This window comes from Thermobia domestica, chromosome 2 (genome assembly GCF_964235325.1).
Source record: "Thermobia domestica chromosome 2, izTheDome1.hap1.1, whole genome shotgun sequence".
Taxonomy (NCBI): Eukaryota; Metazoa; Arthropoda; class Insecta; order Zygentoma; family Lepismatidae; genus Thermobia; species Thermobia domestica.
Genome location: NC_137455.1, coordinates 296,022,220 through 296,094,308, shown reverse-complemented (window position 1 = coordinate 296,094,308; position 72,089 = coordinate 296,022,220). Strand labels below are relative to the sequence as shown.

The window sequence follows — 72,089 nt, the reverse complement described above, 5'->3', positions numbered from 1 at the left end:
CTGGAATGACCTACTATTAAAGTACATTACTATATACTAAGCCTTTTACTGGCGGTGGTACTAGCACTGAAGAGGTGATTGCTGTAGTAATTCTTTTTTATAAATGTTTCCTATTTACAAAATGAACATTTCAATTTAAATCGATTTGAAGATGGGAACAAGAGTACATAACATGAACAATAAAGGTAATATGATCAATATTTTTCAAGATATGCTAATTTCTTCCATTTCTTGATGGCCCCGCGTAATGTAATCGTTAACGCTTTCGCCATTGGTGCAAGCAGTCCCGGGTTCGATTCCCAATGTAGACACTCGATCGAAAAGATACAACAACTTTTACAGACCAACCATAATGATTAAGGTTTTACCTGGGGTTTTCCTCATTCACAACAGACAAATACCGGGATGGTATCTAACCTACAGATCCCAGGCCGGATCTTTCCTCCCTCATTCGTTTATTTCCTCCCCACTCGCCAAGGGACACCATTCCTCATGGTGACAGGCTTAAGGCCGTTGATGCAGGTAATGTCCAGAAGTGTTTGCCTTCGCAGAAAAATCAGAACACGTAATATAACGTTATTATTATTATTATTATTATTATTATTATTATTATTATTATTATTATTATTATTATTATTATTATTATTAACTAGCTGTTTCCCCAAAGTTTTCGGCTCGCTGTACACTACAGGCTAAATCGTGGTTAATTAAAAGTAATTTTTTTAAATTTATTTTTTATTTTTTTATTTTTTATTTTTCGCTTTAAACCAACTAACTTAACACTAGAAGGACCGGATGGGTCCAAATGACCCATCACCATATTTTAATATTCCACTGTAAACGTACTTGAAATATTATTCACTTAGTATTTCAAGTACGTTTACAGTGGAATATTAAAATATGGTGATAGGTCATTTTGACCCATCCGGTCCTTCTATTGTTAAGGTTATATAGATATTAATGGTCAAATCTAAATATGCTTTCAGCCTCTTAATGGTAGTACGCTTCATGTGAGTTGGCGGTAAAGGTTGTTAAATATTGCACTGTATATATTCATAAAGTGCTGAGTGTGAGCATTCGCTTAAGTTGGAGGTACGAAATGTAGAATTTCTTGATTAAATATAAGTAAATACGTTTTATCAGCGTTTCCGAAAGTTTCACTCCTGAAGGACACAAGGTGCATTTCTTTAAAATGTTCAAATTTCCTATTATGTATACAGGAAATCTCCAATGTGAGAATTCTCTTAAGTCGAAAGTGCAAAATTCAGCATAACTCCTCTCAATTAAAAACAAGGAAATACATTTTTCAGCGTTTGTGAAAATTTCTTTTCTATTGAGGGAAAGTGGAGTAATCACTATAATATTCAATTGCCTGGTTTTATTTAATAAACCTTATTTTTGCCGTGCTAACAATGGCCACTTTTGCAACCATTCACATAAAATAATTATTGGAACCATTAATATTAGTCTATTGGAAATGATAGACTTCTTTAAAAAAAGAAAAGAAAACGAGTTATATTAGGAGAGAACTGATCCTCCTTTATCCGCTTCTTCCAAGGTTCGCTTCTTCCATGCTAGATACGATGGTCTTCCGCCCTTTTGGAAACCCTTCTAACGTCCATGTCGGGAATACAGCAATGGTAGGTGGAGTTTTCCTTTTGGAGCCAAGCTGTCTGGAGCAACACTATTGTCGGCCGACGAGTGATGATTTCTTGAACCCCCCTTCTCCTCCCTCTAAGTTCGTAATTTTTTTCCCCTGCAGGTGCTTACCAGCTGAACTTCCATGCTTTCGAAGTTGTTAACTTTTGGGCAAATTTGAACCTTCTCAAAAGCTGAAGAGACATTACATTGCAGGAAGTATCCACGAAAAACAAAAATAGCTCGTTGACAAGCAGGTCAGATGAGAATGTCGTGATGATTAATGAGGTGGGTGGTTCATCTGTAATTAGGTCCTGTTTAGCAAAAGAGAAATCCTTTTCACTCCCCACTTTTTTCCAGAATGAGCTAAAAAGAAAGAAAGAAATGGAAAACTATAGAATACATTTTCTATTTCGTGCTACTGTCATTTTCTTGATATATATATAATTTCATAGAAATTGTTCATATTTCTTAAATAAATGTTTCATCAATAGCTTAGTAATATTTTATAACTCGTCTGTCCTGGAAAAGTCAACAAGAATAATGTATTCGTAGAGATCAGTTTTCTTAAAAGATTTTTTCAGAAACATTAAGGTGATTTTGTTAGTATTTCATAAATAAATCTGGCATTGTGGCATAATAATAATAATAATAATAATAATAATAATAATAATAATAATAATAATAATAATAATAATAATAATAATAATAATAATAATAATAATAATAGGTTACTCTTGGGGATGAGTACTTGCTTTGGATGATTTTCTCTAAAATGACTCAGGAGATTTTGTTCATATTCCGTTGATATCTTTTAATTTTGCGTAGACCACTCTCATGAAAACAACCACAAGTATTTTTTTTTTTTGCATGTTTTTAAAATACGATTTATGCGGTTTTGTTGATTTACATAAACAAACAAGTTAACCATGTCTATGGCCTATGGAACCCGGAAGTTGAATGCTGCGTTCACAAAAGCTCTTCATTGACTTCTGCCCAGGGCGCCACGATCAGAAGAGACGCCGGGACGACAAATCAACAAAATTCAAGGAATTCAAATTATGTTGGTAAATGTTTTTTTTTTCTTTTTTTTTAATTTAGTGTTAATTCAGATATTTTAATAACGATCAGGACATGACTAACACTAAGCAAAATTTATTTATTTATTTCATAAGAATAACACAACAGGCTTAATGCTCAGTTATAGTGTCGTGAACATAATTACCTAACATAGACTATTTTATATACATTATTATACATATACAAATATACGTCGTTTAATTATGCAGAAGTTATTGCCTGACAATTGTTTTGAACTTGTTTTCGGACATACTAAATACATCTACTACGTGAAATATATTCGTTTTGTTATATGAAGCACACATTCTCCACAGAGGAAACTTATGTAATATGTTACTACTTGTTTTTCTACAATAGAATCTCTCAGTGTTTGCTGTTCTAGTCTTGCCTGTTGGGACAAGTAATAATACTTCTGAAACTAATTCTGGATAGCCAATTTTACCCTTTAATAACTTATGTAAGAACACTAGATCAAACACCCATCTTTTTTTCTAATGTTTGAAAACTAAAATTCGTTGTCTTCATAGGGCACATCTTTCGTTAGAAACCGGTTTTCTTGTATGCAAGTAGTTATAAAATTTAAACTGTATATTTTCTATTGCATCAGAGTACGTATTTAGTGACATTTGGTGTCCAAACAGTACAACAACAGTATTCTAAATTTGATCTCACATACGAAAAATATAACATTATTGTTGATTCTTTGTAGAAATCATGTCCTATCCTATAAATTAAACCAAGGTTTCTATATGCACTACTCGTTATTGCGTCAACGTGTTGAGCAAAGATTAATTTGCTATCGAATATAGTTCCTAGATCTTTGAGAAATTGGGGTATACAAGAAAGTGTCACTTACTGTAAAATTAATTGGATTTTCCTTCCTTGTGAAAGATACAGATTTACATTTGGACACATTCAGGGTTAATTTATTCTTATCTCACCATATTTTAACTCTTTGTAGATCCTATTGAAGTTTCACGCAGTCATCAATTGAACTTTGGAGTATAATTTGAGATTATCGGCAAAATGAAGAACTTGAGAAGTTTTAATACATAGAAATTATCATTAATAACAAGAAATAACAGGGGACCTAGATTAGATCCTTGAGGAACTCCCGATAGACTATTGAACTTGAAAATCACTGGTAATGTAAAACATCGTCTAGCTAGAATTATTCAGCTGGAACTCTCTCCAGCAATCTGTGAGAAGAGTTTTATATATATATATATATATATATATATATATATATATATATATATATATATATATATATATTGGAATGTAATATTTGTATTGTTATTTGTATATTCTACGTTATTATGTTGATGTGTATTACGTTCAAATTAAACAAGAATAGCACTTGATTTCAATAATTCAAAACCTGATTTCACTAACTTTTACGTTTTAACCAGAAAAGACCATCACTTTTTTAAAACAAATCGACATAATATTAACTTCTTTTATATTACATTATTATCTTATATTCCATATTTAACCCTTATCCGGGCAACCGGGGCCTCCCAGGCTCAGTAGCTTCATGTTTTTCTTCGAATTTCTTAATAACCATAAATATTTCGATGCCATAAAATTCTGAATTCTTCTATTTTTAGTCGAAGTTAAAGTTATGAACATATCGAGTTGGTAAGGCTAATAGAGTTGGTAAGGCCCCAGTTGCATTCTACGTTACAAAAATAGCTTCCCCGGATAAGGGTTAAATCTAGGAATACGGAATAAACTCTGGTTGTTTCTCATAACATACTGGGGTGAATTCTCGCCCCGGGCGCTTACAACCCACGCAATGGACCTGATCTGCCCTTAGCTAACTGGGCCCACTTTCTACTTTGTATTCCTATTTCTGCGAGATCTATCTTAATGTTGTCCTCCCGTCTGTGTCTAGGTCTTCCTAATGGTTGTTTTTCAGTAGGATTTCCTGTTAAAACTTTGAAACCGTTTTTACCTTCTTCCATGCTGACTACATGACCTGCCCACCTGAGCCTCCTAGACTCGATGACCGTTTGGTAATAGGTATAAACTATGGACTTCCTTGTTATGAAGTTTGACATTCCCCGTTCCTCTTGGTTCCGAATATTCGTCTCAGGATTTTATTCTCAAATACTTTCAGTCTATGTTCTTCCCTCAGAGAAAACGACCATGTTTCGCAAACATACAGCACAACAGGCATGATTGTTGTTGTCTACATTTTAAGCTTCAATTTCCTCGGCAGAATTCGCGACAAGAAAAGATTTTTAACGATACAATAACACGAATTTCCTGCTTTTAGTCGACATTTAATTTCTTAGTGAATATTGTTTTGATCTTTAAAATTGATCCCAGATATTTGAAAGTATAAACTTTGTCGAAAGTATTATTTGATATTTTGACGCATCCAGAATTTACAGTAGGCGTTTACGATCTCGGTAAACATCCGTGTATTTAGTTTTCTCTGCATTTACTTCAAACCCATCTTTGCAAGCGTTTAATAAAGACTTTGCATTGCTTTCTATTGTTCTTCTATCATTCCCTATTATATTTACATCATAAGTATACGCCATAACCTGCCCTTTTCATCTTTAGGCCCTGGTTGGTTTGATTTTTCTTACAGCGTACTTACAACATTGTTGAATACCGGTAATAATGGAAACAACGAGTCTCCTTGCTTCAGACCATTCTCAGCATGGGCAGGAATCTTTCTACAAAGATTTTACTTTGGGATTGATTTTAAAATACATCTTAACTAATCTAACTTTTTCGGTATATTTCAAGTTCTGTAAGAATGCTGTACAATATTTCTTTTCTAACTGATCTGCTTTTCTAACATCAATAAATAATGTGAGTAGGCTTTTCTAACACCAATAAATAATTTATTACTTAGGCATTATATTTCCATTTCTTTCCGAGTATTTGTCGAATGGTAAACATTTGGTCGATAGTTGATCGATTTTGCCTAAATTCGCACTGATAACCTCCAATTTTTGCATCTGTGTATAGGGTCAATCTTGCTAACAGGATGCTTGAGATGATTTTATGGGATGTTGACAGAAGAGAAATGCCTCGGTAATTATTACAATCGGTTTTATCCCATTTCTTGTGAATTGGAACAGTGGTTGACTCTTTCCATTGTTGTGGTAATTCCTCTTTGTTCCAGACGAGGAAAACGAGTTTGTGTATCTTGTTCACAATTTTTCCCTTGCAGCTAAAATTAACTCTGTCGGAATTTCGACTACATCCAGAGATTTGTTTTTCTTGAATTTCTTTATAGTGATTTCTACTTCTGTTCGGTTAGACTCTGTAATATACAATTCTGCTGTGTGTATTTCATTTTCTCTTCGAACACTAGTTTTTGGCTGCGTGTTAAGTATCGTCAAAGACATAGAAACAAATCTATCATTAGTAACTCTAATATATGGCAATAGTAAATTCTTATGTAAAGTCCACAAAGAGCTGTTGACCTTTCGGGAAGAGTTTTCTTCGGAAGAAGCTTCTCGAAAACAATTTCCTTCGTCTTCACAGTAATAGCCACAGCAGAACATGATTCAGGTTAAAAAATTGGAGCGAGCGTGAAACTTATGTGAGGAAGTCTGTATCTTTTACTTGTAGTTTGGTTTGTATAGTGGTGTCAGTTTTCATGGAGGGTTATACTGATCATGGAACTAAGCACTCTACTTAGATATTAAGGAAGAAATTATTTTTCTTTTCCTCAATTTTTTTTTAAATGAAAGATAATATATTTTTGATTGTCCTCCTTTACTAACTTTTAAGTATCTCGTTACATTTGCCGTTTTTTTTATTTTTATTTTGATTGGTTTTATTTTCCTCACTTTCCCATTGAAAACAATTTCTATGATGAAATTGTAGAGACGAAGAAAAAAGGCTCAATCGAGAAACAATCGAAGGTGAGAGAATTTCTTATCTAAATTCCCAAAGTGTTTGTATTTAAGACGGTCAGATATGAGAAGGAGCTACAATAATCTCAATAATCGGTGTAATTCCAGTATTTCTTTATAAACGAATTGTGTGGTGAAGAATACTTATGCATGTCGATCCCGTGATTTGAACTATCGAGGACCCGAATAAATCCACTATGCCACACCACATATTGCCTATCTTTACAAAGATAATATGTAAATTCAAAATGAAATGAAGTCTTTAAGTTTTACGTCCCACGGTTATGCCGGCTAGAATAAAGGAGACGGTGATGATGAGAAATGAATGAAAAATTGTGGAATGAAGAAAGTGGGAGGAAACAAGAGAACCCCAGAAAACCCATGCACACGATGTTTGTCTACCACAAAACTTACTTGGCGCGAACTGGAATCGGATCAGGAGCCCCAAGCACCAGAGGTGAACGTTCTATGCGTGAGCCACCGCGGCCCCCAATATGTCAATTCAGTCCAATAAGTAGACACACAACAACAACAACAACAACAACAACAACAACAACAACAATAATAATAATAATAATAATAATAATAATAATAAGAAGAAGAAGAAGAAGAAGAAGAAGAAGAAGAAGAAGAAGAAACGGTATTTGAATAATCATCAACAATTACGTCAGGTGAATACTGTAAAATCACTTGCGAGCTCTGAACTCTTAGTTGTTACAGTAATCGAAAAGATTATATGAACCGAAAAGTAAGTAACTATGAGCTTATTATTAGGATCATCCAGTGGGCTTTATAACATTGTACTGTTAGTACGTTCGTCCGTCCGTCTGTTACTCCACACGTTAACTCTTGAAGGAAAGATAATATTTTAATTCTACTTTCTGCAATAAAAAACTAGAGCGATTTCCTTGGCAGAGTTTATTAATGAAGTCAATCTGTTAATGTCATCATTGGGCAACGGTGACGTTAACGACGACTATCCGTATCCCGTTTAAAGTCTATAAGATTTCCTAGCTTCTATGCAACCTGCACAATAGCAAAAAAAATTATTTGTTTATAATAAAAGGATGTGAAATCGGGTGATCCTCCTTATTACCTTTAGCAATAGCTATACAGAAAGTCGGTTTTGGTTTGTGTCAACGAATTGGGTACACTTAAAAGCTTAAATCATACCATGACGCCACTAGCGATTGTGGTCTATGTACGAGCCCTGTCTCTTAGCTATTCCCTTTCATATCAGTTTCCACTGAACGAGGCTTCGCTTGTTGAAGCACAGTTTGATCAAAAAGTCTGTTTCATGGTTTTTGACAAATTCCCCAACGATCATGGAGTGTGCGCGCTGCCAACGGCTCAAGGTTCGTTTCAACAAAGGGACCTCTCAAAATTTATTGGGAAGTGTTATGAGATTTAACAGATATGTCTATTAAACGATTGCATGAATTCTCGTTTCATATGCCATCCACTTCATGCACGTTACGGTAGACCTCGTTGTGTGAGCGGATGCTTTGTTCTGGTGATTGACAGCATGGAATATGTCTCTGCCATTATTATTATTATTATTATTATTATTATTATTATTATTATTATTATTATTATTATTATTATTATTATTATTATTATTAAATATTCTGCCTATTGACAGATCTTGGGATAATAAGAGATCGACTCGCTTACAATTTTCTATATATCGTTCGTAAACTTACACCACAGGCAGCTACGGTTCTATTCTGAAATTTGACAATGCAGCGACCTCTATGCTGAAAAACGGCAGCTTTCTGCTCCGTTTCGTTCTCAAAATAATTACACATTCTATAGACAGTATTGAGGTTGTTTTTGTGTACCATTTGACGCGTACAGCTATTGCCTTTCATTATCTTAAAAATAATAATTCCAATATCTCAAGTATTTGTTTTAGTTGCAGGAACAAATTAAAGTAGTACGTACGTTTGAACTCCTGATGAAGAATGAATGTTACAGGTTCCAGTGAGAAACGATGAGAGGACGATACTTGCAACTGCATATTCAAATTTCACTCGCCAAGCAAGCTGCTCCAAGTTTAGATAAAATTAAGAAAAAAAAATCGAATGAATGTTGAACATTAATTTACAATGAGACGAGACAAACCTCGAGATTCGCGGCGAAGAACGAGACTTCTTATTTCTCGTCTCATCTCGTCTCCTGGACAAAATTAATCATCTGACTCGTTTTGCCTGAAAACTATTACGAGTGCATAGAAAAGTAAAGAGTTTAGTTACTGAAATAATATTGTAGGCCATCCGTTTTTAACTTGATGATGTGTGGTCATCACGTTGCCTTCAGTTCTTTTATTTCTAACTTCCTACTCCTGAGTTCTATACCTCTTAATTCAAGGATCTTCCCTCATTACCTCGCAATGTTGATTGATTTTGAGTTTAACGTCCCGTTCAGCACCTAGGCTATATTAGACGTGGACCTACTGATTAACGTAGAACCTGAACCACATGAGCTTAAGCTGGGAATCGAACCTGGGTCTCCCACGTCAAAGGCACGTACGCTAACCACTTAGCCTCGAAGAAGCTCACCTCGCAATGTTGTAGTAACACCGAAAACCTATATGTTTGACGGGAATTGAAACTGGGACTACGCAGACCAAAGACACGTGCGCTAACCATGTATTTGGCTACACAAAACCATCACTGACTAATGTTTCTTCACAATACATTTTATATTCCTTTCTTCATTGCCATTTGCTTCGTGCTGTATTCATTGCGTACGTGTGGTGTGTATCTTGAAACATTTACAGTGCGTCAACGTATCGTATTAGTCAACTTATGAACATTGGGCATCATGTTTTGTTTTTATTTCGTTTGGCGAAATAATTTATGAGTAGCAGATTGTGTCACATCGTGTGGAGGTATTAAGCTTTGGCTTAGCTGCGTGAGGCACAAACACAAATTCAACGCATCCCTCTGAAGAAGATACCAAAGAGAGAGAGAGAGAAAAAAAATAAAAACAATCCAAGTACCAAGTTCAAATTCTCGCTACATTATCTTCTAACAGGCCGCTGCTTTCAAGCATAAAACAAATTATAGTTTTTTTTTTTTTTTCTTTTGAATGGTACTTTATACATTTTTCTCTTTAATGATTACTCAATTTCATGCCTGACTTTTCTGATTTTTATCTAAATTCTGTTACAAAAATATTAGTCCCTGTTGTGGTCGTATTTCGGCTTCTATGTTTGATGTTATGGACAATCTAATGTCTTTTATGCTTATGTCTGTGTGTGGTGAGGGCACGTCTTATAGTGTGAGCAACGTCATATTAATTCCCTGTTTTTATCTTTTACAAAGATCTCCTGCTAAATTACCCTTGTGTTATTTCACTGTTTTCGCCTGTGGTTTAATCCTTTCATCACTTATATTTAAGAGTTTTCGTCTAGGATTTCCAGATGTTCCGTTTTCTTTTGTTACGTAGCTATTTTGAATTTGGTAGACTTTTAATTGATTTCAGATGTATAGCTAAAACCATTGCGTAATTACTGTACTCTAGCATATCCATAATCTGACATAGCCTCTGGGCTGTGTGAAAGAACGTTTTATCTGGACATTTGAATATATAACAAGTGAGTATCGATTCACAGTGTGAAACTATAGTAGGCTTTCAAATTATAAGAGTTCAATATTCAAACTTGAAGTGGTGCATCTATAAGTACTGGTTTGCAACAGATTAATAAGGTCAAAGATACAAGCTGCTTCACGGATGCTGAATACACATCAAAAAGCCCTTATTCGATATCCCCTACGTTTTTTGTTTTCTATGACGATAAAGGTTGTTATCGAAAATCATTAATTTGAACTACTTCTAGTTTGAATAGAGCAGTAGCTCTCAAGCTAATTCCTATCACGACCTCCATTTTATCACATCCTCTTTCCAGCGACCTTTTTTTTTATGATTTCTAGTCTTGATAAGCTTGTGTGAGATATCTAATATACCTATTGCGGAGATCTCACGATAGATATCAGCCTATTTCTATAATATACTGAGAAAAAATGAACGGGGCGTACTTAAAGTCGTAGTATATGTTACAATTGTAAATCCTGTAGTTTTTGCACTTAACGTACAGAAAACATATAACTGAAAACGCATATTTTATAATAATTTCTGTATAAGTGTTCCATCTGTACGTACTTTCCGTATGAAACAATATAGGCTTTCAGGATCTCACATACAAATAAACGTATAAAACATATAACTGACTAGGGATGCGCACGAGACAAGATTTGAGGCTGTCTCGTCTCGAAAATGTGCTGTAAAAGTGATGTCTCGACTCGAAAAATATATGTTTCTCTATTGGAAGAGCTGTGTCTCGACTCGAATTTTGTCAGGAAAACTCTGTCTCGACTCGTCTCGAGCGCATCCCTATAACTGACGAAGGTTACATACATATATGTATGTAAGATAAGGAAGACTCTTAGATATCAGATATCCTGCAACGGCATGATGTAACATCTAAGGACAGTATCTATGTATCATACGGATAATGTATGCTCCGTACTGATTTCTGTAGTAAGCAAGATGATTCCGTATATTTGTACAGTATACCGCTGTCCGGAGAACGGATTTTTCTCAGTGTAGTAGAATCTATTTCTATAATGGTATAATAGTGGATACAGTAACAATTATATATTCTCTATGATAAAAGTGCTGGTTCAAGATGTGTATTAAACCCCTTCATTGAAGATTCCATCAAAGTAGCTGATCTAAGTCCACAATTTCTTGACCAACTAATAGAATTACCTTGCATGTCGCTTTGTAACTGGTTTTCTGTAACCAAGACTTGGGCAAGTTCTGGCTGAAGAGAAGAGAAGGATATCCTGGTCTGGTATCTGCTACTTTCAAATTAATAATTCCATTTGCTACATAGTACCTGTGCGAAAGTTTTTTTTTCCATGGTAATAATTAAAACAAACAATAAATCGCTTATCAGTTGAAAATAACTTGATAATGTGGGTCACGAAGATTGAACCGGACATTGCCGCACTAGTAAAATCACTCGATGCTCAGGTATCTCATTAGTATTGTATTTCAATATGCAAGTTTTGTTGCATTTTTATTTTTCTGGTAATTTCAATATGCAGTGCTCATCAGTTTCATATCGTCTCTCTTTCATTTAAATTGATTTTTAAATAACTCTGCACCTGTTGAAAATGTTTAGTAAACCTTTTTTTCCCTTAACAATAGGGTGTAGGTATAAAAACAAAAATATGCCTTTCAGAACAACATTGAAATTACTATTTAAAAATATTTTCCGGCATTAGATTCTAATCATATTTATCTCTTTCGCTTATCTTCGCGACCCCCAGGTTGAGAAACCCTGGAATAAATAATTAGGGGAGGAGGTAGAACCTACTCCTGCGAAACTGAATCGATATCTCTTACTATTTTGCTTTACTGAAATCAGTATTGAAACCGGAAATAATAGTAAATTTTCGCTTTTAATAGAGTGTTGGTATGTTGTGATGGTATGTTCCCTTGTCATAGTATGTTACCTTGAAATCTTTAATCGATTGCAGAAAACTGCTTGTCGTTATCCATTACCATTTTTCTTCTACGGCGATGAATATTGAAACTGAAAATAGCTAATTTGAACCACTTCCAGTTTGAATATAGGGTTAACGGAGGAGATGGAATGCTAAATCAATTGCAAAAGAAAGCATCTTCATATCTTCTACCGTTTTGCTCTGATACCTATTGGCAGACGGACGGACGGACAAAACCGTTCTATAAGACTTCCGACACTTATGAATAGCATAGTTTGGAAACATAAAAAAACTAAAAGTTAGATTGTTATTCAAAGTCAGAGTTGACCACTGTCAAATAGTGTATTTATTTTTTAGGCGGGAGGCACAGTAGCTCAGTGGTTGAGCGCTTATCTTTGGTGCAAGGGGTGCCTGGTCCGATGTTAAGTGAGTTTGTGGTGGACAAAATCTGCCCGTGGGTTTCTCGAGGATTTTCCGTTTCCTTCCACATTTCCTCTCCACCAATTATTTCACTTTCATTATTTATCCTTCTTCTTTAGCCTAAATGTATAACCATGAAACCTTAAACTAGAATTTTAAGCAGTTTGCTTTGCCAAAAACACGTAAATGTACTGTATATACTCGACTGTCCTGGGTTCATCTAAAAAATCCAAACGACTACTTTGATGAATTACTGTAAATTTTGACCGTAATAAAAAAATTTTATTAGTTCTAGGAGGTTCGATTGGTATTTTACTGAATTAACGTCCAGATTACATTTATGTTTCATCTTAGGAAAATATATTTTGTTCAGATAGTAGATCAGAAGCAGCACCATAAATTATTTTCAGTTCTTTTAGAAGTGGAATAGTGAATCCATTCTATACTTCACAACTTAAATTGAGAGGACAATATTTGACACAACTTAAAGCCTTCAGAAATAAATATTATTTGGTGGGGTGGGGAGCTAATAGTAGACATTCCACTGAAATAGACAAAGATCACATTTTATTATTATTATTATTATTATTATTATTATTATTATTATTATTATTATTATTATTATTATTATTATTATTATTACTTGAGGGAATTTAGTGAACCTATTCCATGCTTGGTTTACCCACTCATGTTCGTGTCATGTTAAATGGTGTACGATAGTGTTATCTTGGAGTGGGTTTCTTCCCTTGAACGATGGGGAGCTTAAATGAACAAGTAGTTTCCCCCTCTCCCCACAAAGTACGGCACTATTCACGTGGTTTCATGCTTATAGCGATTTTGTTACAGGGAAAAAATAATGCCAACAATGTGAAAATCAAATACGTATTATCAGAATACGTGTTATCGTATTTAGCAGAATAAGTGTGATAATACATATTATCAGAAATATGTTTTACGGATATTTACAACGAAAGAAATCCCCACACTGTATAGAGATCATAGGCGGCCGCTCAGTGGATGCAGTGGGTGCAGCTGAACTCACGTTAACTCCTGGGTTTATTTTTCCTACAGTTCATTCAGTTTTGAATATCACAAATTTGTACATAAGTAGTTTACATTGGGAAACATGTACTTTTAAGTGCTTAAATTTTCTTAGATTTTCTCAGATATTTCCTTGAATGCATTGATAGCTTACAGCGTGTATCCACGTATGAAGTGTCTTTAAATATGTACAGAAACATATTTATAAAGGTAACCAAGAAAGTTCTGTCGCTTTTTCTGGAGGTCTGTGTTCCATTGGCCCTCACACCGTGAGTTGAATGCGAATGGAGATAAGGCGAAATTAAGTTGTTGGTGTGGATATATCCAACATACTACTTGGTTGTGGCAGTACAGTTACACCGTGAACTTGCGTAAGGACAGAATGGATATGGGACCTCAACAGAGTATCATAAGGGAGTGTATGCCGTACAAGTTCAAACGCAGCTGCAGCGGGGTGGAAGATATGCCAGGCCCTTGGTGAGTATGTCATGACTACGTGGACAGTGTAGTGGTGGTTTAACAAGTTTAAGGATGACGAAACACTCGAAGACGCACCATGTGCAAGATAACCAACACATGTACAAAATGAAGATCTTCAGGGAGCAATTAAAGCGAATAGTGGCCAGATATGTGAGGAACTGAAACTACAATTCAGTGCAAGTGAAAAAAATCATTCGGCAGCCCTTCCATCAACTTGGGAAGCACTACAAGTTGGATCGATGGGTCCCACATAATTTGACTTCGAGCCAGAAGGCAACGCGAGCAGACACCTGTGTTCCTTTGATATCTCGTCTGAGGAAGGAAACATTTCTGGACAGGATGTTAACATGTGATGAGAAGTGGGTCCTGCACGAGGGCATGAAACTGGTGGCAGTGCATTAGGACAAGGCGTCCAGCAACGTAGCCCAAACATCGCTGTCATTCTTCACACGGATGAAAGTTGGAACCAGGTATTTCTGTCATTTACTTCACTGACATCCCAGTAAAGAGTTACGATGCCAACCAATAGACTACTGTGCCGTTAGACTTCTGCAACAGTGACTTTATCTCATAAAGTATGCACAGTTTCCAGCCTCTGAAGAGCGTTTGAACAGAAATACTTTTTGTAGATCTGCAAGGAAATTGAAATGGAAAATATACTTCGAGAAATAGTCAAAATACAGCCAATGCTGGAAGGACGGACTGTCATAGGGCAATGAACACTTCAAAGTCGTTTATATGGATGTCTATTAATCTTTGTATGATATTATTATTAAATGATTTTCCTTATTCTCATTCTCATAAGTATATTGATGCAAAATGAGTACTTTTTTTTGGCAAAAGTTACGGAAATTTTCGCAATTTTGGCTCCTTTGGCTATTCAGTTATTACCTTTATACTCTACAATTAATAAAATGAATTTACATTATTCTATACAGTACTTATGAGTTCGGTGTTCATTGTGGGTCCAATTATCTTGATTAGATTTCAAACTGGATTGCATTTCTTGCCTGAAGAGGTATGTAAAGGAATCTAATTTACCTCTGGAGTCGCTTATGTTCCGTAACTGCCATATCAATGCCAGTGCAAGTTATACATCTTTTTACTTATGAGACAATGCCACTAAGGTCACATGTTTTGTTTTGATGTTAAATTACGGCGGCACGGTGGCTCAGTGGTAGAGCGCCTACCTCTGGTGCGTAGGGTCCTGGTTCGATCAACGGTCCAGTAAGTTTGTGGTGAACAGAATTGTGTCCGTAGATTTCCTCGGGGTACTTCCGTTTCTCCCACTTTCTCATTCCACCAATTCTTCCACCATCATTCACTTGCTTTAATCATCGTCTCCCTTAGCCTAAAGGACATAACCGTGGGACGTGGAAGATTTAATTTAATTTCATTTTGATGTTAAATTTGACTCTAATGCTCTCAGTTAATAAATACATTTTATGAGATATTCAATGTGAATAGTGTTTATCAAATTGACACCAGAGTATGAGTTATATTTCCAAAATAAAAGAAATGTGTGCAGGTGTCTAGTATATCTAGTATTGTTGTTAGGTTATTTCGTCCACATAACCTCTTCTTTCTTTACTTGTATAGCAACAATATGTTTGAACTGAAAATTACAAGTGATAATAGCTTTAAAAATAACTTCTTCCCTCCCCTCCTCAGTTTTAAAGACATCTAACAATGTGATATAAAGTCTTGTTAGAATTCCAAATTATGCTATTCATAAGTGTCGGAAGTGTTATCCGTCTGTCTCTAAGTCTCAGAGAAAAAACAGTAAGAGATATCGAGAAGCTGTTTTTAGACATCGATTCAGAGCCCCAAGAAAGGTTACATCCCCTTATTTAACCATTAATTCAAATTGCAAATGGTAGAAAGGAATAGTTTTCGGTTTTAACGTTGATCGCTATAGAACAAAAACGGTAATAGATAACGAGAAGTATTTTTTTTAAATCGATTTAGCGACCCAACAAGAGACATCATCTGTGGTTGTGACACTGCTTAAAGAAGTTATAGAAATTTACTATAGTACTTCTGGTTTCAATATTGATCTTTATACAGCAAAAGTGGTAAGAGATATCGAGTACCGGGTTTCTGGAATCGGTTAAGTGCCCCAGTTAACCGTTAATTCAAACCAAAGGAAGTAGAAATCAACCATTTCCGGTTTCAACCTTGATCGCCTAAGAATAAAACAATAATAATGAGCGACAAGCAGTTTTCTGGAATCGATTCAGCGTATCAAAAAAAAGACATATCTAATTGTATTACTCTATTAAAACCATAAGTGTTAGACATTTAATAACAAGTTGATTCAAAGTTAATCGCCGCAAAATAAAACTATAATAAGTAACGACATGTGTAATTTTAGAATCGACACCATCTCCACCCGGAACACTGTACTAAAACAAGAAGTGATAGAAATTTCCTAATATTTCCAGTTTCAATGTTTGTTCTCCATACCGCAAAACGGTAAGAGATATCGAGGAGAGGTTTTTCTGGAATCGATTCAGCGTCCTAAGACTAGTTTCCGTCTTTTGCGCTAACCCTCAATTCAATCTGAAAGTGGTAGTAATCAACTGTTTCCGGTTTCAAAGTTGATTACCATAAAATAAAAGTGGTAATTGATAGCGACAAACGGTTTTCTAGAATCTATTCAGCGTCTTAACAAAATATAGCATCTCCACCCATGACATTCTATTATCATAGAACCAGACGCAATAGAAATATTTACTACTTTCGGTTTCCATTTTTGATTACCGGAGAGCAAAGACAGTGAAATACAGTAATTAATGGATTTTTATGTGGATTCAGCGTCCCAAGGATACGTTTTATCTCCACCTTTATGTGCCTATTCAAACCGAAAGTAGTGGAATTCTATTTATTGCCGATCTCAATGCTGATCACTATAGTAAGAAATCGTCATACATAGCAAGAAACAGGTTTTTGAAGTGGATTCAATATTGCAAAAATAATTTCCTAGGTCGACTTAACTTTCTATTTCAACCGGAAATGGTAGAAATCTGCTATTACTTCCGGTTTCATTATTGTTTCTTATGACGTGAAAATAGTAATAGGAGGCGACGAACGATTTTTTAATTATGGTTTCAATATTCGAAGAATACATTTGATCTCAGCTTAATTCAGTTATAAGAAATAGAAGAACTTTCGAAACATGTTTTTACAGTTTTATGTTCCACACTTACATATGCCGTGTAGGTTAAAGAAGACGGTAATGATACTAATGAATGAATGATGAAATGAAGAATGTGGGAGAAAACAAGACAAACCCGAGTAAATCCACGCACATGGTATTTGTCCACCACACAGCCCACAAAACGCTAGCTAGGACCGAACACGGGACCTCACGCACCAGTGCGGCTTCTAAATCTTCCGATTTCAGTCTTGGTTTCTATATAGTACTAGTTGTAAGAGATATCAAGATACTGTTCTTGATATGGGTTCAGCGTTAGATGAACAGGTTGTCTCTCTCACATTATATCTCTATTACAGCCGAAAGTTTTATAGACCTGTTCAAATATTGAATTCGCATAGTTTGGAAAGGGATGCGCCAGTAGCCCTAAACAGCATAAGATCTAAAAAATCAACTAGTTGTCCTAAACTACAGAAGACCTAAGCGGCACAAGCCCTAAAAGGCATAACTCCTAAAATGTATTAGGGCTTACATTGCGTTCGTGTTAGTATACTGTAGAAACAGTACAAATGGGTAGCGATTATCGTCAAGCTTCATTGAATATTTAAGTTTTGTAGCACGGATACGCACAGAGGAGGTGAATACGTTATAACCCACGATAACCGTCATTGAGCTTTTACGGGATCTTTCAAAAACAACGTAATGAGAATTGAAGTACGATCCATTGAACCAATTTAAAATCAGTAGCTGAGTTTGAGTTTTTTGAGTTTCAGTGTTTTGCGTCTTTATACAACGTCGTGGTTATAGAGCACCGAACCTACTATTAACGTGTAACTGACACACAGAGAAAGTCATTTTATTATTTGCTGTTACTAAGTATGTTCTAGAAAAATAAAGGCTTTTCATCTAGATTACAGTTGAACAACTGGTATTGTTTTTTTATGGAGGGTTATTGTGTTTTTTATGAGGGTTTTACCCGAAAACAAAACTAGGAATTTTTGGGCTGGGGAAAATTATACCAACTCTCATTAGGGGTCAATTCAACCCTTGGTCTTGAGTAATTTTAACTTTAAGCAATGCGAATTGTGGGAAAATCTCAAAGAAAACATAGATCACATTACGTCAAATTCAAATATTTTAAAAATAAAATTATCCTGAAATATTTTTCTTAAATTGTGGATAGAGCAAATTCATCTTTATATTTGTTGTTAACTGTTAGATTTTTTTAATGAATTCAAAAAGCCTATAAAATACTAGGACATAAAATTAAAAAGTGCCGAAGCTAATTCATGGAGAGTACATTAGTACAACCGTGGTTGGATTCGTTTAGTTCAACGTTCTACGATTATGCAACGAGATGTAGGAGACAGGTGGTTCGATTGTGTTACAACAGGATAAAACATACAGCCATATGCGATTAACAATATAGAAGCTTAATTCGCTCATATTGACATTCGAAGTCCTTGTTTATGTATTTATACTGAGAAAATAATTGTATGTGGCGTACGTAAAATCGTATCTTATATTTGTAAATTCTGTAGTTTTTGAACTTAACGTACAGCAAACGTATAACTGAAAACGCATGTTTTATAATACTTTCTGTATAAGTGTTCCATCTGTACGTATTTTCCGTATGAAACAATATAGGCAGTCAGGATCTCACATACAAGTGGACGTATATAACATATAGCTGACGAAGGCAACATACATATATGTATGTAATATAAGGAAGACTGTTAGACATCAGACATCCTGCAACGGCATGATGTAACATCTAAGGGCAGTACCTATGTAGCATACGGATAACGTATGATCCGTACTGATTTCTGTAGTAAGCAAGATTATTCCGTATATTTGTACAATATACCGCTGTCCGGAGAACGGATTTTTCTCAGTGTATCTATTTATTTTGAACACTTTCAATTAGATGGTGATACAGTACGCAAATTAGATGTACAGCATCCAACCGTTGTTACTAAATACAAACTTTGTCAGGATATTTCAGAATATTCGAAAGCTTGTCGTTTCCTCCTACTTTATCAGTCCACCGGTTATTTATCGTCGTTCTTTCCCTTTGGTCTACTTGGTAGCACGAGTGCTTTTGGTGATCCCGGGTTTGAACTCCGGTAAGAGAGCGGAAGAAGTATCTGGAAGAATTTGAAAACATTACCATGGTTCGGTTTATGTATAAACTGTATGTTCACGTCTCATATAGCCTCAGTGGTGAACGTTAAACATTAATAAATAAACAATTTATTAGCTTTCTTTAACCTATAAATATGATAGTAAAACGTTAAAAATTTAGATTTTTTTATTTATCTATTTCGTATTTCCAAGTTTCCCCCCTCATTGTTACAATGTTCTACGCTATTTTTCAGAGACCTATATATGTTACAAAAAAAAAAAAAAAAAGTACAGTAAAGATGAAACTTTAGCTGAAGTCAACCAATGAGGCTCCATGTAGTAGAGTGAGATCCGCCCACCCAAGATGTGTCAAGAAGACCATTTGGTCGTGTATCATCTCTCTCACTCCTTCCTTTGGTTCGCCTTTTGTGTTGCTCTGCTCTTTTTTGCGAGTCTTTCTTATGTTTTCGTTTCGCTCGGCTCTCAAGAAGACGGACGAAATATTCTGTTGACATGTGACTCGAACCGTATGGAAAGTGTCGCGTTGGTTGCCACATAACGCATTCTTGGTGTGTGTCAACCTGTTTGACTCTCTGCTGGACTTCCGATCGACTTTAGAGCAGTAGTTACTTTCTAGTTCAAATACCTGTCGGAACATCAATAAGAAGTTATTTGCTACTTGTGAATGCTAAAGGACGATTTTTAATTTGTGTATTCAAAGATGATGGAAGACCGATTACCTCCATTTTCAACGACGAATTCGACTCTTTACCAATCAGTATTCGGAGTTTCGAATTCCATCTATAGTTCGGTATTCCCCAGTTACCCTGTTACAGGGAACAATAATCCTCTGCTAACTCCAGTGTCGAACCCATCACCTCCTATGTTATTACCGTCTTTCGGTTCTACAGATTGGCATCATGTTGTCACACCATCTTTCACCAATTATCATAACCACAGTCATCATTCTCATAATCACAGTAACACCACAAATCCGTCACCGACGACGACGGATATCGAATTCGGACCTTTTCGTCGCGAAGACACTACTATTGGAAACGCCACGACAACGTCACCACCGTTAGCCATTTCGTTAGAAGATGCATCGTTACCTTTCTCGTCGTTAGAGAAGTCAAAATCCCCGTTAACGCCGGCGGAGTTACGGTTTGGCGGAGACTTCTTGGGTGGCTTTAATGTCGCAAGTACAGCAACAGAATTTTCTGCTCAAAAACTTCTTACATTTAACAATCTCGCAGTTGGACCTAATACTGTCGGCGGGATGTGCAATAGTGTCTCTCAAGATTCCATAGACATTCTCTCGGCGTTCGATCAAGTGACTCTTATGGACAATAGAATAGAGAGTGACGTCGCGGAGTTAGCATCTACAGACATTTGCGAAGATGACCATAACAATAACGTGACCTGTACTGCTGACAACAATGAATTGGCCAGCTCAGAAGGTGAGTCGAATTTTTAAAAAATAATGTTATTTTTGTTCCGTAATCGTTAAAATTGTAATAAATATAATATAAAGAATATTGTCAATGATCAGGTAGATTATAGATTATTATTATTATTATTATTATTATTATTATTATTATTATTATTATTATTATTATTATTATTATTATTATTATTATTATTATTATTATTAAAGAAAGGATGTAGAGACAGGGGAATGTGAAACAGACCCCCAAACGGAATTCGTCAATTATGTGTATCCTAAACGATTTTAATACTAATAGAAAATGAAGAATATTTATAATAGAATATAAAAAGAAGTCTTTTTTTTTTCCTAAAAATACATGTCATGTTAAAATGATGGAAAAAACTGAAAATTATCATCTATTTTATTACTTTCCTTTGGCTAACTGGGTGCATACTATTCCAAATTTATCATTTTATTATTTCATAACAGTCTTTGTTTGGATTTATTACTTTTTAGAGGTTTTATTTTATATTTTACCATTTATACCCATGTAAACACATACTCAAACAAATGGATTTTCTTACTTCAGTGTACATCAATAAACAGTTTTTGACTTGTTATGAATAGCATTTCCTGTAATCTGTGACTTTAATTTCTCATACTATCAAGACTCATGTTTCAATAAGATAGCATACTACACGTATAATGTTAATAACCGTGTCGTTTGTTTGTTTGTTTGTTTAACGCCCCACGATTATGATCTTTAGACTAAACAAGACAGATGCTTAACAAAGGTGAATGATTATGAATGTTTTTTTTTTTTTTTTTTTTTTGTGCTCTGCTGCTAGAAATCCAACCGGAGACAACGAGCACCAAAGGTGCACGCACTAGCGAATAGATCAGCGGGAATGGCTAAGATTTATAAGAGCATCTACGTATGTATGGCGAGTTTTTAATGTTTTCATATACTGAAATAAGGATTTTGGTTCGCCTTTACTATAGAAAAGCTCAGTTCTCTGAAAAGTCATCCCCCTTGTAGAAAAATTTGCTGGCTACACGGCTATACTCAGGTTCTATCTTTTTCTAACTTACTCGCATACTGCGGAAATCTCATACCGCATCAAGCTTAATCAAGATTGCTGGTTGCCATGTTCTAAAGAGGATCCCGTGAAACTTACAATTATAAATGAAGTGTCTGTATTGGTAGTTGAAGTGGCCAGTGTTCCATGCACAGGGTATGGATAGCCACTGTTAAATGGGAAGATGTTATTGGATTCACTCCATTAACGAATTATGTCGAGATAATACTAAAAAAATATAAAAAATCACTATTCAAGAGTTATCGGGTGGAGTAACGAACAAATAGGCGGACGTACCAAGGTTACAACCTTATGTGGTCCAATAGCGTGATCCTAGTAACCTATTCATTCCGGATGTTTCAAGAGAAGTGGCTTATACCAGATTATAGAACTGTTAGTGGAATTGACCAGTGGTGTATTCGATTTTGTTTCGGAGGGAACTTTGCTAACTTTCGGGTTGCCTGAAAATGTGAAAATTCTGCAAGATATTTCATATACTTTACTGTAGTAAGTAATATTTCGGGGGGCTTAAGCTCGGAAGACCCCCCTCTAAATACGCCACTGGAATTGACCTATAGATTTATGAAATATAAATTAAACCGTTAGAGCGTTTTCGAGAAATAATTTCCAATTTTCATATTCCAGAAGAAAATTTGGAAAATGAGACAAATTCGAATCCAGCTGAGGATCTTATAAATGAAATGAAATATTTCAGTTTAACTAACGTCCCACGCTTTATGCCTTTTTGGGTTGAGGGAGACGATGACTAAAACAAGTAAATGATAATGAAAGAATTGGTGGAAGGAAGCGGGAGTATCCCGGGGAAACCCATGGACACAATGTTGTTCAACACCAACTTTTACTTGGCCGGGGATCGAACCACGGACCCCATGCACTAGAGGTACTGGCTCCACTACTGAGCCACCGTGCCTCCCGAGATTCTTGTAAAAATCTTAATTTAAAATCTCTTCTCGATACATTAAACGGTATGAGCTGCTGTGTACATATATGTAGAGATGAACGAATGACAAACAGTTCTTTTTCTCCATATAAAGCTAATAAAAAGTGTAATTGCATTGAAATTTTGAATTCGGTTTGTTTTAAAACGATCATAAAACACTTTTTTTAAACTTTTATTGTCGATAAGGACTTTTATAATCAGAATCATGAAATAATAATAATTAGCCTATATTTTTACGTGATTATGGAAATGATAGTCAAAATATCACTAGAATGGTCTGCACTATGACCTTGTCTGACAAAATTAAAATAAAGCAACCCAAATAACAAAGAGGGTTTACTTTAATTTCTCGTCAGTTGATATGATTAATTACAAAACATAAATTCACCCCTGCCCTCCCTTCAGAATAACATTCTGTCTGCACCACTGCGTGAACCTTCAGGAACCTCTAAACTATGTTGAATCCAAATAACATACATTCGTTTAAGATATTCGATCCAGGGTTATACGTATTGACACAACCTGTATGCACGATTAATACCTCATATTATCTCAATAAATGATTTACATCGAGAATATAATTTGTATTATACCGGAAAATTCATTCAAATTTAGTGATGTGTCGAATTGATAAGAACGATGTCTAGTCATATTCTCGTGTGTTTCCAGGAATTAACGTTGGGGATGAATTCTAAGAACTCCCACGTGACTCGATGGTAAAATTTCCGCTTTTGTTATATAGGAGACAATCGCAATTTGAGCCAATTTAGTTTGGATCCCACGCTCCAGATTTTTCGTTCTATTGCTCACCAATTTTTGTTAATCGCACACTAGCATGGTAATTCGTAAAAAGAGATTGTTTTAATAAATTGCTAATAATTATTTGAAGATCTTGGTTTTGTGATTAAGAAATTTTGGTGATCAACAATCATAAAGTCAAAGTGATTCAGAGATTTCTGGCCTATAAGGAAAGGTCTTGAGCTTCCCATTAATTTACTTAATTACATTCTTATTTAAATACCAGACGATTTAGATTCTAAATTTCTGATTTTCTTTATTATTTTTCATTTACTTCTAAAATTTCATTACAAATCTCTTATCACCTTGAGGCTGTAAACGAACTTTTCAAATAAATTCTGGTAGAGGCAGTACGAGACTACTAGAGTATTGTACTATGATAATTAATACTCACGAGTACCTAGGTAGTGTTGCACACGACACAAAAAAGGTTTTCTCGTAATTTCTAGTACACGGAAAAAAGTATTTGACAGTTAACAAATTTTATTTTGCCAATGACTCGAGTACAAATGAATTAATTTGGATCTTTTTGTTGTTATCCTTAGAATAGTGATAACTTGACAACTTGCCAAAGTCGATACTCTAATAGGTTAATTTATTGTTGAGTTATTCGGAAAAGAATTTTTGTCAACTGAAAAATATTTTCTTTCGTGACTGTACAAGTCTTGCCTCGTCTCAATTCTCAAAGAATTATTTCTTGTTTCAATTCTCAGGAAGCATTTCTCGTCTCGTCTCGAAATTTTTCTAGGCTCATTTTGTAAATTTAAGGACAAAATTTGTCCTGATCCGTTACTTAATTTCGTCTAGAAGTTTTCAGAGGCCTTTCGCGTCGCGAGAAGTGTATGAAATTGATATAACAACACTTAAACCATGTGTATTATTGAAGTATCTTGTCTAATGGCTTGCTTATCTTTAAACTTTGATAAATCCTCTTTCATTACAATTACTTTCTCAATTTATAATTTTTATAACGAATCATGTACATTAAAACAGTATTTGCAAATGCAATGAAATGAAAACTTTCACTTTAACGTCCGCAATTATACCCTTTAGGCTAAGGGAGACGATGAGTAAGGCAAGTAAATGATAATGGAAGAACTGGTGGAATGGGAATGTGGGATGAAACGGGAACACTCCGAGAAAACCTACAGACACGAAGTTATCCGTCAAAAAATTTACTCGGCAGAAGTTTAGTCCGTATTAATAGTATTTTATGAATAGCCTACTCCTAAAATTTGCCTTGTTAAAATCAATTACTAGTAGTTCTGTGCTGTGAACGACTTTTTTTTTTTTTTTTTTGTTCGTTTGGGAATGAACGTTGATTAAAGAAAGTGGGTGATATGTATCTTTTTAAATTCAACTATTCAACAGTTATAAGTATATACCATTTGAATTTCCTATTACTAAATGGAAAATTCTACAAAGATAAATTTCGAAGGTAAAGTGCATAAAGGTACATCAACCAGCCAAGAGGACAAAACCTTTTTGTATAATTGAGACGAGATTAGAAATAATTGTCCGAGAATCGCAATGAGACTAGATTTCTACAAACTTAACGAGACGAGACAAGATAACCTTATTGCTCGTCTCATCTCGTGGGCAACACTAATAATTACTGATTCAATTTTCCTTTATTATTATTATTATTATTTCTCTAATTGTTATTACAGAAAATCAATAAGATATTAGAAAACTTGAAGAAGGGCTGTAAAGACTATTAGATCAAAATAAATGTTAAAAAGACAAAAGTATGATGGCTAAAACGAAGTGGTCGGTGTCAGATATAGAAGTAAGAAGGGAGAAAATAGAACAGGTGACTAGTTTTCGATAATTGGGTAGTATTCTCAGTAATGATATGAAGTGTGAACATGAAATAAAAGCAAGGATAGGAATGGCGAAAGAATCCTTTAGGAAGAAAAAAAACATTTTGTGGAACTTTAAATAAAGTTTTTTTTTAAAAAAAAAAAATACTCAAAATGCTTCGTGCAGAGTATTGTTCTCTATGAGTCAGAAATATGGACATTACGCAGAAATTATGAAAAACGGCTGCAAGCTTTCGAAATGTGGGTGTGGAGAAGAACGGACAAAATTAGATGGGCGAGCGGAAACGAGTAAGGGGGTCTTAGAAATGGTTGGGGAAGAAAAAGAACAATTTTATACATTATTAAGAAGAGGAAGAGAAACTGGTTGGGACATTGGCTATGAAGGAACTATATCATGAAAGATGTGCTAGAGGATGGTGGCAGGAAGGAGAGGGAGAGGGCGAAGGAGACTACAATTAATGGACGATATCAAAACAGAAAAGTGATACGCGAAAACGAAGAGGTTAGGGGAAGACAATGGAGCATGGAAGCTTCTCACAATCATTTGCAGCAAGTGATCTGTCAATACTGAGAGAATACCTATGAAGATGTTATTATTATTATTATTATTATTATTATTATTATTATTTAACACCGATGGGAGCTCACGTGTTCAGCCTTCGATTGTGTTCCTTACCAAATTTTTTATAATAACGCACTAACAATAGATAACAGAAATTTTGGAAAGGGTGTTAATTTCATAAAATTCTAATGGTTATTTAAAAGGATCTTTCATGTGGCACAGAAGTATCGATGAACAACACTAAATAATAATTACTTCAACCATTAGTTACTCTAATACTAGTAGTACTGTAATAAAATTATTTTTTGTGCTGATTGAAAATACCTATTTTGTGTTAAATTTTGAGTCTATAACAACCCACAACATTGTCTTGTAGATCCTATTTTTCTAATTTTCATTATCTACAGTAGCAATCGCTCTGTAAACAGTTAAAGTTCTATACTTCTTTCTCCTGGTTGTTGGTCTAGAATTATACATGTCTTTTGCGCTTGTAACCTACAGATTGATTTTTCCAGAATACAACTTAATCTGACTATTGACTTCATGTTATCAACATGGTAAGTACTATTGTAGGCTAAAGAATAGTGATAAATGCACGTAAATGATTTTGCAAAGCAAGAGGTAGTGTTGCAGTGTACACTACGTAAAAGAGTTTAGATTCTGACAATGTTCACAACATGAAAACTGAAGTTCAAAATTCTGCATTTTCCTCATCCTTCATTCCACACTCAAACACTTCAGTAACGTGAATTAATACTTCAAAAGAGAAAATAGTCTAGTATTTTAGTTTCGTCGAACAGAAAGTTATGTAGTTTCGTTGTAACGTTCTCTTCCGCGGTATTTGCATCCTGAGCATTATGTTAACCCGCTAGTCTCAACAGTACTACAGCTAGTCTATCAAGCAAGGATGATCGTACAAATACATGGAGAATCAATTGTTGGTTTGCCATATACATTTGGAAAAGTTAATGGAAAATGTGACGGATTAAAATTAAGAACTAAAAAAATTGATTAAATTAAAAACTGATGGATTAAAATTAAGAATTAAATTAAAGATAAAATAACTGACTAAATTAAAAAACTAATGGATTAAAATTAAGAATTAAAGTAAAGAAAAATACTTGATTAAATTTAAAACTGATTAAATAAAATAAGAATTAAAATAAACAAAAAAATCATTAAATTAAAAACTAATGGATTAAAATTAAAAATGAAAGAAAAATAATTGATTGATTTAAAAACCAATGGATTAAAATTAAGAATTAAAGTAAGTAACATAATTGATTAAATTAAAAACTAATGGATCAAAATTAAAAATTAAAATAAAAATAATTTTATTAAATTAAAAACAAATGTATTAAAATTAGGAAGTAAAGAAAAAGTTATTGATTAAATTTAAAAAAAACTGATGGATTAAAATTAAGAATTAAAATAAAGAAAAAAATAATGATTAAATTAAAAACTGATGGATTAAAATTAAAAATTAAAGAAAAATAATTGATTACATTAAAAACTAATGAATTAAAATTAAGAATTAAAGTAAAGAAAAATAATTGATTTAATTAAAAATTAATGGATTAAAATTAAGAACTAAAATAAAGAAAAATAATTGATTAAATTAAAAACAAATGTATTAAAATTAAGAAGTAAAAATTATTTGATTAAATTAAAGAAAAGGTAAATGATTAAATTAAAAACTGATGGATTAAAATTAAGAATTAAAGATAAAATAATGGATTATATTGAAAAGCTGATGGATTAAAATTAAGAATAAAAGTACAGATAAAAAATAGATTAAATTAAAAACTGATGGATTAAAATTAAGAATTAAAGAAAAAGTAATTGATTAAACTAAAAATTGATGGATTAAAATTAAGAATTAAAGTAAAGATAAAATAACTAAGTAAATAAAAAACTGATGGATTAAAATTAAGAAGTAAAGTAAAGATAAAGTAAATGATTAAATTAAAAACTGATGGATTAAAATTAAGAATTAAAGATAAAATAATGGATTATATTGAAAAGCTGATGGATTAAAATTAAGAATTAAAGTAAAGATAAAATAATTAAGTAAATAAAAAACTGATGGATTAAAATTAAGAAGTAAAGTAAAGATAAAGTAAATTATTAAACTAAAAATTGATGGATTAAAATTAAGAATTAAAGTAAAGAAAAAATATTTGATTAAATTAAAAACTAACTTGAGAAGACGTAACTGTTAAAATTAAAATCAACTTATCGATTAAAATTAAACGGTTAACTGTTAAAATTAAAATTAAAAATTCATTGATTAAAATTAATAAAAGTAAGAGGTACGGTTCACCACATTAAACTTTCTTGCTATAATTCTTTACACTTAATCATATTGTGCTGCAGTTATTAATGAAATATTTTCTTGTAAAGTGCGAACACAATTATAAGGTATTTCCAGAAAATTTCAACCAATGAAAACTCATCTCCAAAAGTAAACTACCTCTTGTAGATTTTTACATAAGAACTTATGGCATATGTTAGAGTTGTTAATGAAATATTTGTTTATCAACGTATTCGAGTAATACTTTGTAAAATTACCTAAAAAAAATCACCCCAAGAATAAAATACCTCTCGTGGATATTGTTATGGAAGTGATCTATGCAACATTATAAGAATAATAATGAAACATTTATTTATGAAATATGGCCAAAATCTCCTGATGTAGTGTTTGAAAAAGCAGTCTGAAAAGAAATTCATTTCCAAGACTAAACTACTCCTTGTGATTTTTTCGTAAGGAATAATTTACACAATATTATACACTGTGAAAAATTTCATAGATAATTTTACACAGAATGTTGGCAATTTGTTTGCCACTCCTCTATGTAAATCAATTTATACTTATAAAGTAAAATTACTAATATGAAATGGTGTTAAATTACATTTTTATCAATAAAAATATCATATTTTCTTATAAATTTACTGTAAATTTGTAAAAAACGAGGAAATTTTGTAATTTAATATAAGGAATTGTATATCAACTTACAAAATGAAGGTAAGTGATTTTACATTGATGTTTGGCAATTTAATTACAATTCTTTTTCCAATGTACAGTTATTAATGAAGTATTTTTTTTTATGAAATATGAACAAAATAGCCTAGGTCCTTTTTGAGAAAATCATCCGAAAAAACTCACCCCCAAGAATAAAATACTCATGGTACATTTTCTTAGGTCCAGTGAGTTATATCATATTGTCCGGTTATTAATGAAATATTTATTTATGAAATATGAACAAAATCACTTGAGTTGTTTTTGAGAAAATCGTCCGAAGAAAGCTTATCCCCCAAGAATAAACTAGTAGTAGGCATAAAAATGTTTTTTCGGTTTTTAGGGAAACCGAAACTGACTTTTAAAAAAACTCAAAAAAACGGTTTTTCGGTTTTTATCAAGCCAGTTTAGATTATCAAAACCTGTTCGCCTTTTTTATCAAACCAGTTTTGTTTTTCAAAACCGGTTCGGTTTCCTATCAACCCGGTTTCGGTTTGTAAAATCGATTTAGTTTTCCATCAAACCGAGTTCGTTTTTTTAAAATTAAACTATTTCAATTTTAAACTGGTTCATTTTTTATCAGAAACTTTTTGTTTCTGTATTGCGAGTATTTGTATATTCGTGGACATTGGTCTGTGTTACGTATGTTTATTTCTGACATTTTAAAATCATCTGCAGGTAAATTTGAACGTCTTTGGAAATAATATTCCGGTCACCCTCTGAAAAAGATACTGAATACCAAGTCAGTTGTTGAATGCAGACCAGGACTACTTAACTTCTCGACTTAGTCCTCAGGTCACTTCTTTCATGTAACGAGTCAAGTATAATGACACGTAACAGAACAATAATATAAATAAAATAAATAAACATCACTTATTTCAGATACAAGCCAGTACCGTGCCGGGGGGACGAGGCGCCGAAATAAGGGGGGCACAAAATTCGGGAGAGAGAGAGAGAACAAAAAGGAAAAAAGATAAGAAAAATACTTGGAATATATTACATATGGAGTCACTGTCGTATACTCTTGCCCCTGGCGCTGATTTTCCACAGCAAGGTACTGATACAAGTTATGACGAAACGTATCTTTTACTATTTAACAAAGAATTTATTAGTTATGTAAAATTTCATTTTTCCTTTATTTTACTCTCTCTCCCTCTTTTTTTTCCTCTGTTGTTCACTTGGTCGCTCTCTTTTACTTCACACAATAGATTTTCTAATTTTATAAACACGTTACTTCTAAATAGTACTCGATCGAAGATATCGGACAGAAGAAAGAACATATCACAATACACTCACTCCGAAGCTGCCACATTTCTTTATTTCATATCTGATGAGTCAGTGCTTTCGTTTTGTAGAGTCACTGTTGTGTGTTTATACAATATGATATTATTGGTTGAAGAAGTCGTTGGGAGGAGAAGTATGAGTGTTTTTCCGCATTAATTTTCAGGCTGGCAAGAACATAATTGCACTAAAGTCAATACGCGGTTCATTTCTTGATTTGTTGTGTTATGATATTGTTTAGTGATTGTTGTGATTTGAAGTGGGACACAGAAACAACAACAACAAAAACAAAAAAAGTAATGCATTCTGACATTAGGAGAACATATAAAGTGTTAAAACTTTGCAGAAAAGAAAGAAAATCTAGACTGATATTGGGTTTAATAAAACAATAGAAACAATTGCTTTTGCGGTAGGCAGAAGTGTGAGAGCTCTTATTAAAATGGTATATTTTCTTCAATCATACTTTTCAAATTATATCCATAAACCTACACTGTAGACCAGGTCTAACGCGCATCAAAAATTGATTCTGCTAATATCTAATATATTTTATTTGGAATCCCAGGTAATACGACTTTTCTTATCATCTATCACAAGTATTGTAAAAAAAAAAAAAAAAAAAAATGAGCAGCTAAGGCTCACAGAAAGAGTTGTTATGCCAAGTGGATAAACTTACAATTTTTAACCAAGTTTGGTTTGGTTAATAGAGTGCAACACACAATACGATTACAATCTTCCAACGACTACTTAGTTTCGACTGAACCAGTAATGAATTACTACGACATGAATATTTGTCAATACCGTCGGTACGGTCGAAAAGCAAGCCTTCCCCATTTATTCTGAAATCCTTTTTTTTTCAGAACTTCTGGCGCCACTTCAGCAAATAAGGAGGTCTATGTGTCTTTCCGATTTCTAAAATGGCTTACGTTCGAAATACCATAAAACTTTTTTTTTTTTTTTAAAAAAAAAAAACGATTTTAATGTCAAACCAGCATCCTTTCAAAACTCAGTACTGAAAAAGGTGACACGTTTCTGTCTTTGTTTGGAACGAGAAAGACCATGAAACAATGGTTAGTTACTGATAAAACTGCCGTTAAGAGAACTTGTACTTCTATAGCAGGATTTTTACACATATATATTATCCCCAGCATTCTTCAGAATGAAATCTTCTGAAACACTGATCTCGATGAATGTTTTAATATTGTATTTGAATCTGGAGGCTATGACAAAATAATTAAACTTGAATCGATTGAAAAATGGAATTCAAAGCTGTTTGTAAGAATCATTTTTTTTTTTTTTTTAATAACTTTAGGTACTGTATTCCTTGTTCTTTGTAGAATAGTCCTCGTTTGAAATAATAAACGCTGGTATACATCTCGAAGGCAAATAATTTATTCCGAGTTAATAAATTTTTAAACAAATTCAAAACTGTGTTTGTATTTTCGAGACACTAGAGAGACGAGACATTTCACGAAACGTCTCGTCTCGTGTCTCGCCTCAAAGGCTTCTGTCTCGTCTCGTGGCAACACTAATTTCAACAAATTGGTTATGTGCTCCGTTCTTCTTTTGCGGGAAGGGACCCTTTCTCCTCAGCATAGGCATCAAAATTTGCCGTCTGCGGATGCGAGTGAGAGCATTAAAAATAAAACAGGTTGTTCAAGTTATTATTATTATTATATATTTATTTATTTTATTGACCTGCCGAATTGTTAGCGAATACAACGTCATAGTGTGTGGTCCTCGGTTCTACTCCCAATTGGACCAATAACAGTTTCTGATGTTGACTGATCACTATGGCGGACCGTGGTGGCTCAGTGGTACAGCGCTCCCTCCCTTCCAGTGCGTGGGATCCCTGGTTTGACCGCAGCTTGCGCAAAATGGGCCTTGTGGTGGACAATCACCATTACGTAGGTTCCTTTGTGTCCTCCCGTTTCTACAAACTTTCTCCATTCCACCATTTCATCCATTATCATTATCATCTGCCTTAGCCTTCAAGTCATAATCATGAGTCTTAAAACAGAAAAGTTTCATTTCATTTTTTCATCTATCATGAGGCAGTTGGGGAACTACATGGATTAAGAAGTTAAAAAAAATAAATATTTAAGTTTTACGTCCCGCGGTTATGCCGGTTAGACTAAAAGAGACGGTGATGATGAGAAATGTATGAAATGGCGGAATGAAGAAAGTGGGAGGAAACGGGACAACCCCGAGAAAACCCACGAGCACGGTGTTTGCCCACCACAAAGTCCATTCGGCGCGAGCTGGGATCTATCCAGGGATCCCAAGCACCGGAGGTGAACGTTCTACCACTGAGCCACCGCGTCCCGGAATTAAGAAGTAGCAAACGCAGGGTCAGTACCAAACTCAAGGTCAGAAATCATGACTCCTGAAAGCTGATACTTTGACCACGCATCATCCAGTTACACATGCTATATTCAGCTGACCATAGACCTTCATGGATGGTAGCGACAGGAAGTTGGGTACTTCGTTCCATTTGAGTAATTTCATCAGTTTTTAAAACTCGTATGACTATAAAGAATAGACTAAAATTTGTTTGCTATCCATCTCACCTGCAATCTAGCTCACTTCTATGTACTAAAATAAAATACTAAACGTGATACATTTCTGCCGGTAACCCACAGTCAGTGCATCGGCTTATATAGGAGCGGCTGAAGGAAACATATTGATATCTCTCATAAACTTGGAAAGAAGGTTCAACATTCCTATCCAATTCAATGCAATGATACACACCAATCAATCTTCCCCTGCCATCTGCAGTTACATTTTCGAAATTAAACTATTTGCGTCAATCCCAACCGATTTCACCAATAATTCAATTTCACTGGAAGTGGCGCTTACCATTGTGTTCTCCGAGATTTTTTTGAATTTCAGCCCCTCACGTATGAGGGATGACGTCCCTCGGCGATCACACTACACTACCCGAGAAAGTGGAGAAGGAAGAAAGCAATGGGGAAGATATGAAGGGCCGTGGGACCTTTATGTTAGGCACCACCTCGGTATTTGTCTGGTGTAAATGAGGAAAACCCAGGAAAAACTTCACTCAGGAGGGCTGGCCTGAAAGAGCTTCCGATCGAATGTGCCCATCATGTAAATCCTAATTGTATTTTATATACATTCAGAACAACTACTATGGCTTTCATGACAACTCAGTCTCCAGATATCGGTCACAGTGTTCAGTGAACTCTTATCAATTAGTGGAAAATATTCGTTTTATGGATTAATATTTATAAACGGAGAAGGTGTGACGAACCTATTGTCTCTTTACAGTGAAAACTGAATCACAGTAGTAAATTATCACTTCTGATTTGTCTCAAAGCAAATGGCTAATGCTGTATTGCGTAGGGTTACCAACCGGCCAGTATTTTACCGTACAGTTCGGTTTTTGACCTCCTTGTCCGGTACGACCTCAAAGCCAGATTTAAATGTCCGGTAATTTTTCCTCATATTAGTCCTATTCTCCGTTCTATTCAGATTATTTTGGCGTGACGAAAGGAATTGTTCGTCGATGAAACATGGTTAAAGCAAAGTTTATAATTCTCTCTGATATCGACCTGTCGTGCGCGGAATTTGCTGAAGAGTTGAAGGCATGAATTAACTGAAATTATCAAAACTGCTAAAGGTCAACAAAAGTACATATTCAAGAGTGCAGTTAGCACTGCTTCATCCTCAAGCTAAATCTTTCGATTAAATAATGCATCCAAATCCAGTAAAAGTAGGCATTATGAGACATACCAGCCTCAGCAAAGCTAGTAAGACTTAGGGATGCGCACGAGACGAGTCGAGACAGGATTTTCCTGAGAAAATTCGAGTTGAGACACGGCTCTTCCGATAGAGAAATATACATTTTTCGAGTCGAGACATCACTTTTACAGCACATTTTCGAGACGAGATAGCCACAAATCTTGTCTCGTGCGCATCCCTAGTAAGACTTATTTTTCAAGTATATTTTGTGCATGTCATAATTATATTGCCAATTATATTTCCTTTTCTGTTTTAAATCCGATGTATTATTGGTGGTAGACTACAAAAAATACATGCACCGAGCCGACTCAATCAAAACTGGAATAAGTAAGTTTAATAAATGCTTCAAAAGTAACTAAAGTTGTTAAATTCTAAATCCGAATCGCTCAATTTTATGTGAAGTAACCACTTTCAGATTGTTCCCCATTTTTGATGAGCAATGATGTCACAGTCTAAAGAGTATATGTACTTCAGGAAGATGTCCGGTATTTCCATTTTCAAAACTTTGCAACCCTAGTATTGTGGAATTGCTAATGAAATATTTGCTTATGAAGTGTGAAAAAAGAATACAAGCAAACTGTCTTAGAAACTGCCACCGACAACAGTAGAGTCATTCAAATCACTTAACAACCGGTTCTGACATTAGTATAGTAAGTAGTTTTTCTAATATATAATAGGGTATGTTATTATTATAGACCCCCATAATTATGTTAACAGTATATTATGTGTTTGTTTCTATATTATTATTGTTTATCCTAATGATACTAGTAACGGGTGACTAGAATTAAGTCGTGCGGTATGCTTAGAATGATATATGTTGGCAACACTTACCAATTGTTGAGATAAGCCTAGAATAAAGCAAGACACCATAAGACTAATTTATGTTTAGAATATTCCGGGGTTGTTATCTTCTTAACCCGACAGTCGGTAGTTGTAAGATGTCTTTGGAGTCACCGCGATTTCACAAATGACATTGAATTTCATTTTCCTAATGGCATTCCTATAAGATTTACTGTTGTGCTAGGTTAGCTATATTTTCAACAAGAAGGAACATCCTTTTATATGCAGCTAATCATACTTAAGTAAAAATATTTTTGGTGCACCTAGTATTCATTTTCTTTATCTAGCCAACACAATAGTCTATATATCTACTTTAAGTTTGAAAACATTATGGATGATCTTAAATATACAATATTATGATACAAAACTTAAATCAATTACCTTCAGATGTTCAAATTCATTATTAACCATTACATTTACCAAAGAATTTAAGCAGGCCATCACTGTCACTCAGAAACTATGACGTTCTCCCACTAAAATCGGAGATTTGTCCGAAAGTTTCTGAGTTAATACAACTTCGGTAGGTAACGATTTAACAACGTATTTTAACTTATTCTACAGAGTGCCCAATATACAATGCAACCCGGAGTTTGGGATAGTAGAACCAGGGCCGTCACGTGGGTTGTAATCGCCCGGGGCGAGAATTCCAAGCCCCCCCCCAGGTGTGTTATGAGAAACAACCAGAGTTTTTTCTGTACTTCTAGATTTAAATATGAAATTTTAATATCATAATGTAAGATAAAAGAAGTTAATATTATGTCGATGTTTTAAAATAAATGGCTTTTATTGTTAAAACATAAAAGTTAATAAAAACATGATTTCAAACTACTGAAATCGAGTGCTATTCTTGTTTATTTTGAACTTGATACAAATCGTCATAGTAATAGCATAAAATATACAAATAACGATACAAATATTAAATTCCAAGGTAATATATATATATATATATATATATATATATATATATATATATATATATATATATATATATATATATATATATATATATATATATATATATATATATCTTCTCGCAGAGGACTGGAGAGAGTTTCAGTTGAATAATCCTAGACAAAGTTTTACATTACCGATAATTTTCAAGTTCGGGAATCCCTCAAGGAGCTAATCTAGATCCCCTTTTGTTTCTTCTTGTTATTAATGACATTCCTCTGTGTATTAAAATTTCTCAAGTCCTTTTTTCCGACAGTCTCAAATTATACTCCAAAATTAGTTCAATTGATGACTGCGGGAAAGTTCAATAGGATCTACAAAGAGTTGAAATATCGTGTGATAAGAATAAAGTAGTCCTGAATGTGACCAAATGAAAATCTGTGTTTTTCACGAGGAAATAAAATCCAATTAATTTTACCTACACAATACGTGGCATTTCTTTGTCTACTCCACATACTATCAAAGACCTAGGAGTTATATTGTGTAGGTAACTTTTTGCTCAACGCATTGACGCAATTACGAGTAATGCATATAGAAACCTAGGCTTAATTCATAGGATATGGTAGGATTTCTACAAAGAATCAACATCTATAAGGTTATATTTTTCATATGTGAAGTCAACATTAGAATACTGTTGTACTGTTTGATCACCAAATGTCACTAAATACTATGATTTAATAGAAACCTACAGTTTAAATTCTTAAAAATGCTTGCATACAAGAAAGCTGGTTTCTACTCATAGTATGTTCCCTACGAAGACATAGTTACGAATTTTTAATTTTCAAACATTAGAAAAAAGGAGATGGGTGTTTGATCTGTTGTTCTTACGTAAATTATTAAACGGTAAAATTGACTGTCCAGAATTAGTTTCAGAAGTATTATTACGTGTCCCAGTAGGTAAGAGTAGAACAGCAAACACTGGGATGTATTGTAGAAAAGCAAGAACTAACATATTACTTAAGTGTGGAGAATGTGTGCTTCATATTACAAAATAATTAGATTTCATGTAGTAGATGTATTCAGTATGTCCAAAAATAAGTTCAAAACAATCGTCAGGCAATAACTTCTGCATAATTAAACGACATATATTTATGTTGTATAATATCTACGCGACACTACAACTGGGCATTTAAACTATAGGGACACCAAGATATTATGGCTTACATTAAAAACTAATGGGTGTGGGGCCTCTGAGGCCACCCTAGTGTTCCTTGAGTTAAGCCTATTGTGTTGTCCTTATGAAATAAATAAATTTTACTTAGCCGTGGCCTGATCATTAATAAAATATCGGATTTAACATTTTAAAAAATCATTTACCAACATCATCTGAATACCTTGAATTTTGTTGATTTGTCGTCCTGGCTCCCGCCCTGGTCGCAGCTCCCGGGGCGATCTCCCCGGTCACCCTGCCCACACGACGGCCCTGAGTAGAACTTTTGGACCTGAAGCGATACACACATAGTGGTTATACCAAAATGAAGCTTTGTTCATTGTATATTTTTAAACTAGGAAGCAACGATTAAGTACACTAGGAACCATACAGTGTTGCCAGATTAACCAAAGATTTTTTCTTTTTTGCAGAACATGTAAACTGACTCATAATTCATACGTATGGATGTTCTGTCCTTAATTTCCAGTTTGTTTAGTCGGAGTAGCTTGTAAACTATGGAGCAGAAAAAGAATTTTTCATTTCCATAGACAACTAATCGGATGAGGCCTCTGTAAGGAGGAACTAAGGAAATCGTAGTTTTCATAAGTTAACAGTCTGAATTGGCAACCCTGCTGACGTTTCAGTGCATCAAAAGGTGTTTAAGGATCTGTCTACATTATGCAATTCCTGAAAACAATCAAAAAGAAACTTTGAAATTATCATGATAAAACTTTTACTTACATGCACCCGGCAACACTTCAAACCACCTCCAACAATCCAGTGCTATAGTCGTCGCCAGATCGTTGCAAACTCAAACAACTGAGGTGTTTCCAACTTAAGATGTTTTCATATATATGTACGTGTATTTTACAATTCCAGCCCTCTCCGAAAATAAACCCTGCGTACGCCAATGCAATCAGGCAGTAACCAATATATGAGTACCGATATTATGCCAGCTTTAATGACCAATAGGGTAGAATTCACCACTATAGAAAGAATCAGAACGTGAAAAAACCAAATACATGGAAAGCAGCATGGAGTGATGACAGCTGTCACGAATACAAAAGAAAATCAGTAAGTTGTATGACCACTTTGGGTACCAATACATGCTGCACTTCTGTCTATCATGCTGTCTACGAAAGAGAGTTTCGGCTATGTTGTTCCACTCCTCCCTCAGAGTAGTTTTCAAGTCCTAAAGAATCAAAGGTGGTGAATTCCGATTTTCAACCTGTCGTTTTTTCAACAGTATCCTCGAGATCCAGATTCAGATCGGAGGATTCGATGACCAGTCCACGCGATACATATCCTCACGCACCAGTCTCGAACTTGGACAGTTTTGCTCGGACGTGTCATGTGCGTTGTCGTCTATGAACACGAAGTCTGGGCCTTCTGCTATGTGCTATCAGGATCTCGTTACAATACCGTTCTCTGGTCACGGATACGGCTACAAAGATGCGGAGTGGTGGTCGTCTGTTTTCCATTTTGCCCGCCCATACCATAACATCAGGACCACTACACTTGTCATATTCAGGGATGTTCGTGAATGGTAAGATGTTCATCGTTCTCGTTACACCGATTGATGCCCGGATTCATTGAATATTCATAATCGTGACTTATCTGAAAATATGACATTAGCCCAGTTCCCTTCTTCCCAGTCACAATGTGCCGTATTCCACTGTATTCTGACTTGGTAGTTCGCAGGGAATATCGAAATACAGTTAACGAGCATTCGTGTAAACAATTCGAAACTATTGGATTGTCATAAAATGACGTGGCACACGAACATCTGATACCTTTGTAACCTCTCCAGGAGTGACAATTTTAGTCTCAAATTGATAATCTGACCAAAAGCATAAGTAAACAGCATAGGAAACCATCCCTGAGGAACGACTTTAACTATTTGTCATAAACAAAACAATAGATGACCACAATGCAGAAAAAATACATAAAATAGCGAAATAATGACATTTTTGTGAAATTGTTGTGCGTGTTGCATAACTAAAAAAACTATACTATCAAAACTTCAAGGTCGATACGCACTACCTAAACGAATTCCAAAAAAGTCTGATAAAAAATTAGGCGTCTTTTTGGTCACAAAGGACTATTTTTTCGCACTACCCACCTTAACATTTCGAAAAAAAAGTTTTTTTATACAACCTATTGGCCAGTTGGCCACAAAGAATTAAGAAGAAAAGAAGATTGAGAAAAGGCAAAAGACTTTTAGTACTTTCCTTTATCAACTATCAATGTTAATGCAGAACAATACTATGGCATGATAGATTTGTCTTCATGCTCCCTTCTCGAAAATCAGTTGACCAATAATATTACAAATGAAGAAATAGAATGTTATATTTAAAAAAAAATAACGAAAATTTAAGACTTTGCCTGCCACTCCCAAGTAGTGGAACAACTTGTGAAAATCATCACAAACGTTGCTTCTTCCGTTTTGAGCGTCAGGGGACTGGCTACATCAAAGGCGAAATTGGAATCTAGATGACATGCCAACCTTTCGAAAAAAAGATGGCTATAAACTACAAGGAGAGAACTAGAAGAAAATCTTGACCTGGCACTTAGTAAAATCATCTTTGGCAACATAATTTGGGAGGGGTGGGTAAGTAGACCTTGCAGCGCAGCCACCTCCTCGTTCTGGGTTACTTTTAAAACATAATAACCTATGAAACTAAGAAAAGCGCTGGATAATAACTGAGGAACTGTATTAGTAATTAAAAAGCTAAATCTTTTAATTACTCTATCGTATCGAAAATCTTTTGAATAAAACTCAGTCAAAACCAATTGGAAAACATCAATAGAAAAAAGACATTTTTACCATAAAATTGTCAATGTTTGACCTAAATCATAAATAAAGAACTTAAGAGGCACGAATTTAACGTATGTGTCATAAACAAAACAATAAACTACCATAATACATCAAAAATACATTAAATAGCCAAATAATGGCATTTTTTCTGAAATTGTTGTGTTTGTTGCATAACCAAATCACTACCAAACTTCAAGTAACCAAACGATCTCCTAAAAAATTGAAAAAAAATCAGGCGTCTCTTGGTCACAAATGGCCACTTTTTCGCATTATTGACCTTAACATCTCGAAAAAAAAGTTTTGTTTTTCGATACACTCTACTGCCCAATGTAGAAATCGGTCGAGTTTTTATAACCCACGACCTCTTTCACATACAATTACAACCGCTCCTCCGGTAACGGCAGCTTTCTTCAATTGGGAAATAATGATCTTTGGTACTTTCATCGTTATTACCTTTTTTTACTCTGCATCAAGACGACCTACAACTCTTCCACGATCATAAACACTGAGATGGACACTTTGTGTCATTTTACAACAGCGTGATAAGTTTGTAGTTTACACTACAGCATTGTACTCAGAGAAGCGACAATCGTGCATGATTGTATCTCTTGGGTGTAACCTTCTGATTCACTCAGTCTAGGCTCTGGAGTTTGTACTTGAACAGGAATGTCGAATCGCCTCTTTGGACGCAATGCCTCACTGGTGCCCTCTATTGATATGTTTATGCCGCTACACACGTCCGATTCTCAAAAGTTACGGCTGAAGATTACAATATTGTCAACAAGTGTAGCATATATACAGCATTAGCCATTTAGCCCTTCTTAGCATTAGCCATTTAGATACATTAAGAGCATTAATTTCCCTCTTAATAATAAATCTAATCTTCTTGTAAAGAAATATAAATTAATTAGTCGGTTCTTTCGTAACCTAAATCTAAGATTTTATCTAGGTCGTAAAGATTAATTAGGGATTATTAGAAACGTGTTAATATTGTAGCTTGACAAATTGGTCACTTGAGGTAATAACATCATGCTACGTTTCTTTGATATTTGCTGTTTTATAGTAGGTTACCGCGAACACAAAACGGTTAAGAAACCATGGATTACGGAACAGATGTTGCAGAAATGAGGGAAAAGAAGACGTGGAAACAGATTGATACTGAAGAGGGCAGAAAAATGTACAGGAAGTTAAACAACGAGTTGCGAAGGGAAACAGATCGAGCAAGGGAAGAATTTTACAAAAGAAAATGTGAGGACAGAGAAGAATTAGAAAGAGTTGGGAAATATGAGGAAAAGTACAAGGAGGTGAAATCAGTGGAAGTTCGGAAAAAAACAAAGGAGTGTTATGATGCCAGTAGAAAATAAGAATACGAAGGTAGTCAGCGAAAGGAGTGAAGTATTAGGAAGATGGAAAGAATATGATGAGAGTAGGAATAGACCATGTGGCCTAGATGTTGAAGTAGAAAATGAAGTAAGCGAGGATGATAAATGGTTTAGTATTCTTTGGGATGAGTTTAAAAAAGCTATATCCGAGATTAGGAATGGAAAAGCAACCGAGATAAATAATATACCCGTCGAATTCATTAGAAGTATGGGAGACAAGGGCAAGAAAGGACTGTTCCGATTCTGCAATGAAATGTATGAAACAGGAGACTGGCCAAAAGATTTCCCGAAGACGATCATGATACCAATGACTAAGAAATAGAACCCAAAGAGATGTGAGGATTACAGAACTATTAGTCTCATATCTCATGCAGCAAAAATTGTGCTTCGAATTCTGAACAAAAGATTGTATGGAAAAATAAATGAAAAAGTTGAAGGAAATAGTTCGGGTTCAGGAGAGGTAAGGACAAAAGATGCAGTTGGATTATTAAGGTTGATCGGTGACAGGTTTATAGAAAAAGAGAAAGAGGTGTATTTTGTATTTATTGATCTGAAAAAGGTTTTTAACTATGTGAATTGGGAATTATTGTTGGAAGCTCTAAAGAAAGTTGGGTTTGAATAGAAAGATCGAAGACTCATAAGAAATTTTCGTCGGTCCAATGCCAAAACCGCGAAGTAACTATTATAGTAGGTTAGGAAATGACCGAAGAGAGTACAATTGGAAAGGAAATTTGACAGGGAATGTTGTCTCTCGTCAACAATATGTAATATATATCTAGAAGAAGTAGTGAAAAAGAGCTTACATAACGAAAACGGCATTTCGATAGCAGACGGTTTGCAGACGATATGGCGCTTGTTGTGGAATTTGAAAAGAAAATCAATAAGATGTTAGAAAACTTGAGGCAGGGCTGTGAAGAATATGGGATGAAAATAAATGTTAGAAAGACAAAAACCGTGGTGGTTAGAATGAAGCCGTCGATGTCAAATACAGAAGTACGAGGGGAGAAAATAGAACAGGTAACTAGTTTTCGAAACCTAGGTAAGCACAAATGTGAAATACAAGCAAGGATAGGAATGGCAAAAGAAGCCTTTAGGAGGAAGAAAATACTATTTTGTAGGACCTTGAATAAAAAGTTGAGAAAGAGACTCATAAAATGCTTCGTATGGAATATTGTGTGTATGGGTCAGAAACATGAATATTACATAAGAATTATGAAAAACTACTGAAAGCTTTCGAAATGTTGATGTGAAGAAGAATGGAGAGAGTTAGCTGGGTTGAGTGGTAAAGCGAATAAGGTCTTAGAAATGGAGGGAGAGAAAAGAACAATTTTAGATATTCTTAAGAAGAGGAAGAGAAAATGGGACATTGACTAAGAAGGAACTGTATAATGAGGAACGTACTGAAGGGTATGGTGGCAGAAAAGAGAGGGAGAAGGATATTACAATTAATGAACGATATCAAAATAGAAAAATCGTACGTGAAGACGCTGGAGCATGGAAGCTTCTCAGTTGCGGCAAGTGACCTGCCGAGAATGGCAGAATACCTATGATAATGATATAAAAAAAAATATTTGTCAATACAGAAATTGAATAATTCAATAGACCTTATTTTCTGCAACCAGAAAAAGTACCTTTTCCTTAGTTCAAATAGTAAACCTGAGAGAGCTATTTTATAAGAAGATCCATTTCGGCATTATTACCCATATATCTGTAAGGCTTACAAGGCTGCTAAGGCTTACCAAAGGTTTGGAAATGAGCTGCTAGCGTATAGAAGTGTAAACTCATTATCATCATATTTTATATACAGTGAACTTTTAATTCAAGGTCTAAGGGAGGACACGAAATAAAATATCCGAAAGGAAACAAACGACATTTAGTCGTGCATAAATTATTCTTAAGTGTGTTTTCCATGGCACACATGACTAATACCACATACACTAAGTTAAAATGCAATATCATACACATGAGTAACAGCCTTAATTATCTGTTCTTACTTAATGCAGTTCATGTTCTTCTTTTGTTTTGATTTCAATTTCACATGGAATCATCAATATCATTTATTACGTGAAAGACGTTTATTAGTGAACATTTGGTTGATATTTAATAAATTATTTAAAAACTTTCAATAATTTCAACAACTTCAGATGAGTTCATCACACACTCATTTTTAACTTTTAGCGGGGCACGGTGGCTCAGTAGTAGATCGCTGACCTATGGTGCATGGGGTCCCAAGTTCGATCCCCGGACAAGTAAATTTGTAGTGGACAATATTGCGTCCGTATGTTTTGTCGGGGCACTCCAGTTTCCTTCCACATTCGTATTCCACCAATTCTTTCATCATCATTCACTTGCTTTAATCATCGTCTCCCTTACCCTAAAGGGCATAAACGTGGGACGTTAAACTATAAAATTTTGAAATATTTCCTTCTTTACATTATCGTCAATTTTATCTTCTTCTTCTTTATCATCATTACATTGATTGTGCTTTCGTGTCATTCTTCCTAAGGCTGACTTCGGATAACAAGAACCAATTGAAACAGCGTTGTTCTGTTTTCATTCTGTCCAAACAGTGAAAACCCATCCCAACAGGAGGTTCAAAAGTTGGGTTTACCCACAATTTTTATATTGCTTTCAATGCAGTTTTTAAGAGGAAAAACGTTTGTAGAAATTAACGATAGTAAGCTGTTTATATATATATACGAAATCCAATATAATGAGAAACAAGAATTCTGGATACGATATTGCCAGAAACTGAGATCGTTATTACCAAATACGAAGTGCAGTAAGTAGTGCTCCCAAAGCTCCGCATATCAATCGGCTACTGGAGGTCACATCAGATCTATTGACAAAGTAGTTTTTAATTTATTTATTTATTACATTGCGTCTTTTCTCGTTCCTTTTTTCCTCGTTCCTCAGCCCTTGAATCAATAACAGTTATATTTAAAAGACGCAATAGCGTACATATGTACAGTAGTTATGGAATTTCCTCAAACAACCTGTTGAAACTTACTTGCTTTCGTGACATGAAAGTCAACAAGAAATTAAAATAAAAAGAATCATTTATTAATCATCAGCCTCACATTAGCTAAAGGTCACTTCTTGTTGGTTTCGCCAATTTGCATCCGGGTTCTACGCATGTATATCTGCAGGCTGTCGACATTAAAACTTCGTTTCATGCGCTAATTACGAAGATGTATTTGATTCAAAAAGGAGAGGGGAGGAGGAACCATGGGAGAACGGAATGAGTCACCCAGGGTGTAGATTTATGGAGGACACGTGCAACATGTCTTGTAAATATCTCTCGAATCATCGGAGAGTGCAGTGTGTCTGACACGGGCAGTCCCAAGAGACTACTGAGTGCCTGCCGACAATAAATGAAGCGAGTATTGCGGCGAAAGAAAGGATTCGAGCTGTCTTGAAAGTCTTAGTTTATTTCTGCTGCCCCTTTTCTTTCGAGATCCCTACTGTGCATCATCTTCATCTGATAAGTCATTTTATTTTAGGATATGACATTTGGATCAAAAGTTCAATGCGAGAATCTCAAGTACGTTCTTGGTCTCACTTTGGAAACAGAAGACACACAATAAAGCAATATTGGGTATTTTCTTCGATCTTCATACAACTTCAATTGTATAACATTTCTATCCACTGAACCTCAAACTCCCGCGACCACGACCACATTCACCCTCAACCTCATTACAAGAAGTATGAGATTAAACACAGTGGTCGAAGTGAGTTGCCATACCGCCTCTGGTTTTTCAGTAATGAGAACATACTGTCTCTGGTTTTTCAGTGATCAAGACAATATTTAAATAGCCGGTATGTTCAGTCAAAATCATAGTAAAACATACCGCCTCTGCTTTTTTCCCCACTTCGAACACTGAAAACACATATTGCGACGTCTTAATGCTGCCCATATACGTTTGCCTACAAAGTATATCCAGAAAGACATTCACGTTGGAGAACTGAAAATTTGATTCCCAGCACAATCAATGGTGATTTCACAAGGTGACTCAGAAGAAAAATTCTTCCTGGGCTACGAAATCCTCTCCGGGAAGGTGGCTCTCATCAGGGGCCCCGGACCCTGCTCCTTCGATCCTCGAACACCGTAGAATTTTTGTGGGGTGGTTAACGCCTACTAAAAAAAAAAAAAAGGGAAAGGAAACTAACAAGCGATAAAAAGGGGAAAAAGAGGAGGAAAAAGAACAGAGCCGTAGCTAGGAGTGCGAGTAGGACTATTGCCCCGGGTGCTGATAGCAAGGGGGCGCCGAACGAGCAAGAAGAAAGAAAAGGTGTCGGAGAAGAGTAAGCTACGCGGCGCCCCGTAAAGAATTGTCGGCGTCCCTATTAAATCAGTAATATCGGTTTGCAAAGAAATACATTTTTAAAGAATTTTCTTGCTCGCTCCGCTCGCAACCCAGAATTTTCAATAAGAGTCACAACATGTTTTTACTTGTTACTTAAAGAAAGTTATTATTATACTATTTGTTAATGACGATGTCATACACAAGGTGTAGATTAATGACTTACAGTGTATGCAGGAGCGTTTTCAAAATCGGAAACGGTCAAAGTCTGAAATCTGTGTTCGGCGCTGAAATGGCGATGAATTTGCTTAGTTAATTACGCTTTTCTACCCAATCGGATTAATCACGAGCTGCTGTTTTGCGCGGGAATATTAAAAAAGAAAGTAAACAAGGGGAATAATAACATATTCGAAATCGTAGAGTAGGCTCTAAAAGGGTCAGAACTTAACCCAACGACTTTCGTCTTTTTCAAAGACTAATCACTACCAATGATTTTTAAATTCCACTGATATATGAAATGCTTCCAATTTAAAGGAATTTATTGGGATCATTTCTCCATCAGCTACTTGTATCGCCAGGCTATGCTTTCTGTGTATACGTATAAGTTGTGCTCTGGTTTATCTATCTAGAGTACATACAGACAAAACATAACCCTTCTGAACATAGCTTAACAACAAAAGCGTCTTCTCTTATATGCAAAAAAAAGAAAAAAGAAAAAAGAAAAAGAAAGAAAGAAAAGAAAAGCTTGGTATGGTGAGTATAGGGGGCGCCGGAATCTCTAGCTATGGCTCTGAGAAATAAAGAAACAAGGGAAATTCTAATCTTTCGATATAGACTATTTGTTAAGTATAGGTCCCATAGTGCCGATAATTTTCATCAAAGATCAACTGTTCGACGAGACACTTTCTTCATGATTTTTTGTGACGACGCAAACACTTTATTATTTTTTTTAACTAAATGCAAGTCTTTCATTTCAATTTGCTGCAATGTAGACATTATCATTTTCTAAATGTATAGTGAACGATGGAAGAGTTGGTCCCTTGTCATTCCAAGATTCTACGACTTTAGAAACACCCAGTTGTTAGCTATTGTTGTGTCAATAAAAAATGCATAAAACCTGTAAAGTCATCTCCTAACAACTTCAACGAATATCTAATGTAATAAACTGAGACAAACTGCTAGCAGCTTTCCTAAGACACGTGTATGTGTCATTACTTCCTCATGCGCAATACCTTGCTTCCTTATAGCAAGCAGGACATCAAACCTGTTACGAGAACAAAATTTCTGGACACGGTGGCTTTTGGTGATGTGAGAGTGCGTTTGAAGAAAGATCGATCATCGGAGAGACGAAGGATCAAGGCCGGGCATGGAAAGGCTAAACAGAGATAGCCATCGACCACTAAGTTCATCGTGGCAGAAAAAAAGAGACAGCCGAAATGTGGGTGTGAATAAGAATCGAGTTGTCCAAGGCAGTCTGGCCATTCACAACATCATGATGTAGCCCCTAACTGTGGCAAGTCCGAACGTAGTCAGAATCGTGAGATCTATTCCACAGAACACGGAATATAGTATGTTACCCGTGTGTCTAGCCATAGCCCAAGTAGCTACGGCGAACTAGGACATCTGTCCGGCTGCATGGCACATTTCAGGAAACATCACCGATAGGTGTGGTACTGTGCTCAAATATCCTTTCTTTAAAACTTTAAAATCTCTTCTTTACCTCCTATTTGTCTCTTTACCTCCTTTTTGAATGTGTCTTTCATTTTTTTTTTTTTTATAATTCTTACTTTCACTTGCAATCCTAGACGATCGATTCTAATATTAGTCGTAAGTCCTAGGAGAGGTTTGTTAGGTCAATCCCCGAACATAACCCCAGTAATTTGAGACGATCTACAAGGGATAACAACCAAAGATTTGCAAACATGCTCTTAAATTTTACTCTCTTTACTAACTTCACTTGCTTTCTTTAAAAAAAAGAAAAAGAAAAGAAAAGAAAAAAACAAGCTCCATTTTCACCCAAAAATACCTAAAACTGAATTTTCAGGAGAGTGAACTTTCAAAATTTTCCCAGAGAGAACTACCTGACACACTGTTGTACACTGTAGATTAAAGCACTCCATTGATTTTCAAATCCCGGTGTTCTTTTCTCTCATCGAATTCAAAGTTGTAGAATCAATTCAAGATATTTGCTTCGGAGGGAAGGGGGAGAGGACAAGAATCTCCGACATAAGTAGATTTTCATATTTTTAACTAGTATATTATTGATTAAAATGTACACATGTCTCGAACTCGGGCAGCGAGGAGAGGCAATGATGACACTGAGCTCAACGTGAATTCTCAATACTAATTTCACCGCCGCGTACTGAAAACCCCCATCCTGAACAAAATTTGTAATCATCACTGTTCATAATACTCTCCAAGATGGAGTGGATCAGTGGGTAGTGGGTCAATAGGACGTGACCCACAGCAACCCACCACCCACCGTGACCCACTCTGACCCACCGATCCACTCTGCTCAGTACATTCTAGACAGCTTCTTCTGAGCACTATTGAATTTGTCTACGTTTTACTTCCAAGGTCTTCATTTTTCTTTCTTTTTCATTTGTTTCTATTTACTTACCTGAGATGAGTATCCCTAAGTGAAAAAATAACTTGCTATTACTATTATATTTATAATTGTAATAATAGCAATAGGGCTTACTACTTGGCTGTCGAAACAGTCGGTGCATTTAGGAATGAGCTGACTATTGAAAACAAATCAACAAGGAAATAATTATATATGATAATTAAATTGAAACTCATAGTAATAAGGCCCATGACAAACACTTTATCGTTTTATATCGTAAAGGTCAAATCCACCGGTATTGTAACAGAGCGGTGCTTGAGCAATTGACTGTAGAAATTCAAACTCCGATTAATGATGATTTCACAGCCTTGTTTTACTACAACTGGAAACTATTTAGTTAGTGAAGACGAACGCATGGATCATGGGTCAGAGTTGATGTCGATGAGTTTTGGTGGTGAGTCAGAGTGGGTCACGGTGAGTGGTGGGTCGTCGGAGTGAGTCACAGTGGGTCAGAGTGGATCATGGTTTGTGGTGAGTTATGGTCGGTCGTGGGTAAGTTTTTATTGACCCACGCTATCTCTGCTCTCCATGCACTTATAGACACTGCTCCCAGCATATACGCCATTGTTGGAAGCATCTTCGGAAAATGTAATTGATGAGTAAAATATGACATACTTTCCCCAACACTTTGGCATGATTTTTCTGATAACTTCAAAGAAATATTGAAGATACTGAAGTTAGAAAGCCTATGTTTTACACTCACCTATAATCATTATAGTGAAAAAGAAAGTTATACTTTCGTTGTTATACATTTTCTCCTAAATTTTCATAGAATTAACACCTTGAATATTTTCTCATGTTTTCCTACTATTACTAATTCCCACATTTTCTTTCGTACGATTGTTTCCTCTTTTACTTCTTTTTCTTTATAATTTATTATTTAACTCTCATGTTTTCCTACTATTACTAATTCCCACATTTTCTTTCGTACAATTGTTTCCTCTTTTACTTCTTTTTCTATATAATTTATTATTTAACTTTGTATATACTGTCTTCCTTTGAATTATTCTGTTTTGAAACCATCCACTTCCGTATTTTCTGCAACGTACTCTCTGGAAGGAGAACTAAATTGCCTATATCTATTCTTGTCTCACTATGTTTAACAAGTCCGCAGCTTATACGCAATCTCCCTGGTCCGGATATCCCCTTGAATTCAACCTGCTACCTCTTGGTTTTCCCCTAGACATCGTTAAGCTTTGGACAAAAGCTTATTGCAACCCATAACAAGTTGCAATATCATGTGTATACCACCTAAAAGAATTTGGTTTGTATGGCGTGATATGTTCTTAATTAAAATTGAAACTGGAAGTGTCAGTAAGTTTTGCCATTTCCGATTTTAACAGAGAGAGATTAGAATGGAGATTGAATATATTTTTGAGATGCTTAATTGATAGCATAAAACCTCTTCTCGCTATCCCGCTATCAGGTTTTCCTAGAGACTTAATGGAGACAAAATGTATTCTTGGAACGCTTAATCGATTGCCAGAAGCCACTTCTCGCAATCTATTACCATTTTACTTTATAAGCTTGAATATATGGTTTGAGGTTGAACACCTAAGCTTGAATCCCGTTGCTATAGATCTTCTGTGGCTTCTGATCAAAAAAATTGTGACACGTGGTTTCTACAACCCTCTTTTGAAACTAACTTAACACCATTCAGGGAGTTCTGCAGAGACCGAAATAAGTGATAGTCTAATACTGTCAGATACAGGATACGGAGTGGTTACATTAAAACGTCCTTATCAACTTCTCTCAATTATTGACAGGCTCTTAAAGAAGTATGCGGTTTGGCGTTGTCATCGTCGAATACGGCACCTTTTTCGTTGATCGGTTCCATCCAGCCGTTTCTTTCTAATTGCTAGGCGCACTCGTGCTAATTGTCGGCAGTACAGATCCGAGTTTATCGTTCCGCCCGATGACAACAGTTCATGATGCACAATGCCCTTTCAATCCCATCAAACTTACAGCATAACCTTCCTAGGCATTAATGTGGGCTTTGCCACACACTGCGAAGCTTCTCCTAGCTTCGACCACGATCTTTTCCTCACATTGTTGTAGTAGGTTATTCACTTTTCAACACCCATGATCAACGGCCCCAGAAATAGTTAAATTCGTTACGTTTCAATAGAGATTCGCAGATAGAAATTCGATCGAGTAAATGTTTAATTAGTCAGATAACGTGGTACTCAAACGTCGGTGTTCTTTTTCAAGCCAGATTTCTCCAATTGGTTTAACACTGTTTTAGTTATGGATATTTCGGTCCTTGGGGATGTCATGATTGATTACGTGTTAGTTTTGTTCAACTTCTGCTAGAACATCAATCACTTCTGCTGCGAATGGTCTCTCACTGCGAGAAGGATCTTGGACATTGAAATTTTCAGAACTAAAGCAGTTGAACCTACTTCTGACTGTTGCTTCTGATAACGTATCTCGACCATAAACAGCACAAAAGTCTTCACGAGTGAACCTTTATCGATATAAAATTGTAAAATGTAGCACAGTTTTGCGGAAAGTTCACTCATCTTCACAGTGCAATACCTTACGTTTGATTATAAGAATTCCAACAGTTTTTGCACATCTACTAGCTGTCAAATGACGTTATGCCTGACTCGCTGCGACTCATATACCCTGAGATATGGGACACTAATGCCATCTCATGCGCTTAATTCTCAATATTCTTTCGACGACCTAATTTATAAGCTTTTAGAATAAGTGAAATTAGGTAACTTCTTTCTTCTAAATTTAACTGAACATCTTACGAAATACAATTTGGGCCTGAAGTTAACGATGTTTATATTTTCTCTCTTTTTCCAAAGTGTCTATATACGTACTGTACAGATTTCAAGTAAAAGTTTGTATTTCAGGATGTAAAAGGGAGAGAATAGCGCAGTATTGCGCAACAGAGCATCTAATAAAGATTCATTTGTCTGATTTACTTTTACATCAGATGGTTTCTAGCTAATATTTTTAATTTCTTGATCTGTTTGTGCGGAAGAACTGGATTAATTCTTATGTAACATATAAAAAACTTTGTAGATCTTGTTTAAGTTTAGGTATTGGGTTTATTCACCTCAGAGATCTTATGTTTATATGTGATTCTGACAACAGGAAACGTGGAAAAGCATGTGTGCAGAACACATCTTTTGTTTATATGTGATATTGCACTATGCGTAATAGAGACCAAGGAAAAACTATTTAAAAGGAAGTGTAATGTACACATGAGAAACATGTGGATACTGCATAAGACTACGAGACATGAAGTAATGAATCTTAGTAGTTAAATTTTCTCTTAAACAAATTGTACCAGTGAAGGATATTTCAAACTTCCAATAACACCTTTATATCTTTACCCTGTGTGTCCATCCGGAAGACAAAAGAATCTAAAGAATTACTTGATGGATCAGTCTAATTTTTTTCTAGAATATAGAGGGTCAAAAGTTAATAATCGAGTCCGTTCATAAAAGTGATCCATCCAGTTTATTGCAAGATATAGCCAACGAAAAAACTGTTTCTCATGTATTCCTATAAGCAGGGGTAAAAGTGGATCTGAAAAGATAGGGGGACGCCTAAAGTCACGCCGTCCCCCTTATCTATCTTTGCCCATTGTAATTTTTAGAAAGTGGAGGGACGCCACATTTATCTTCTGGAAGTGGGGGGACGGCGTCCTCCCACGTTCCCCTGCACTTTTAGCCCTGCCTATAGGAGTATTTGGAGATATTATCGTTCCGTTATAGACTACCCACAGTGCTGTTCAAATTAACAAATTCGTATAACGCTCAGGATGAAAAATATTAATGTTTCCCTGGAATACTACGCTAAAATATTACTAAATTGAATTTAACTTGACGAATAAAAAGTCGATAATATTTTCTATTTTTTTTTTCAAATATTCGTTTATCTTAATAAAATTTTGAGTGGGAATGGAAGGTGAGGTAAAATGTAGAAATTGAAACTTCAATTTCCACTCTATGTCCACTGTAATAAACCGAACTCCCTCATGACCCGTGTTCGATTCCCGGCAGGTACGTTCTGTCGAAAATGTGTAAAAAGGTTTTTCAAGGCAGCCATCCTGTTGTGAGCTTTTTCCTGGGTTTTCCTCATTCACACCAGGCGAATGTCACAATGGTATCTAACAAAAAATCCCATGCCGTTTTCTTCCTTCTCACTTCCTGGACGCCATCCCTCATACATGACAGGCTTAAAAGGCCACAGTTGCTGGTAATGGCCTTTAATATACTGTAATTCCAATCCTAATTCTGATATTCTAATCTTATATATAAAAGAGAACGTACAAAATCCTTTGTTCCCTCATCACGCTAATACGGCTGAACCAATTTCTTTTATTTTTGGGGGGTTATTAGGATTTGGACCCTAGATGGTTTTTATCATATCACTTTAATTTTTAATTACCAGTGTCTTGAGATAATTGACCATTCAAGTGTCCATAACGTATGCAACCCGCATGACCGTGTCACTCGGCGGGTTAACATAAATGACAGGCGATATAATGTTAACATTTACTGCAAGCATATTTCACGGGTATTAAACACATGAGATATGGAGTTGTGCATTTAAATTTTCATTTCAACCCAGCGAAGCGGGTAATATATGCTAGTACAGAATATGTATTGAGTTGTTACAGGTAAAAACTTACAAGATGCTGTTTAAAATTGTTGGATTAGGAATTAGCTTTTTGGCTTTCGGGATCTATGGACGTATGGCAAGATATCCCCCACCCCCACCCCACTTTAGAAAATCGAATCAATGAGTAGGTCATTCGTTTGTACTACGTTTGTACCGTTTGTAAAAATATTTTCGTTTGTACCATTTGCCTTATAGGGTTACTTGAGAGGTCAACTAGAGGGGCTATCTTGGCACAAAGATAGCCCCCCTACCGTATCACAGCACAAAAAATTGAAATACACCATTCGAAAGCAAATCGTTTGTACCGTTTGTACCGAAAAAAAGTTTTGTTTGTACCCTGATTGTTTTCGAGAAAGAAGGGATGACATCTATTTTATTTCAATTTTTTGTGCTGTGATACTGGGGGGCTATCTTGGCACCAAGATAGTCCCCCCAGTTGACCTCTCAAGTAACCCTATAAGGAAAATGGTACAAACGAAAATATTTTCGGTACAAACGTAGTACAAACGAATGACCTAGTCATTGTTTCGATTTTCTAAAGTGGGGGAGGGGATATCTTGCCATACGTATCTATGGACATGTTAATGTCACATGTGAGAGATGACGTCACACTACCCGGAAATTTGGAGAGGAAGAAAGGAATGGGGAAGCAAGAAGCCAGCCTGGAATCATTAGTGATAAGGTTCTATAAAGGTATTTTCCCGATTTGAATGAGAAAAAACAGGGAAACCTCACTCAGGGTGGCTGGCCTGAAAAAAGATTTTACCCTTTTTCGATCGAGTGTCCTCACTGGGAATCGAACCCGGGACCGCTCCCACCAAAAGCGAAAGCGTTAGTAACTACGCTAAAAGGAGCCATTTAAAGGTACTTACATCATTTTTTTTAGCCCACTGATTAATATAAGGAAATATTCTTCTCATATCTCTGAAATGAAAGAGAACATTATTAGTTTGGTTTTACTGATTGCATCTCTAAATCTATTTAAATATCCCTTGTTCATCAAACTTAAATTCTGTGATCAGATTGAGACCTCTCTAAACTATATAGCTATCCCCCTGTTCAATAATGCAATTAGTTGTAATATACGCATAAGTTTAATCATACAGAGTGAGCCAAGAACATCTGACAGTTTTGAAAATAAAATAGCATTTCATGGGAAAATGTAAATATTTATTTAGCTCATGCATATCTATTTCCCGAAAATAATATTTTGTAAATGTGCAATATACAGTCAAAAAGTACAAACTGATAATATGCCTGGAGAAAATGGCGCATAATACTGTCACTTTTGCGCTATGTGCTACGCATAGGACGCTCCATCAATTCACATGGGTTGTTTGCAGCCCAGAAATGAGAGTTCTGTTTGTTTACATACCCAAACAATTGGAAATGGCAACATCTGACATCAGTAACTTGTTCACAATATTATGTTCAAATTACAGAAGCTCCAAGAACGTGTTGCAAAATTGAAGTCGCTTCGTCTTGTCCCGCTCAGTAAGGTCATAGTTAAGATTGCCAACTGTAGAAAATAAAAAAGCGGCACCCCTCTCAAAATTCTCTACGATATAGGTCTAAGTGTGAGGTATCTAGGTTCGGACCCATTCATGGGGAGGAAATGTACTATCATGAACAAAAGTGCATTAGCACCTGTATTCTGCATATCCTTAGTATATTCACTAATAAAATTAATAGATACATTGTGCTATATAAATGAGAAACTGGAATCAGCATTGATCATTTTATTGTATTTACTAGTAACTGCCACTTCTTTAAAATTATCGAAACAGTTGAACAAAAGTATATTAATCTTTATACGTGACAATTTTGGATTTGGAAAATGAAATTTATTCTTTAAACTTACTTTAACTACAATTGCTTTAAGAAGTATTTTTTCACTCTCAATAAATGCATAAAATTCCTTAAAGTGAATTTCCAATTTTGCTTGATACGGTCCCTGCATATCCATAAAATTATTTAAACAGATGAACAAGATATATTTTTCTATTAACCGTTGATAGATGGTGAAAGGTGACAGTTTTGAATTTACAGAATGAAAGTTACTTTTTAAATCTATACTTCGAACTAAATGAAATTGCTTCGAACTGAGATACAAATTTAAAAAAAAAAAAAAAAAAAACGGTCATAAAGGAGCTGGTAAGAAGTTTGTACTGGTCACCGGCTTTAATTAAAATAACAGCAATATTACCGGCCAGCCCTGTGCAATACCGGCCAGTTGGCATCCCAGTCATAGTCAAGATGAATCTTGTAAGGATGATAGTGAAGTTCTTTGTGTAGACGGAATAAGACGAAGCAACTTCAATTTTTGCAACGAGTTCATGTAGCTTCTGCAAGTGTTCTTTGACCAAACGCAACTCCTGCCATGCGTAGAATGAACTTGCCCGATCTTGCTCAAGCATGAGTGTCAGTGTAGTATTTGAGAGAATGTGTTTCTCTCTGGACCGAAAATTCTGCTCAAATTAAGCTGCTTTCGGAATGAGCACGTCGTATAGTTTGTATTTCTCACTAGGCCAAAAATGCTGCCAAAACTGAGTTCCTTTTGAGAGGGTTATGTTGTAGCCTTTTACGATGCAAAGTTTAGTGTTTTATTAATCAGGAAACAGCGTAACAACAAGGGTTGTGATATTCACTTCACTTTAATCAAGAATGTGGTCAACAAGTATGAGAATAAATAATAAATAATAATAATAAATAATAAATAATAATAATAATAATAAATAATAAATTCCAAGGTCCCTCGGGTCTCCAACACAGAAGAAGAGAACACGGCAATGCATACAAGCCACCACCACCAGCATGCAGACGGAACTTCACAGAATGACTACCCAAGAGAATCCCGATCCAAAGGTAGATGATGAGTAGTCTAAATGTGTCTTTGGAAACTGCCAACGCACCTTGAGCCACCGGCTAGATTAGAAAGGTATTTAAGGCTAGCGGTCATCATATTGCCCATACCCATTGACGGGAACGCTAGTGTGACGCTTGGAAGCTGTACGGCGTGTACCTCCCTGAATTGAGTGGGCGTGGATGGATCTTTTCGACGCGGCAAGCCAAGAGTCATCATGCACAGATTGAAAAGCGCAAAACGCTTCACAAAATGGGACTGATCATGCAAAAAATGCTTTACCGAAAAGATTCATGGTGATTGCCAGCTATTGTTACAAAAAATAGATTTGCAGGATGAAGAAGAACTGCAGAATCAACTTAAGTAGTACCAAGAGGGGATCCTAAAGCCAACGTACGAGAAGAACGTACCAGAAATGTATCAGCGATCAACATGGTCTTCACCCATCAAGATAAAACTTCATCACATACCACAAGATCATTCCTCGCATTTTCCCAGGATATGAAGGAGGCTATTGGAATGCAGCCCACACCTTTCAATTAGATCTCTTGACGCCTTCAGACTCAAGTTTATGCATTTTTATGGATTTGGACTGCTTAAAAGAGATTTGGGCAAGAAGCTCATGACAACTGTTAGTAGCGTATGGAAAGGTGGAAAGAAGAATGAAGCAAGATTTTCAGTAGACTTTAACAGTAGATGTTTTCTTATATAGGTTAGTTGCTGGAAAGGGACGGACGTTAAATCAATCAAAAAATTGGTTAAAAGGATGGTGGTTTTTGGAGGGAGAGGACCTGGAAACTATAAATGTAGTTTCATTCACCTTTGCATAATAGAAATAATTTGACAAGTCAATAAAATTCACTTCGTTGATTATACATTGGTATGTGATTGACCTAAGTTAAAAGGAATCGTGAAGCAAGTACAGTACATTTTTTGTACAGACTGTACTAAATGTTAGCCTCTAAACCATGAAATCTGGGATTACTTCGTACGTACTTCTTGTTTCTCTTTATGATTGTGTTGTTTCATTTGTGAATTGTGACTGCTCCAGTTTGTCAACAGCTCTGGCTGTATATAATGAAGCTCCTTTGCATGACTACTGACAGTAAGTGAGCCGGTAAGATGAGATGGCTGTCACTATATACTGTTGCTTACAACTCTTCTAATATTGAGAAAAAAAAGATACGGACTTCTTTCTGTATTTTTATAGTGTGTGTGTATGTGTGTTAGGGTTATTTAAATGTCGCACTTGAATTGTGGTGATTCATCCATCGAAGCGAGGCAAAAAGGGGAATGCCTGACCCGGATAGAACTCAACTGCCTATAAATCTGGAGCGACATGTGCTCTTCATTTGTTTTTCTTTTTTTGGAAAAGTTTCTTTTTTGTAGCCGACAGACAGCGCGACCATCATTGAGTAGAGGCTTCCGTGACAACAGTGATTCATCGCGCGCACCAAAACACAGTTGGGGAGTTCCTAAACAACGAGAGCAAACGTTTTTGTCTTTGTTTGCTTTAGCATAGTGCAATAGAAATCAACTAGAATTGTTTATGATTTTTTGTAGAGGTACTGACATGAATTGACGTAGTAACAACTTAGTTACTGTTAAAATATTCTACAAAACAAAGGTGAGAACCGAGTTACCAAATGTATCCCATCATATCATCATGGTTCCTCAAGAATTGAATGTAATAATCTACTACACAAAAAAGAATATCTTCTGTTACGATGCATCATCACGCAAGAACTACAGCTGAGAAGTTAAGAGTTTGGACTCTGAGATGCAAGAGGAGAGTAAGAGGCAATGGAGATTTAAGATTTCTCCGGATGGCACATTCATAGCTAGGGAATGACCAGGAGGGCTCAGATTTCTGCAAACATCTTCATTCTCCTGAAACTTTCAACTATCTGCTGGTATGAATATAAGGTGAACTCAAGTCAGCCTCTTCTCAAAAATCATCTCGGACCCCCTGTCTTAGTGTTCTTGATATTGATATGCCTGGGGTAGAGAGCTTTCAATGCAGGAGAGAGCAAAGTAATACTGCATAAATACTAATAGCCCAAATTAAGCATGAACGCAAATATGATTTGGAGAGGGTAAATTTTTGTTACTTTGGGAAAAGGATTTTTTTCAGGGCTATCAACTGAAATCATTACTAGACAATGTATTGTGCCGGGGTGTGAAATCCGGCCAAAAGACTTTTTCACGTATGTTAGCACTATGTAACAGAATATTGACCACAATACTAAGGAACTTTGTCTAAGTCAAATGATAATTGTTACCTGATTGCAGTTCATTCTAGCTTTGGAACTTTCGTAAGAATAAAATCTGATGAAAGCAAATCACTTTTAATAAATAATAAATATGAAGGCAGTGATACATTACTGAAGCTGCAACGCTTTTATTTATTAAAACTGATTTGATTCGGTTAAATTTTACTATTATTAACAGAAATTTTCCCTCAGTCTCCAAGATATAGTGCACCTTAAGATCATAGCGCACACAAAATCTTCCATCGTATAATTTGTAAATTGAGATCACTTTTGATATTGACTACTTATTGGCTTATTTCTTGCGCCAGTTACTATTAGATTTTAAAATAAAAAAATCAGTATAAAGAACTGAAGACGAGACAGATTTGACCACTTTCACAGATAACGAAAATGGTTTCGTGGCATACTGAACACGAATATCAGCAAGGATGACACTTCTGGGAAAAGAGACGATTGTAAACTGTAATATTATTTATCACCCGAGAGCTACTTTTTGGGTCATGATAACTTCGACATCGTTACGAATTTTTGGTAACTCATCTCTAAGCATTATCTACACTGTCCGTCATAGCTCCAAAAGAAAGAAAATGAGCAGATAGAAAAATCTCAGTAATAAAATAAGGACTTTTTATTAACCATCTCCTCTACTTGTAGAGCCTTCATAAAAACGCGACTTTTCTCTTGCAAAGAAGAACCAGTCATCTACCAATGACTCGTCAAAAAGTAAAACAGCGCTAGTTTTGATTTTTCTTTTCTTAGACTTACATCACACTTGTCTAATAAGTTATTAAAGAACATTGAAATAAGTTTAAATCTTTCTTTTCTAAGAATTAGGCCTATGTTTCATGCTAATATTTTGTTTATTTTAAAATTGTACAAAGCGTGTCCACATGAGGCCTGCCTGGGTCATACTGTGCACTCTACTGCATATCGAAGAAATGCGTTCGACGAGTGGCACAATAGTTAGCAAGAAATGCCAGACCAGCTGACAATACGTTGTGATTGACTGTCCTTGCACGGAAAGATCGACACACTGTGGTTTAATTGTTGTCAATAGAGAGGTCAGCCCAGTGAAATTTACAGAATGAGTATAATTTAGGAGGAAAAGTGTATATTGAAAACAACTGTGAAGAATTGGGCACGAATGTTGGAAAGGTCAGGAACGCACGACAGACTCTTCACGTGCAGACCAAACATAGGACTTCCGGGAACATTCGTGCCGAACTTTTACAGTTGTTATCGATATACACTTTCCCCCTTAAATTACACCCAATTTCACTGTTCTGACATCTCTCTGTTGACAACAATTGAATCACAGAGCTTAGATCAACGCGGGACGGATTTGCAATAGCCGCCATACGCTTTCCGTGCAACCACAAACACAACGCATTAACAGATGCCCTTGTTTGTAGGAACATTTATTACTAACTGTTGTGCCATTCGTCGAACACAGTTTTCTCTATGCTCAATAGAGTGCGCAGCATTGGCCGGGCAAGATTCATTTGAACACGCTTTGTATATGTGTTCAGTGTACATTTTATACTGCACGCAATAAAATAAGATATTATAAAATTTATCTTAAAATGTGTACAATATTTCTATTTTTGGACTTCCTTTTTCTGTATTTTTAAAACACAGTTCAGTACATAACAAACATTTACTTATAGATTCTATCAGCAGCAAAAGGAGCTCTCCCTGAGTACTATAACCTCATTAGGTCGTGTCTAGATTTTTGCTGCGTGCAGAAATGCCTCGACTGATAATTTACACCTAACATATAAATCAGCAGACGACAAGGAATGAGTCAGATGAGAGTGTAAGAATCAATTGATCTCGGCGACTAGTACGCAACGATGAGCTCCATGGTGGAGTGATTAGTGCTAAATTTTATGTAAACTCTAAACTTACTCAGTTAAGGAAGAATTACCATATGAAGCTTCATATTCTTGTTTTACCCATTATACCAATGAAATACTTTCACGAGGTTTCAGTATTGGATTTGCAAAAAAAAAAAAAAAAAAAAAAAAATCTATGTTCTGAAGTGTGAATTAACAGTATATCTAAAATTAGATTTTTAGACTTCATATTCATGTTATATCACAATGGTAAGATAATATTTTTTCAATGTTGGTCTTGGTTGGAAGTGGTCCATATTTCTGCTTTGAATGCTTCGTATCAAAGTAGATTTGAAATAAAAATATGTTTTTATGTTGAACTTGCTGTATATGGAAAATTACTTTGGTAATTGTTTTTATTAACTTTATGTTTTCTTTCGTTTTCAGACTTAAAATTGGACCTGAACAATAAACCAAGGAAAGAAAGAACGGCGTTTACAAAACATCAGATACGAGAACTGGAAAATGAATTCGCCCATTCGAATTACCTTACGAGACTTCGTCGTTATGAGATTGCTGTGTCGCTGGATTTGACAGAACGGCAGGTGAGTGAAATTACTTATTTAATATAGCTTATGTGTCATTTGATTCCTGACTACAGATTAGATTAATGGAAAATATTTTAAACATATACAATTCTCTAGCTTCTGGTACAGAAACTCACTGATGCAAAGTAAAATTCACTAAAGTTAAAGGATTTTAAACTGAAGATGAACGTTTCCTTTCCTCATCTGGAAAAAGTATCATAATTGACCGTAGTGATGATTTCAGGGCGTGGTTTAGCGTGAAGAAATCTCTCTCTTGAGGTTACGACCTATCTACGGTCCTTTTTTACTATAATAGCAAGTCAAACACTTTGATATATCGAGTGAGTGGCTACATTGCATCGATTACACTGAAATGAAACAAGATATCGACGAAATACAGCATAAAGAGATCGAATTCACATTTATGAATGCAAGCATGGCAGAGTTTCTCGGCATCACAATCATCAAACCTGGCATCCTTTGGTTTTGGGAGTAATTTCTAAAGCAGGAGATTGTACTAAACACAAAACTCAGATATATTACTCAGTTCATGGGGACCACGGTGGCTCAGTGGTAGAACGTTCACCCCCTGGTGCATGAGGTCCCTGGTTTGATCCTAGCTCGCACCAAGTGGATTTTATAGTGAACAAATACCGTGTGCATGAGTTTTTTCGGGGTTCTCCCACTTTATTCATTCCATCATTCATTTATTCATTCATTCATTTCAACTTCTCCTTTAGCCTCGAATGCCTAATCGTGAGACGTAAAACTGAAAGATTTCATTTCATTTTCTTATACACTTCTTTGAGAAAGGGGGAATTGCAAGAGGAAAACGCAATCGTTTCGAACATGTATTCTAGTTTCAGCAAAAAGAATATATATCATATGAGAAACTTTTGAGCTACTATTACCATAAAGTAACTTTTAACCCATTCGAGTCCGAGTCGCATTCCGCTGCGAAAGAATTGAACGTATTACGGCGATTCTGATTCCTCCTTAACTGTAGATCCAAGTCTCATATAGCCTCGATGCTGAAAAGAAACAATGAACTTCACCAAGCAAAAATACTTTTCTAAACCCTGTTTTTCTATTTTAAAATGTATTGAATTTCTTTGTGGGCCAGTATAAAGTGCGACACATTGCATTTTATTAAAGTATTTTTAAGGACACAATTTATAAAGTGGCAAGAAGTTGAAGTGTTTCATCTTAAAAAGAATAGAATATTGTAAACTCAAGACAAAAGATATTCTTTCACTTGACATTAATAAGTTGATCTTGATATCTAATTTTCACCTTCTAGATCTTATTTTCATTTAAAAATATAAACTTTTCGTTTATTCTTGTAGAACTTCTGTATCCAGCTCTAAACTCATAATACTCTCAAAAATGTAAGGGTAAATACACATCAATATGTTATCTTTCACATAGACAAGAGTAGCTTTGTGAATTGTGACCTTTAGTGAATTACATTGTGTTTTCTTTTCATTACGTTTTCCCATAATATATCGCCGGGGTATTTGCCTCATATGCTGCCCTTAGTTTAGGTTGTTGTATAAGAAAATAAAGTATACTTTAGAATTATGTCTTTCTTTGTCTATATTACTAATTTTCAATATCTTACATCAAGCTTATTTCAAATTTTCTGTTAATCCTTTCAAGCACAAAAGGATAATGTAAAAAATCGCGAAGAAAAAACAGATGAAACTATTTTTCTATATCACAAAGTGTTACAAGGGCAAGTTATAAAAATCACTTGCGTCAAGTTCTACTGTTGTTTACTGTTGTTCAATTCAACATCTTGTTAGCAAATAATATCAGAAATTGTACACAGGATTGAGGTGCATGTAATTTTGCACTGATTTTGACAGCTGAAGTACACAATTCCTATTCTTAATAACCTCGTTGCCAACACAGGCAAACATGTTTCTGGCCAATAAGTGAAACTCGACTAAAATATGATTTTTTATCACTTCCGGTTCAAATATTATGTAAAGCTAAAAGAGATTTCAGATGTGTAATTTATATAACCAATGCAAACCTTATTTTCATATTCACAAGAATTTGAAATTAGTGTATGTCGAATTAGATGTGTCAAAAGACGCCAAAATAAAAATATGACATACCATAGAAATTTCGAGTCTTACTGTTCACGTACACTCATATCCAAAATTATTGTCCACAGTCCATATATATGTTGTTATAGGAATATAATTTGATAACGAATTCTCCCGGTATTTCTGATAATGTTACTATGTGCATAATCGGCAAAGAAATGTACGTGGCAAATTTCATGCCAAAAGAGCAGTAAATAAGAACAATAAAACGTAAATAAAATTTTGTTGTCATTAAGCAACATTTTATTTTACTTATTATAATATTCATAATTATAATTCTTTTCCTATGAAATTTACCACAAATATATATTTCCCGATTATACACATTGTATCAGTATTAAAAGTACCCTGCAAAATCATTATCAAATTATTTCCTTACAAGAAGACAGTTGTAGATATGCGACAATAATTTTGGACATTAGTCTACCTTATCTTATACTTCGTTGTAATTTAATGCCAACATACTTGACGATGAGTTCTTGTAATAGTATTGAAAAAATAACAGTATGTTATAACGTGATTTGAAACCAGACCAAGAACACATTTTTAAGTACCCGAAAGAAGGCGAAGGCATGCTCCAATTATCCACTCGTATCCACTAAATTTTTTTAGTCTCTTCTCTTACGCTGATCAGGTCATATCTTATGAGCGTAGAGTTGTCGCATTTTTTGGGGAGGAGAAACTTTCGCTAACTTCAACAGCCAACAACCAGATATATTTATAATAATAATAATAATAATAATAATATTATTATTATTATTATTATTATTATTATTATTATTATTATTATTATTATTATTATTATGTTAAGTAGTAGCACCAACTTCGAACTTCAAATAAATTTATTTGTTTCAAGCTTGAAAATTTATATGATTTTGTTTATACTGTGTTAAGTATGACCACATTGAGAATATTGTAGTCCGATGAATTATTATGAATTGTAGGACAAGTATTAAAAGTAAGCAGTAAATTGCTATCAAAATTTACTTAACAACATCCATATAATAAATGTACACTCATGTCTAAAATTATTGTCGCATGTCTATAAATATGTTGTTGTAAGAATATAATTTGATAACGAGTTCGCCCGGTATTACAATGTTAGTATGTGTATAATCGGCAAAGACATATATGTGGCAAATTTCATGTCAAAAAAGCAGTAAATAAGAACAATAAAACGAAAATAAAACTTTCTTGTCTATTTAGCAATATTTTGTTTTACTTATTCTAATTTTCGTATTTGTAATTCTTTTCTTCTGAAATTTACTACAAATATACATTTCTCGATTATACACACAGTATCAGTATTAAAAGTACCCTGCAAAATAATTATCAAATTATATTCTTACAAAGGAGACAGTTATAGATATGCGACAATCATTTTGTACATGAGTGTACATATTACTCATATCATGCATATATTACAACAAAATATAAAATGTTAAATTATTTTTAAGTTTCTGTTCATTTATCGTTATTTTTAAGGTAATTAAGTTTATCAGCTTGGATTAAATTATTGTACCGGTACTATTATTTTTTATTTTTTAGAAGATAACAACTCGGTATTTTAGTTTCAAATAAAATAAAGCAAGATATTAATTAAGTGCCTTTCATTAAAATAAGCAATTTAATTCATTAAATTTGTCTTTAAAATAATCTTTCGAGATTTAAGAAAATAGAGTTCGAAATTGAAATTCTGAATATCTCAAATTCGCTAATAGATGGCGTCAGAATTTTGGTGTAGTATTATTTGCGCCCTCCTGTTCAAGTGCGTCAGCTGCGGCAATTGGTGGTTATCTGTAAAAGTACCTAAGATAGACACGGCACTTGTAATCATATAGAACTGTTAAGTTATGTTTGATTTCATTCTATTCGTTATGAATCCACCTCAAGTGGATGCATTTTTTCTGCAATAAGGATTAAAACCTAATTTAATAAAGAGTATTAAAATATCCAAGTTGATGAATAACTTTTCGATCAACCATAATATACAATGTATAATGGTTTACTGCTCAAATAACATTTGTTTTGCAGTAAAACCTACCTATTTTAATATACACAGAGTACTTTGTAAAAGCAAAAGTTTAGATTTTATTTCCTTTCAAATACTTCTATATGTGTTGTACAGGGTTTGTATGATAAGTAATGAGACCAGGTCTGGAAACATTGTTTTATTGATCTGATCTGTACAGGGACTTAAAAGCTTTCGAAGTACTCTCCTCTTGCGTCGATGCACTTCTGCAATCGATGTTTCCACGCTGCAAACGCCCCCTGGAAGTCAGCAGCCGGCATGTCCTTTAGAAATGTGGTCACGGCTGCTTGGATGGCTGTGACGTCTGCAAAACGGGTTCCTTTCAAGCGTGGCTTCAGCTTCGGGAAGAGGAAGAAGTCGGCCGGGCTCACATCTGGGCTGTAGGGTGGTTGTGGAAGGACTTCCACCCCAATCCGGGTCAAAAAGGAGGTCACTAAGAAGGCGGTGTGGGCAGGGGCATTGTCGTGATGCAACTTCCACCGGCTAGCGATCGCCGGTCTTTTCCGCTTGACGCTCCTGTGCAGTCTCTCAAGGACTTGTTTGTAGAAGGCGGCGTTGACGGCTTGTCCTTGGGGTACAAACTCCTTGTGGACCACCCCCACATTGTCAAAAAAAACAATCAACATTGTTTTCACCTTTGACTTCGACATTCTGGCCTTCTTGGGGCGCGGGGACGCAGGAGTGTGCCACTCCGCGCTTTGACGTTTCGTTTCAGGGTCGTACTGGAACACCCACGACTCGTCACCTGTTATGACGTCATCTTCAAAGTTAGGGTCACTGTTCATGAGGTTCAACAGTTCCTGACAACAATCAACACGTCGTTGCTTTTGTTCGTCAGTCAACACTCGCGGCACCAGTTTCGCACAGATTTTTCTCATTCCCAATTGTTCCGTCACAATCTTGTGCACTGTTGTGTGGTTCATATCGAGTTCATCAGCAATCAATCTCAACGATAATCGACGGTCTGAGTTCAGGAGATCCCTCACTTTTGCCACAGTTTCGTCCGTAGTCACTGTTGTCGGGCGTCCAGCCCTCTCCAGATCCTCAACGCTTTCCCGGCCGTTCCGGAACGCACTGTGCCAACGAAACACCTGGGCTTTGGATAGGGCTTCCTCTTTGTAGGCCTCCGTGATGAGAGAAAGCGTCTGAGTAGCCGTTTTCCCCAGGCGAACGCAAAATTTGATCGCATAACGCTGTTCGATGGAACCCTCCATGTTTGTTGATTTTCCGCCGTGACAAGAATGTTCACAAGGGCTTTGTCCAAGGCTTGTCCGCGCTCCACTAAGGCTCGGAGCCAACTGACGCGCGGTGCGTTGCTTTGCTCGGACCCCCCCCTACATCCTCCATCACCGACAAACCCGCTCCAGCGACACGCGCGCCGCGGCGCGGCGAGTCTCATTACTTATCATACAGACCTTGTACGTCAAGTCATGTTCAGTAAGGTTTTCCCATGTAATTATTTTCTGTTATTTTATTAATTTTATGACCTTTAATTAGACAATATAATAAATCGTTTTCTTATATGTGTGTTACTACCAACAGAAAAGGGAAATTTTATTTAAATTTTAAAATTAATGTATATGCCATCTATTAATGGAAAGTCATTTAGGAAAACATACTTAAATTATCGAAAATTTCTGAGTAAATAATGTTGAGAAATATTTGATTAACTACAAGCATTATCTAGCTTCGGTGAATCAGTGTGGTTTAGAACTGCAGTTTTGTAGCATTTCATATCTAAGATAACACTTCTGTGATCAAACTGGGTGGTTTTATATTAATTCTGAATGTAAGATTTGGAAATATCTTTGACACACAGACATGTATAGCTTTCCGTTGACCAAATCATTAAAAAAAAATTTGCTCTTTTAATTCCTATTACGAATTTAAAAATTCCTGAAAAAGTATATTTTCATGTCTCCACATTAGTAGTTTTGCCAACTCAATAGATTTGGGGAAAGTTGCTTTCGGATTTAACAGGTCTATTATAAATATTCTAGTTGCGTTGAAACGTTGATATTCACACATATACAGTACACTAGTATTCAGAATAAACATGTATTCTGAATATTTGTTTGTAGGAAAAGATAGTGGCTCTTTTTCTTATCTATCGAACTCTTAGAATTAGCATGTGTTACTTTTCTTACCATAGTTTATTTAAATTTTGTAGATTGGAAAAAGCAAATTGACATAAAAGCTTCCAGTACATGATGTACAAGAGAAGGGAAATTTAGGGCAAAATTGGGAATTTTCCTTCCAAAAAAATTCCTTTTTTCAAATGTAGCAACTCCTGGCGCGGCCCCGGCTACAGGTATCCAAATATAATATACTTTTAAAACTACTGTGGTTCATACATAATGCGTGTGCCAAGTTTCATTTTAATATCTACAATAGTTATGAGGAAAAAGATATTTCTTAGTCCTGGTTGACAATATCAAATTTCGTATAGGGAAAAGTAGGATATAACATTTTTTAAAATCCCAACAGTACTGTTCATCTGAATATCATGACTTATACGCCATTCTCTTCAGAATAAAACGAGATTTCAAATGGTATGATGAGTATATGTGTCCAACGTACGAGAAAAAAGGGAAATTTGGAGTAAAATTGGGAATTTTCCGTCCAGAATCCTTTTTTTTTTAAAATGTAACACCTCTGGTGTGTTCCCGGGTACAGGTATCCAAAAATAATATCTTGAAAACAACTATGGTTCATTCGTAATGCGTATACCAAATTTCATTGTAATACCTACAATAGATATGAGGGGAAAATGTTTCTCAATCCTGCTTGACAATACCAAACTTCAGATAAGGAAAAATGAAATATCAAATTAAAAATATATAAAGTGACTTTCGTAGATATAAAGAACGGAAAATCCATTTGTTATAACGTTAGACTCTCTAAACATGATACGTTCTAGATTTCCCGGCTCCAAAAATTTACGGAGGGAAAGCCTTATCTCGGCTGTCCCATTCGCATAAAAACAGCAATATTTAATGCAGACGAGCTGCAGGCCAAGAAGTATGACTAGAACTTCCATGTTAGCATATGTTTCCATCCAGATCACTGCATAACCGATTGGGATTGATGGCAACACATATCCATTGTTCACTAACACAGGTTTCAAACTTAGTTTCGATGTGTCTATGAACAGCCGCCATTCATTGGGATTATGTTCTATGTTAGGTTTACTCATAAGACCAGTTACATTTTTACAACATACTATGTCACTTTCCACTGAAAAATACTCTTCCAGGGGCTTCTGACGTGTCCGATACTTTAACATCTTCAAAACTAGTTCCCAACTGCATGAGTCTGGATGCCAGTAGTTCTACACCACTTTTTGACAACCTCAGGTCCCTTACAAGATCATTTAATTCATGTTGTGTGATCATATGGCGAAGAAATATGATATGTGGGTTGTAAAGTCAGGTTGGATGACGAAGAATCTGCAACAAGATTTGATATACCTGGGTTGACTTTATCTGCCTCTTGCCCTTCGTCGGATGAAACACTGTAGTAAGGTACAGGAGAATGTGGAACCTTTAGTTCTTTAGAATGTGGTACAGGACGAATAGCTGAAGGGCTGTTGGGATAAGTAATAGTACATTTTTTCTTTTTGTATAAAACTTTAATTGGAGGAACCATGCAAATAAAAAAGTTCAAAGTATGATCGGTTGGCTCTCTCTCTATCATTGGAAATGGAAACGAAATGCATGGTCTTATTCCATGTAGCCAGTTCCGCAAGTTTGTAGAATAATTATTACAAATATGTGGTGCCCACTTCTTGTCCATATCTCCTACTTTACAGTAGGAGTAATAGGCTTTCTTTGTGATAAATGTGAAATTTTAGTTTTTGAGTGGCAAATGTTACTTCGCCGCAAAAGTAACAAAAATTGTGCGCACTGTTAACACACTTACGCGACATGTTTCTGCTCAGTACAGTCATAGAATGATAAATATAAATATATATATATATATATATATATATATATATATATATATATATATATATATATATATATATATATATATATATATATATATATATCACATACTCTCACCCAGTACTCTGTACTCTCAGCTCGAACATGTCCGGGATGGCAAATTGCAATTACAAAAGAACTTTACACAACACGGTCTTTGGCAAACTTTTCAATACAAACAAAACCGTATTTGTTTATCAGCGATGAAGTGCGAGCGATAGGGATCAACAAAGCTAACCATCAAAAAATGGTAGTTTATTGAAATAAGCAAGACAGCTCCTGTTGCTACGAACCCTTAATTTGTGCACCAGAGCACATCTGGTGATAACGTATTTCTTTGAAACACGAATCAACCTTCAGAAACTAACTTCATATTCATTATCAGCACCCTATTAGTAGAAATTGGTTACTGTTATCTTCGAAGCATTTTCATTGTTGACAAGTGTTATTTACTGTAATCAAAACTCTTGTACAACTGTATTATGTAATCATGCCTACCCTGTTTTCCCTCCGCCCAAAATAAACTTGGGAAAATGAATGTTCAGAAACAGGAATCATTATTAAAGGAATTTTAAAAATCGCCTAAAAGTGTCTTTTATACAGTTAAACTTTAGAATTTCAAAAGGGGCTCATCATATCTCTGCAGGCTACTTAGAAGTTGTGTACGGGACAAAAGTTGTAGCTGTCTCGTCTCGAAAAAGAGTTGTGAAAGTAATATCTCGAGTGAGAATGTGTATCTGTTTCTGTCTTGTTTCGTAATGTGTCACAGAACACTATCATTTCTTCTAGTACACAATCCTAAAACCTTGCCTGTAATTATAATTCGGTTCTTCAGTAATAGGTGATTTTAAGTTGTAACTTCTATGTCTCAAAGAGTTAAATGAACTAGGTTTGAAACTCATATATTAATAGAAAAAGTTCTCAAATACATCCATATGTTTGTTTCAGGTTAAAGTGTGGTTTCAAAATAGACGCATGAAATGGAAAAGAACGAAAGGAGGAAATACTGCAGCAAAAGAGAAGAAGCAAGACTCAAAGAAAGAAGAAGAGAAGTTTCAGGAAGATTCTACGTTATAACAACAATTATGTCACCTCACGCAAATAAACGATGGACAATTAATGCCTGTCTCAAGTCAGAAGGCAGTTTCAAGAGGAAATAGCTCAATGAATATTAGCCTATAAATTTTTGCTGTTGTGAAAATTGTACTGACATTTCTACTTCTGTATTTCACATAAGAAATTTGACATAATTTAACATATTATGTGAAACCTTTTCAGTGGTGTAAAGCATTGGAGGCTAGCGATCAAAAATCCTAATTATCGCGAGTTGGAATCCCGCTTATGGCATGGCTGCTGTGTATGGTCCATTCACTTATCTTCATTTATTGCTTATCCCTCCCTCCCCCGCTTTAGCCTAAATGGCACAATTATGCGACGTAGAACTCAAGAATAAATAAATTGAATTAAAAATAAATGCACTCGAATTTTAGTGTGCAATTTAAAGTGGTAAAGAATAAAACATTAAATTCTTTAAGATTTTCTTCAATTTTTGGTAAGAAATTAAATGTACTATTTTCAATAAAATCATATGCAAGGTCTAGTAGTCCGTGTTATCATCTTAGTTAAAGAATAGATTTGTCGAGAAGACTAAGCTGCTTTCAAGGAATGAAAAAAGAGTAAATACTGTAAAAAGAAAATAAATAATTAAATAAAAATAACGTTTATTTAATGTCTTGGTACTGTAAACTTTCGTTTGCCAATACCTGTCAATTCTAAACTTCTTTTCTGTTATTAGATAAAATAACTTCGTTTATTTTTCAATTCATACATCATGGACAACACTAAAATACAAATATCTTCGAAAGAAAATACAAATAATATGATTAATAAGACAATCAGACACTCTAAGTTAGACGATGTGATGTGTATAGTTCATTCTGTTTTTATTTGAATATTCAAATAGTTTGAATTAGTGAACTTACAGACTGGAAAATAATCAACTGAATAAGTCATGCTTAAAAATGTTCTAGTGTTTTACTGAGTCAAATATGAACTTCAGTCTGGTACGGGAAAGTGCAACCTAAGTTCATATACTGTATATAAAAGACAAATTAAATATTTTAACGTTTGTTAGTCGTTATTTTAGACATGATATTGTGTGGTATTAAAATGCCTGTGAAGTGATGTGTGACTGTTAGAAGACATTGAAGGGACTCTGAAAAGACATAGTGATTCAGTTTACAAATAGGAGCTCTGTCTTTGATGTTACTGACACAACATTATATACTGTCGAATAGTTCTATATTTTTTTAGTGCTGTTCAACATATGTAAAATATTTCAAATAAATGTTTTACTTATCTATTCACTGGATTTACCTGCTTAGTTTGTATTTTATAGCATCAATATCTTCGCTACATAGAAATTTGTTCTTTCTTTATTGTATTTTTATTACGTACTTGAAATGATTGCAAAAATATTTAATAAGGTTCGTCTTTTCTAAATGTTAAAGTTGTACTTTACAAGAGGAAACTTGTTTGAATAAGGAATATATTTTTAAAAATAAACCTACATTTTAGATTTCCAATGCCCAATATGACTCTTGAATTTCCAAATATTAATTTCATTTATCCAAATTAAGTTCCCGATCAGACGATGAAATTAGAATTTTGTTTATTTTCCAATTTCTTAATCACAAGAAAGACTACAACTTAATTTGTAATTTAAAGATCTCAAATCTATCTTTTAATTAGTTTTCAAATATACATTTTGAATATTTTTTCGAACATACTTCAATTGCTGATATTATGTACATTTCCTGTTTCTGAAAAAAAAAACTTTTAATTGTGTCTTTCACCCCTTTAGATACATTTTCAATTGTTTATACTTTTTATCCTTTCTAATTCTAAAATTTTCAAATATCGGCAAATTTAATTGGTTAATTAAATTTTTATACCTTTCAGCTTAGCAACAATCTGTATTAATGCATTTCAATTTTGGATGCTGACAAGTAAATCTTACGTTTGGGTGAATCGAGTTGCTAACTGAGACACATATGAAATGTGGTCAGTATTTCAGTGAAGTTGTAGGTGCGAAGCTCCAGGTGTTTAGGAGATACAGCTACCAGAACATCACATGGAAGTACAGAATAGTCTTCATAGAGTTGGAGGTAAAAGCCCTGTAAGACCTCTTGTAACGACAAAAGGTGAATAACAAATATATAGGTATATATTAGGACTAGGGGGAAGTCATATAGTAAGGGTATACCTGACGGCGGCCATCTTAAAATCCGCCATTTTGAATTAAGGTTAAGTTTTTAAAATAGGAATAGGGTCATGTGATACATGATTTAAGGCGCAAATTTAATCAGAAGAACAATGGTGACGTTAGTTTTGAATTACACGCAATTGGTAAAAAGTTACAGGGAAATTAAATATTGTTGCAGCATATGTATTAGTCCTTTACCCCACCTTGTAAATTTTGTGTTAATGATAATAATTAAATAAAAAGCAGGTGGATAAATATTAGGTCTATGGTAAGAGTTGCCTTGATGGCGGCCATTGGCGGCCATGTTCAAATCCGCCATTTTGAATCAGACAAAAGTTTTAAACAAAACACATAAGAGTGACACC

At 35.0% G+C, this 72,089-nt stretch overlaps 1 protein-coding gene across 1 annotated transcript; it reads left to right on the top strand.

Annotated features, from left to right (window-relative positions):
- The first annotated feature begins 19,760 nt into the window (after nt 1–19,760).
- Nucleotides 19,761–70,999, top strand: LOC145679826 (uncharacterized). The gene is made up of 3 exons (XM_081750349.1): nt 19,761–20,803; nt 60,188–60,345; nt 69,408–70,999. The coding sequence occupies exons 1-3, from the start codon at nt 20,065–20,067 to the stop codon at nt 69,534–69,536; spliced, it is 1,026 nt and encodes a 341-aa protein (XP_081606475.1). The 5' UTR covers nt 19,761–20,064; the 3' UTR covers nt 69,537–70,999.
- The last annotated feature ends 1,090 nt before the right edge of the window (nt 71,000–72,089 follow it).

What these genes read in the sequence shown, in the direction of transcription:
- LOC145679826 (XM_081750349.1), top strand. Translation starts at nt 20,065, where the DNA reads ATGATGGAAGACCGATTACCTCCATTTTCAACGACGAATTCGACTCTT. An exon ending in TGAATTGGCCAGCTCAGAAG is followed by an intron (nt 20,804 to 60,187) that starts GTGAGTCGAATT and finishes TTTCGTTTTCAG; the next exon opens with ACTTAAAATTGGACCTGAAC. An exon ending in TGGATTTGACAGAACGGCAG is followed by an intron (nt 60,346 to 69,407) that starts GTGAGTGAAATT and finishes TGTTTGTTTCAG; the next exon opens with GTTAAAGTGTGGTTTCAAAA.